The sequence below is a fragment of the Pinus tabuliformis genome, chromosome 7 (assembly GCF_031772625.1).
Source record: "Pinus tabuliformis cultivar Carrire ecotype Pingquan chromosome 7, CPIR1, whole genome shotgun sequence".
Lineage (NCBI taxonomy): Eukaryota > Viridiplantae > Streptophyta > Pinopsida > Pinales > Pinaceae > Pinus > Pinus tabuliformis.
Window position 1 is genome coordinate 1,552,214,793 of NC_142293.1, and position 72,089 is coordinate 1,552,286,881.

A 72,089-nucleotide genomic window follows, 5' to 3' on the forward strand; every position below is an offset into this window, starting at 1 on the left:
TCTTTCAATCTCCAAGGAGCATTAATTCATTGTCTGCCATAATTTTAAACATAATTTATCCTTTGCATAAGTCATAATCCTTCCCTACCATTTCTACCATAAGCAAACTTTGATACCATGATTAGATAAATCATTAACCAATAATTAATCTTTACTAGTGATGTTTGAAACATCTTTTCATGTGCGTGAATAAACTGCAACAAACTATTGGGACATGCCTTCCTCTTTTAAAAACACCACACATGTGCTAATTAAAGATACATAACTACTAAAACCTATTTATTTATTTTGACATATGTCTGGCTATGACACATGTCTATCAATCCATAACTCACATGTGTAAGGTAAACTACAGAACGATAATCAAGTCATGCCAACTTTTTCTTATTTCACGTGTATCAAAAGAAGGGAAATAGCTAAAATCTAATTCTACCGACAAAACACAATTACAGAACCTCCATGTTTATTATCCTCATTTCACATAAGAAGAGGGGAAATATTTCCAAGATAAATATCACACTAACTATTTTCCCCTCGCATAGGCACACATTCATTTCCCAAAGGAAAACCACTACATTTGTCCATATTCTTTTAAAGGAAACAAAAAAATTATTTAAGGTCTTCATGCATGGAATTACTTAAACTTTATCAAAAGAAACATGCTTATCAGTGATTACTTTGTATATGCAATTCTATATCCTTTTCCAAAAGAACTAATACACTATATATTATTTTTATGCATGTGAATGCATGTTCTTTTCCAAAAGAATACTAATCTAATAAATACTATTCTTGTGCATGCAATTGTATGTTATTTCAAACAACATTTTTTCCAAATGAAATCCATTCACAATAGCCATTGTACATGAACAATACATGCTCTATTCCAAAATAAAGCTAGCATAACAGTTATTTTTCTTGCATGCAACTACTTGTTCTTTCCAAACGAAAATAATGTGCTAACTATTCTTCTTGCATGAAAAACACATGTTTCTTTCTAAGAAATTAGAAAAATAACTATTATTTATGTGCATATAAGCACATATTCCTCTTTTCATCAAACTAGTAAAAATAACCATATATCGTTTTAAAGAAATCTAGCTCAATAGTTGTTGTTTCATTGCATGCGAAACTTATTTCATTTCAAGAAAAATTCACAATAAACTCTTATGTTTTTGCATTCAAAACATATTTCCTTCTCTGGAATTCTACCACTATTAGCTATTCCTTTATGCATATGTAAATATATATTGTTTCCAAGAATTAAAGCACAATAGTCATTCTTTTTGTGCATTTAAGTGCATATTCTTTTCAAAAGAGTCTATAACTATGAGCTACTCTTTGTGCATGCATACATGTATTCCTTTTGCAAAAAATATATCATTAATAATTATTTCCTTTCACCACAACTAAACACCACACAACGTGTTATTTTTCCAATAATACCACAAGAATTACCTATTCTTTTAACTAGCAAGACATAGCTACTTATCTCTTGGTGTAGTATGAAGTCTCTTTGCATGGCGTGGAGTATGTGGCTATCGTTAATATTTGGTTTTTATTTGACATTAGTTTCTTTATTTTCCTTCTCCCTCAACTCTCCTTCAGGGCATCTACACATTCCTTATTTTCCCTGCATGTGACGCACAATTTCGGTGGCTCACACATTTTACTATTGGATTAGGTATGAACTCCAAAAGAGAGCACTTTAGAGCTCCATTTTTTTATTTCTCAATCGGTTCCCATGAAGTTTGACTGTAGATATTGAGAGAGTTGAGCCTTCTTATGGAACATAGGAAGAAAGGGGAAAAAGAAGCTATGGCAACCTCAAAAAACAATGACAAACAAATTCATAATATTTTCATTCTTTCATATTCTACTCTAGAATCTTCGAAGATGTGTAAAGCATCTACTATGAATGTATTCTGATAGAGGGCTTCAAGTTTATAAAGACTACGAATTTATTGATCATTGTTTATACCATCAAGAATATGATGGTGATGTCTCACAAAAGAAATTCATATTACTTGATCATAAAAATAGCTTTAGCATCATTTGTACCCTACGAACTACGAATATCCACTCCGAAATAAACAATGAAAGGGTGGTTATGAAGAACCAAACCCTAACTTAATCTCAGATAACCACTTGAATAAAATTGTCATATTAATCAATTACGTGTCATTAAATCCATGATAGCTAATGTGTATTAAATTAATAATTTTTTACTCATGTAACTATTTGAGTTTTGTACAGAAGTTTTATGGGATTTACGATAGGGATCTTACATACTCCCCCCCTTATAGAGAACATTGTCCTCAGTGTTCATCTCCCACAAAAGCTTTAACTTTTACTCACGATATAACAATCTAAACAACCTAAAAGGGGATTCTTCTTCTTCTTCAAAATGAAGGATTTCATTTTCAAGAAATACCAATAAGAAAAATCAATTACGTTCTATCAATAATTATAAGAAAGAATATGCAATTTATTCTTTCAATCACTTATCTGTTATTCAATTTAATAGAAACAAAAATAAAATATATATATCAACTTATTGTTAGTTACCAATTAATCTTGGAAATGATGGTCACTTTATGAAAAAGATTAAATATAGGTGGTTTATTAGCTATGACGAGCACTTTAAGAGTGGTTTGACAACCCAACAACAATCACGCAGGATGGTTTCATAGCCCCCATGGCAAGCACCCTGTAATGTATGATAAAAAAATTCAATATAATCATCAAGTTCATAGTGTTTTAGTCCCTGATAAATACATTCATAAGATTGATAATATAATAAGGGAACTTACATTTCTAGTAATTCCTCTCTGAGCACTAGGCTCCTTTCCTATCAAGATGTATATAAAATTCTTATGCAATCATATATAAAATTTATTTTTTAACACAAAAAATAACTAATTAGGTAATTTGTTTTGATATGAGAACCATAGTGGCAAAAGAATGCTCCTCTCAACCAATGGGAATTGGTTTCCACAACTAGATTCATCCATTTTCACTTGTAGACAATTCTTTGATAGAGACCATACGAGGTCCACCTAGGGCTCTTTGACCTCACCAGGTCTAATCTACAATTTCATTGCCCACACATGGTTTAGTTTGGAATTCTACTAGCCAACCAACTTAAGAATTCTAATGTCCACACATGGTCTAATATAGGATTCCTCTTGGCAACATCTTTCCCGTTCCTCTAATAATGTCCTATCTGTAAGAAATTTTGGGCCTCCTCTAGCAAGCTCCAAAATCAATAGAGTTGCGTCAGTATTTCCTCCTCTCACCATCTTGGCCAACGCCTTTCCCTTACTAAGATCATTTATGTCTAGGGAGAGGAAACATGGGCACACAACCATCATCAGCCCAAGGTCTCCTTGGCCTTTCACAATTGTCCATAATTGTTTGACATGTGAAATTATCGTTAAGAATTTTTCCCACTATAAGTTAAATAACTAACCATATCCACATTATCATGAAAGCAAAAGGAACATTTAAGTACATGATGCTTTCATATTTGACTCTCAACATGGGTCCCATAATCTGTGAAAGTGAATTGATAGGAATTCATAACTAACATCTATGCATATCATACATATGGTATTCATTTCAAATTTTGACGTAATTACCAACATGAAATTTTAGAAAAAAAATACCAATATTGCATATCATAACATTGAACATTATACCTTCTCATTGGCAGTTGTTATTCACATTGCAGCGTTTTACCTTTCACAAGTTCTTATGTTGCCACTAAGATACCTCTACTTAATCATTTCACCAATATAGTCATAATTATTTTTCATAAAACCATAATATTACGTTCAAAATGTATTATCCCTCTTTTTTCAGAAGTTATAATAGTTAAGACATTTTAATTAGTAGCTGAAATAGTGGAAAAAGTGGCATGTTGGCCAAGTTTACCTTTGAAAAAGAAACTATGATGATGTAATTATTTGTGTTGAAATAATTAAATGTGATATTGGTAAGAATTAGCTGAAAATAACAAAATAATGAACAAGATCAATATGCTAATCCATAATCTTGGATGGGTAGGGTCAATTTAGGAAAATTATAAAAAGAAAATAATAATAAACTTTCCCAAAACAATCCAAAGAAAAATCCCTTGGAGTAAAACCATGTGATTTATTGGATGAGAAGAGAAAAATCTAGAAAATCACCAAGTGCAGGGGAAACGACACTAGAATGGGTGGAAAAGCACAATAGTATAAAAAGATGAACTTTAAGGGATGAAAAGAATCCTTTTCTAGAAAATCCTAGTTTATGGGGATTAACAGACCACAGAAAAATGGGACGTTATTATAGTAAGTGTTTTAGCGAAAGTGAGGCATAAAATGCCTTCACTAGTATAATAGAGGTTGTTGATTCTGGGAGAAAAAGTGATCTCAGCTCGGGGGGAACCATGAGTAATAGTTCAAGCTTGGGTGGAAAGTTGTTCTTTCCAAGCTAATTCGGTTGCTGGTTATTCGATTTGCTAGTAACAAAGTACCCATATATTTATAATTTTGTTGTTGTAATGGAAATGATTCGATTATGTTCTATAAAATTTTATGAATATGGATAATTATGTTGTTGTTCTTAGTGGAGATACTTATTTAGAGAAATGTAGATTTAGTTTACATGAAGGAACTACTAAGTGTTGGATGATTGTGGAAATTGCATGTAGGGAAACCATTTATTAATCTTGAGCTGGAAATGCATTATAGGTAGGGAAACCATTTATTAATCTTGAGCCTAAGAGAAATCCTATAAGACAAAAGCATTGTACATGAAAGACCTAGCCAATATAAGCTACACAAAGGACTTAGATTTATACTATTTCTTAGTATTTGAATCAATTCTTACATTAGAGATAAGAGATATAACAACAACTAAACATTAAAGAAAAATTGACTGTATGATAGATTTATAAGAAAAACTATTCAAATGTATAAATTATTCAGAGATGTTCTGATGTTGTATAAGAAATAGAAAAGACATACAAATACACAATAAGTTTCAGATGATGAACATCTCCATTAGCACAACCATTTCAGGTGCTCAATTATAGGTATAAACACAAACATAACTTCCAAGAAATCGGAATACAACGATACCGTTGATGATAATTGTAGCTAACCTTAAATGGAGTGGCCATACATTCATAAGATTCAATAATACCCATAGAGATCCAATATAACAACGTCACACAACATAATTAAAGTCTATACATTAAACATTGATGAAGAAAAAAAGTATGACTGCGCATTTTATGCATAAACAACATTGACTTAACATATTGATACGCTGGTCATAAAGGGTAACTCTCGTAATGGAAGTAATCTTTCCAATTTAATAGAGATGCAAGGAAGGAGAATCACAAACAAGTTTATTTGGTCAAATTTATTCATAAACCATATCATGAAGTAAACATTAGGAAGAAAATGTACACATAGGCAAACCATAGGAAAAGAGTGAAAATCGTTTGACAGAGACTGTCAAAGAAATATCAGTTACAGTATGCTGTATAATATCTAAATTAACAAAAGGAATCCTTCTCAATCATCATTCATAACCAAACAATTCAGCCCTCAATACAACAAGGAACTAACATTAAAATAATATTTAAATCGATAGTCATGCATAGAGGAAAAACCTTGCTTAAATTATAAAGGAATTCATAAGTCAAAGGAACCTGAACTGAGTAGTTCATCCAAAGTGTTAGGTTTATTCATAATGAATTTGAATTAAAATGTGGTGGGGATAAGGCGAGGGTTAGTTTAGAATTTCAGAAGGAATGCTGTATGGAAATAGGCTATCAAATTGAGGAAAAAATCAATTCAAAAGGCGGAAAAGTAAATTCTGGTATATTTAGAAGTATTGATAACATTTTCGAGTTGGCATTTAGAATTGGAGAGATATGAGAATTGATTAATGAGATTTTTAACATGTGGAAGAACATTAGCATTAAAAATCAGAAGGTCAAAAAGGCTAAACCATTGATATGTTTGCGTGGGTGTCCCTATCTATATATTTTACGAGTATATATCAGGACATAAATGGGTGGGGTTAGTATCCTGAAATGAAGCAACTCCCAGAAGATATGACTATCACACCTTGGAGAGAATTGCAAAGGAGTTAAGGATGAAAACCTTGTCAAAAAATATTATCTCATTTGAAGTCAGCGAAATTATTATTGGACGAAATGTGTGAGGAATTTCATAAGTAGGTTTGTTGAATTATTTTTACTTATTTCTAGATTATAATTTTCTTTTAAATATAAAATATTGTTCTTGGTAATATTTGTTATACATATCATTATATTAATTTCTTTTACTTTATCTATTTAGACACAATATTTACATGAAAATAAAAGAACAAATGTTTAAATTTTTGAATGAAGATAGTTGGGATGATGTTGTACGCAACTACCCAGATTCAAGTTCTACATCAACACTAAAAGATTTTTATCTCGGATTTAAAAAGGTGTGTTGATTTATACATTCATTTTTATTCATCTGTATACTATTTTTATTTCATAACTTATACATATATTTTATTTTATTTTATTAAAGATGAAGAATGATGCAAATGGACCACCAAATATTTTCTAAAGCTTTATTGAAAAAATTAAGATCGAAAGACTAAGAAAGCAACGTCTTAGTAATGTTGAACTTGATCCAGCTCTTACTCATTTCATTTGAAATGGTGTTGACACTATTCAATATCAAGTAATACAAGGTGCCCGTGAAGACATTGCTAAAATCATACCTAAAAGGGATTATTCCCTAGTTATTATAGATATTCCCCATGGTTTTAATATCCCAAACATTGACTATGATAGTGACCCTTATACTTATCAAGCACTTAGTAAAGTAGTTGTGGGATTTGTAGAAGTCATGTCGTCACCATTATGAAGAGTTGTGACATTTCATTTAGACACACAATTGGCAATGTTATTGACAAGCTTTAAAGGGAAAACAAACTCAAGGATGCAACTTACATGGTAAGATGTTGAAACTGTATGTTTGATTAATGTTAAATAATTCATTTATGTACATGTTAATTGAACTTTTATTATTTTATGTTACAAGAAAAAGTAAAATCTTATTAACCGTGAAGATCAACCAATTATAAATGATTGTGAGTTCATCCATATTGAAAGTTGGACAAAAGATGATAGCTATAAGTCTATGCTTCTTAATCGAGTAGACAGAAAGAGTCATAACCAAGTACTGTTTTATGATGTTGTTATAAAAAAACTAACATATGAAGATAAAGAAACGAAAGGAGAGATACTTAACAATTATCAAAAACTACAGTCATTGATTAACTATCTTATAGACTTATGTTCAAATGAAGAAGATTGGGTTATGGATTTATTCTCAGGCTCAGGTAAGTTTTATTACATAGAATTGAATTTCAATATCTTCTTTCTTCTTTTATATGTCATTATGCTAATTTACTTAATTATTGTTGAATTGAGGCTTCTGTGATCCATATCAAGTTTAAGAGAATTCTTAGGCGTAAATCACAAGATAAACCATTTGTCGACGCGTTTCGAACCAACAAGTGTGGTTCATCGTCAGGACAAGTTGAAGAAACAGATCCAGCTTAGCATGTTAAATAGTGTGAGGAGAGACTCCAAAGGCTATCCTGACTAACGGCTAATTTTGACTTTAGGACTAGAGTCAAGATTTAATGGAAATCAGTTAAAATATGTGAATATATAACAATATAAAATAATTTAAAAAATGTTAAAGGTTAGTTAGAAAGTTATTAAAAATTATAATTTGTTATTTAAATGGGACTTAAAGTATAAATTATACGTGTGTATATATATATATATATATATATATATATATATATATATATATATATATATTTATATATATATATATATATATATATATATATATATAAAGAAATATATACAAAGGTTAGTTAGAAAATTATTGGAATAATAAAATTGAAATATACATAAAAATTATAATATATAAAGTTTAATTAAGAAAGTTATAAAAGGTAAAAAGATTTTATTTCATTTTAATAAATAAATTCAATATATATATATATATATATATATATATATATATATATATATATATATATATATAATAATAATAATAATAATAATAATAATAATAATAAAATAAATATAATTAATTAATTAATTAAAATAAATAAAACAAGCGAGCGAAATATATAATAATAATAATAATAATAATAATAATAATTAAAAAATAAAATAAAATAAAAAATAAAACATATATATATATATATACAAAGACAAAATGAGAGACCCTAGGAGGAAGGAGAAGACAAGGTGCCAAGGAAAAACAACGACAAAGGGGAACCAATGAAACCAACAAAGGGTAAGACTAGGAAGAAAGCGCCGGGATCCAGCAGTACTGATCTTCCGGCCGTCATCTCTATTGAGATTGCTCGGCCTTCTTTCAATTTGAATAGCTTCCCTAAATTTACGGCGATGGAACTGAGAAACCTTGGCAATAACCTTGGCCTCAATACACACATGATGCCCGTAAATTCAGGGAAGCTATTGAAATTGAAAGAAGGCTTAGCAATCTCAATAGAGATGACGGCTGGAAGATCAGTAGTTGTTGGATCCTGACCCTTTCTTCCTAGTCTTACCCTTTCTTGCTTTTGTTGGTTCCCCTTTATGTCGCTGTTTTTCCTTGGCACCTTGTCTTCTCCTTCCTCCTAGGGTTTGTCATTTTGTCTCTCTCTCTCTATATATATATATATATATCTGTGTGTGTGTGTGTGTGTGTGTTTATTTATTTATTATTATTATTATTATTATTATTTATAAGTAGAACTTCGACGTAAATCACATAAAGGGAGACATTTGTCGATGCGTTTCGAACCAACCAGTGTGGCTCATCGTCAGGACAAGTTGAAGAAACAGATCCAGCTATGCATGCTAAATAGTCTGAGCAGAGCTTCCAACGGCTATCTTGATCAACGGCTAATTTTGACTCAAGGCCTAAAAAGTCAAAATGATCAATTAATGGGAGTTAATTAAATTATAAAAGAAATAATTATATATGTTGATTCTGTTAATAGTTTAATAAGAATTGGTTAGATTAAGGACCTGATATATATATATATATATATATATATATATATATATATATATATATATATATATATATATATATATACACATTATATGTGAGGCAATTCTAGTTAGTTATAGTAACTAAATTTTATTAGAAAAAATATTTATATAAATAAAAATAATAAAAGATAGTTGAAAGGTATAATATAAAGGGTATGAATAAAATATAAAGGGGGCTAGTTAGTTATAATAATAATAATAATTATTTTTTTATTTTATTATTATTATATTATTATTATTATTTATTTATTTATATATATATTTGAATTTATTTATTAAAATGAAATAAAATCTTTTTACCTTTTATAAATTTCGTAATTAAACTTTATATATTATTATTTTTATGTATATTTCAATTTTATTATTCCAATAATTTTCTAACTAACCTTTGTATATATTTCTTTATATATATATATATATATATATATACACGTATAATTATACTTTAAGTCCCATTTAAATAACAAATTATAATTTTTAATAACTTTCTAACTAACCTTTAACATTTTTTAAATTATTTTATATTGTTATATATTCACATAATTTAACTGATTTCCATTAAATCTTGACTGTAGTCCTAAAGTCAAAATTAGCCGTTAGTCAGGATAGCCTTTGGAGTCTCTACTCACACTATTTAATGTGCTAAGCTGGATCTGTTTCTTCAACTTGTCCTGACGATGAACCACACTTGTTGGTTCGAAACGCGTCGACAAATGGTTTATCTTGTGATTTACGCCAAAGAATTTATCTTATACTTAATTATTACTTTTGTGCTTGATAATTAGGTACAACACTAGCATGTTGCCTACAAAAGGAAGAAATTTCATTGCCATTGAAAAAGCCCTAGTACAGTGAAAATTTATTTAGCAAATAATTAATGCTTTTCATTTTTTTCTAACTGTAATGCAAGAAATTGGGTTGAGTAAAGGGGATTTTAATGAATCATGTGTGGAAAAAAAGGAAAAGGAACCTCAAAAACCATTAGATTGAATGATTGGAAAAGCATCCATTAGGAGATTCACAAACATCAAAGATCCATCATAAGAGGAAAATGAGCAAACTGAAGTAGAAAATATTGTGGAAGAAGACAATAATGAAACTCTAGAGGATGAAGAGTTTAGATTACTTGATATTATTGATTAAATTTAAGTTATGCTTGGAAATCAAGCTCATTTTTTGTAACTATTAATTAGTTATACTTGTAATGTTTTGACTTTGACATTTTATGAAAAGAATAAGTATTCAGTTAATGTTGTTATATGTTCAATATTTGTATTACGTGATTTTCGTTTTAATTTTTATGTGAACCATTATTTTCTGAAAAAAAACTGTGATTATTATTATTTTTTGACATGAAATTCATAAAAAAAACTATTATTTAACCATTTTTTGTTAATTTTTTCCTATAAAAATTGTGATTTTGACATGTCATTTCTAGCAAAAAATGATCAAAATGTGCAATTTTTTGTTATACTTATGTTCAAAATGTTTATTTTTATGTCAATTGTTAAAAAATATTGTTTTTTAGAGACAATTATTTTGTGCATTGAAAAATTAATTAATGATATATAAATATGTAAAATATCGAAACTTTAAAATATCGACCTTCTTCTTTAACTATGCAAAAAAAAAGGCCTCACTACAAAAGAAAATTAAAAGAAAAAACAAAAAATATGAAGAAGAACACTACTTAAAAAATTGTTAGATTTAGAAAATAATTATTCACATTTAATACATTAGAAAATTTAAATTCAAAAAATAAGCCTTTTAAAAAAAGGGCCTCATGCAGAATCACACTTTTTAAAATCAACATGCAAATCAATAACATTCTAAAAACTAATGTACATAAAAAAAATTTAAGTGTCAAAAATATGTATTCTCCATCACCACTTTTCAAAATCGGTTGATTTTTCTGCTACCTCAAAAAAATGGTAATCGTATTAGTTCCTGTTTCAAAGTTTAAGTTGTTTGTGCCAAACGAGATTGGTAATACACCATTTCCTTTATCTAACTATATATATCCACTCTTCCCACAAGAAGACATCCATAACATAAACAAATGGCAAACCATGTCATCAAAATGTGTTTAGAGTCCACTATTCTAAATACATTCATCATATCGATAGCATGCTACATCCATCTATACAAATATGGGGGGCACCCATGCCCCTACATATCCTCGTCATTTTGTGAATGATCTCATTCCTATCAGAACAGATGCTTGAATCCCTTATTCAAGAACTTAGAACACAATGGTGTTCCACATACTCATCTAGCTAGGGGTCATCATTCCAACCTAATCAATCCCCTCCATCATCATATGCTAAGGGGAAATATCAGATGCTTGGGGGCATGATGGAACCCCTGATCACCTCTTTCAACATAAGTCCGAGCATAGACTCCAACGATCTAGGTATGGTTGATTATCCGTTCATTCCTTGGATAGTTTGTCCTACAGCCTCTTCAATGAGCCATATACACATCACATATGATAGATGCTTGATACCATATCTTCTAATATTTTATTCTATGTAATGTCACATTTACCATCTAGTCCCCATGTTTGAATTAGCGGGTGGGGATGCCCCCAAACCTTTTATAGTAGTTCATCCCTACATCCCTTTCTTCCCTTGATTCTTCATGAGGAACCACTCTTCCAAGAAGCATTAAGGCCATCTTTAGACAAGTAAGGCCACCTACCTGAAAGTCGCATATCTAGATTCCGATGGTTGGTTTGTCTGCTATGATATCCATAAGATTTAGGGCCTTTTCTTCCTCTCCAAATTCTCAAACATCTCACTATGAAAATGAATTGGATTTGGGGGTCAAATGCCCTTTTATAGGAAAAACCCTAGTTTTATCTCTCGCCCATTGCAACCAAAATGTAGCTCCGTTTGACAAACCATCAACATTGCTGGAAATATCTCACTGAGTTCTATAATGGGTCTCCCTTTGTTTTTGGTAATGTGACACTTCATCACGAAGCCATTTTTTCCAGGTCTCACTTTGCCGCCTATTAAAATCAAATTTCTTCATTTGAGCAATATATACACTCGTACCACTATACCCACACATTAATTGACTTATGTGTCAATTTTCATCATGAGTAACCATAATTTACTCATGTTTTTATGGTCCCCTTCTGGCCTCCCCCATGTGGCAGCATCATCGAGTCACCCTTATATCTATGGAGCCTGTTTCAATTCCCCTGAGTCAAGTTACAATTTTACATAAATATTTGTGTCATATCCATCCCATTGTGTTCATATTTGGCCTCCAGCTATGTTGCTCTGCCTTTGAAAGGCCCCTGCCTGAGTAATTTAACACCCCCTTTGGAATCAAGTCAATCGCTGCAAGGTCAACCATACATATCATGCTCTGAAATGGGAAGTCATTAGTGTTCCACTCATTTTGTTTCCTTCCATCATCATCCCTACTGTCATTCCACTAGTCACTCTACTATGATACTTCGTGCCTTTGTTAAGGATTCCTCATTGGCTTAACTTTGGCAGGCCTTTTTCTATCGACTTCAACACATTTATTCTAGAAGTATGGTCTAGAGGGCAGTGTAGCTTGGTTCTAGCCTTCATCTTTGTTTAGTTCCTTGGATAAAGCAAAGGGAATCATCATTACCCTTTGACTTGGTTTTCTGACGTGCTTGATGCTAACTCATTATTGCACAATTGAGAATAATATACTTTATGGTTCTGTGATCTAGACGATTGTCAAAATGATTCTCGAGTGTGTGTGATATGTTCCAGACCTCATGAAGGGGTGGCCTTCCAGGTATCCCCACACATGTCCTAATGTCCGTAGATGTTGATCCAACCTCAGATGCAATTTCGTAGATGTGATGGGTTCAGTTTCAGCCACTTACAACGCCCATAACATGCATGTCTCCTTTAGATGATCCATTCATATCTTCAGAGCCCTTTCCTATGAAACAAGCTTCTTTGGTTGTGACCCCCCCTCACCATGTCAGCTTGAGGGGCATTATGTCTCATGTACTAAGAGGTTATTATATTCAGTCCTGATCTATGTATTTCCAGGCACGTTATGTATATGGGATTCCTTGTATTATTTTCTGGCCCATTGATGCCAACATATCATGTATCATGTATTTTGTAGAGCTCAGTCCCACATTGCTAGGCTCACCATTATTCTTTATACTCGGTTATCTCGGCGGGTATGGGTATCCCTCTCTCACCTCATTTGAAATGATGGACCAAAAATTGTTATTAGAGTCATGTGTCACAAGTGACTTAAGTGAGATGTTTTTGGTACACCTTCCAAGAAATTCCATACTAACACTCTTACCAAAAGATCTAACCCAATAACTATACATAATATTCTCCCAAAATAAAACTAATACCATAGTTAATCCCTTTAGGTGTGCAAATGCATATTATTTTCCCCAAAAGAAGAATAACATAATCAATATTATGTGATTGCACCTTCATTTTCGCTAGAAATACACTACTGAAACTTTACCATTCCATGCATGCAAGTGTATATGCTTCTCTAAAGGGTCTTCTAAATGAACCTTAACACAATAAAGCATATGATGATCAATTTTCCCCTCTAATAATCTAATTCAATAGTATATACAAGGACATGTTTTTCTCTTCTCTTCTTTTTGAAGAGTTCCAACAAAACAAATACTTCCTTGCATACAAATATATATATATATATATATATATATATATATATATATATATATATATATATATATATATATATATATATATATATATATATATATATATATATAGATATATATATATTGTCCAAGGAATTTAACACACTAATTATTCTTTTTTTAAAAGTTGGCTAACTCACTAGCTATTAGGCATGCAATATAAAATATTTTCCTATCATTTCACACATCAGACAAATTTGTCATATTTCCTCAAGAAATAGCATGAATAACAAATTCTTCTCAAATAACACAATCGATCGTCTATTATGCAAAGGTTTTGTGTGAACTCTTTCTCAAAATGGTTGCTCACATATTCATTTTCAGTAGATCAAATGTACTAGTTATTATTCCTATCCACATAAGCAGATATTCTCTTTAAGATTCCAATGTTTCTCTTTAAAAATTTAATGCATATGCATCATGAGAACATCATTGATAATATTTTAAATGAAATAATTTAATTCATTTTCAAGAATTATCAACATAATTGTTCTATTTTTGTACATACTAATAACTTATCTCTTTTCAATAAATATCAAACTTAATACTTATTTGTTTGTGAATGCAATTAATTTATTTCTTTTCAAGAACATTAACACAATGTTTATGGCTATAGGCACATAATAACTATTCTTATTGCACCGACAAATCAAATGGCATCACTTTATTTTACTCTATTTTTCTTGTTTTATTCATAAACTTTGGTCACAGTTTCAAAACATCTGGAAATGAATTTAAAAAAAAAAAAAAGGTTTTTCTCGGAACGGGTTAATTGAAAAAGACTTCTCTCAGGATGTATAAAGGTGTCATGTTTTGGAAGATTTGAAAGAATCTTTGCAGCCCATGTTTCTAGATTTAAATATTAAATAATTCCTATTTTTGTCATCAATTTTGGACACATTTTTCAAGACGCTTGAAACAATTTTTTCAAATTGGAAAGAGGCTTTTGGCAAGAACGAGCTAATTTACAAAAAATTCTTTCGAATTTTACAAATATATCACAGTTTGGGAGATGCAAAGACATATTTGGACCCGATTTTCCAATAACTCATGCAATTCAGACAATTATTTAGCCACGAAAATATTTTAAGAATTCAACGCACATAAATCTTTTAAGAGTTCAACGAACAAAACATTTATTCCTCTATGCATGAAATTACATGGAGGTTTTCTGAAGAAAATAATGTGGACTCTATCATATGAAAAATTTCAAACAAATAAATTTGATTCTTATTTCTTCATGCAACATATACAAACATAATAATTTTCAAAGAGCATATTTAGTTATCTTTTAATGCGTGCTTGGAATCCCTCCTTCCTCTCTCTTGGCTGCATTCTACATGTATTTTATCATTAGTTCTCATATTTTCTCATAGGTTTACAATAAGTAGAATTAAGAAAATGCAATAGATTTTCTAAATCCTAAGAGCATTTGAGAAAGGAGATTTGTACTAAACTCTAAAATCACTCCATAAATCATCTATAAATCATTCCATAAATCATATTTTTCTAAATTCTAAAATCACTCAATAAATCATCCATAAATTTCTCAAGTACTGAATTTGCTTTTGACTTATAAACAAAATATCACTTATCCATAGGTTTTCTAAAACTATGGCTCATTACTAAAAAATATACCAATTTGGAAATACAATTTATTTAGATAGAAGAATATAAATTATTCTCAATATAAGAATTAACAATATTTAATTATTCAACAACACTCATTTTATGAGAGTTTTAGTAGAGAGATATTACAATGATGTTGTTGTGAATCTACACTACTTATATTTAATATTTATTTATTTAATTAAAAAATTAATATATATATATATATATATATATATATATATATATATATATATATATATATATATATATATATATATATACTTTAACTAATTATTTATAATTATAGATATTAATATAGATTTTATTTAATTTTATGTTGATTAAGTATTTAGAGGTTATAATTTTACGGGTTAGCTCAATTGATCAAGTTACTATTGTTCAAAGCACGTCATTATTAAAAGGTTACTAGGTCAATTCTCGTGAATGGTCTTGGGGTTAAGCTTTGTTAATGATACAAACATATTTTTGAGTGTAAAAATTTGAGAGAAATAACAACCATTATACCCAACCACCAGAGATAACTCCAATTATTATCATAACATAAATTATATTTATATATAAAAGGATTATATTTATTAATTAATTTAAATAAAAGTGTGAAATAAATTATCATTATTTTAATTTGTATAATAAAACAATTTTATTTATATTTTAGTAAGATAAACCTAACAAGGTGATGAAAAGGAATTCCAAGAACCCTTGTTCACGCTAGCCACGCGAATGCTGCTAGAACATCAAACATTGTATAGTGCTCCTTCATCTCCTCCAAGATGGGTCGTTTTATCCTTTCCAAAGCATCCAAGTTGAGATAAAATGAGGCGAAGACCAGGTCCTCAGATTTCACAGTGGACATCGGAGTGTTATGGTTAACGAAATATCCACTTTCAAAGAGCTCGTGATGCTGAAAATGGACCACATAGGGCTGTTGCGGTTTGAAATCTTCTCGCTGCCACACTGCTTCGATTGAAAGCTTCGTCTCTCCTCTAGCAATCTCTGCAAGTCCCATGAGAAACTGGAATGCCCCTCGCCTGTCACACAGACTATGCATGATACTCACACCCACCACAAAGCCCCCGCAATTGAAGCACGTGACCTATTTTTTCAAGATAAAAGCACCTGTTGTGATCAGTCATTTCATTAAGAGTTTTCCAGTAATTGCAAAGGGAAATCCAACAGTATATGAAAATCAATTTACCTACAAAATGAGAGGGGGAACTTCCTGGACTTCTGCGGTGAGCGGAAACTGAAAGAGCAGTTGCTCGAATGATGATTTCAGCTCCTCGAATTCTCCAGGAATTGGAAGTTTGCTCTCCATGGCCGCTTCAACAAAGAGAGTACCCTCTCCCATGCAGTCTACCTGAAGTTTACAACCGTCTTGTGTTCTCCTTACCCGCCCTGCGTGTGGGTAATAGTAAGACAAAAGTTGTGACAGGGCATCCTGAATAACCCTAGCTAGATTTGTGGCGGCGTAAATATTCTGGAACCATTACTGTATACAAGAAATACATCAAATCTCATCCTTACAAGGAAATAGTCGTCTAGATTGGAAAGGTAGAGGACGGTATTGGGAGAATGTCGGGAAGGTTGTACCAGAACAGACTCTATTACCTTTACAGGCAGGTGAACTTGCGAACAATAAATATCACAATTCTCCATTGATATATGGAGCTGCCACTTCAGCTTGACCTACTTCCCTTCTCAAAAGGCCCCCATCCAGTTAAATAGATGGAGATGACAAGTTTGTCATTGGTAGCAGACAAGTCGTGTTGGGCGGGAAGATTCGGTAGTAGGGTGCATGATGATGCTCTCAAACAAAAGTCCAAAATGTTGGAATCTTTGAATTGCGTATCACATGCCTGAAAATACATTAAAGTGCATCGTCGATTATGCCTAAAATATACATTCGAATTGTGTATCACATGCCCGACAATACATTAAATTGGATTGTTGATTATAACTAAAATATATCTTCAAATTGCGTGTCACATGCTTGAAAAGACATTCAAGTGCATCATTGATTATGCCTAAAATATATCTTGTTAGGTAAGATTTGAGTTCCCATTTGTCTAATGATGTACATTCTTTGACAATATCGTCAGATATGAGTTCTGATTTTTCTAACGCTATACACATTTATTTCTTAAAAAAGGGAGGTAAGACATGTATGTTAACTTGTCTATATTGAAAGTTAGTTTTTTTTGTGTATTTCTTTATTTATTAATGCGTTGGGTATTCTTATATAATTTTCGTGAAACTGCATTTTTATTTCTTAAATAAAGGTAGGTTAGACATGTCTGTTAACTTGTCTATATTGAAAGTTAGTTTTTCATGTATTTCTTAATTTATTAATGTGTTGGATATTTGTAGATAATTTTTATGAAATTGTTTTTAACCAATTGTTTAGATTTATTTTTATTTCATTTTTTAATCCAGGGTTATCTTTATCAAGGTGAGTATAATTAAAGTATTTTATATTAATATTTTTAATTTTTTTAATGAATCTTATTTAAGATTTAGTAAGAAATTGTTGAAAATATAAGTTCCAGTAATACATACAATTTCAATATTTTATGGGTTTTTCATGGTGTTAATTTTATTTAGGCTTTAAAGAATGCAACTTAAATAGTTAAAAATTTACTTTAAATAATAAAAAAATTACTTAATAATTTCTGAAAGAAAACCAAAGATATAGAACAACTAAACTATATAAAAGTTAAATTTTCTCTTAAAATTCAATTTAATTTTTAAGAATTGTTTTTAAAAAGCATATATAGGAACTAGTATTAATTTGCATCTACATAATTTTGATTATTGTCTCTCTAAGGTTTGGCCTAAACATGAATTTATACTATTTTTCATTTTTCATTTATATATTTATTTCTTCTCCTTTAGGGTGTTGTTGATAATGTAAATTTGATTAGGTAGTGGTATGGTACATTGGGGGTTGGGGCCTAGTAAATTAGGGAGAGGTTGATTTGTTTTGATTGTCGGGTGGTGGTGTATTAGTTAGAGGAACACAAATCATTACTACATGTAGGGTGAATTTAATTAAGAGTGTTATTGTTCACCACCTTTGTCATTTCATTTTCCATTTTTGTTTGCATAGATAGCAATTTATCTATCTAGTTCATGATATTTTTTTACCATCTTTGTAGTAGTTATTTGAGGGTGGTGGTGCAACTATTAATGCATGTGAATTTTTTTGCTACATTGATTTGTTGTTTGGAATTCCTCTTACACATGGATTCTTTGGAGTAATGGTGTGAGTGGGGTTTCACAAACTCTGTTGTTATTTGCATGCATGATGGTTTCTTTTTGCTCAATGTCTTTAACAATTGACTCTTCTCATTGGTCTACTCCATAGTTTGGTTTTCTTGTTTTTATATTTTTCCTCCCATTCCTTATTTGAAGTGGTAGTTTGAGGGAAATGGTGTGGTTACTTCTAATGGATTTATTCGTATACACGTTCATGTTAGAAAATCCTATGACTCTTGGTTTCTTCAAAATAGTTATTTGAGCATGTTTTTTGCTTGCACAAAGTTTTTAGTGTATAACGTATGAAGAGGTGTCTCTATAGGTTTGTGATTCCTATGCCTGGTATTTTTTGCATTATGGATCATCCCTTAAAAACATGGTTTCACCATACAGAACATAATCTAAATTAGAAAAATTGATGCATGGAGATTTGAACATGGGGTTGTTGGAACTTCACAAAATTCTATCATTCTCTTAGTCACTCTATCGAGGTCTCTACAAAAATTTTGATGAAAAATATTTCTACAATGAAACATAAGCGTAAATATACACTCCTTGAAGTGTTTATCTATTGCAAATGGTGATTATTTAGCTTCTTAATTTGATTTTCATAAGGATTGCAATTTGCTACTAACTATTTTGGAAGATTTTCTTATAGCTTTTCTTTCATTTGACAACAATTTTTCGATAACTTGGGTTTCATAGTTGATTTTTTTAAATTTTGTTAATAAATTCCTTGAATTAATAGTTAAGTCAATTTTATACATGTTAAATTAAAGTTTTATTTTTATTTAAAAATGTGAATTTATCTTTTCATTATTTGGTAGATGTAACATCTCTTGGTAAACCTCCCATGAAAAGACATAATATTATAATTTTTTTTGCAGAATTTACCAGCATGTAACTTTCCAAATTACTTATTCCATATTCCTTCACTACCCATTAAGTGAAACCCTCATTGTTACATAAAGTAAACTTTAGGAATCGAATAGAAAGTCACATAACATAACAACCATGTTGCAGTGTAATACCGTAAGCTTCCTAATGTAACCCTATATCTTTTCATGGTTAGTTAATCACATACTTGATAATGTAAATGCCGTGTCATGCAAGGAATAAACATCATTATAATGGCACATTAGGCAAACACATCATTGAACACCGATATACCATATAAACCCGGTAGGGTGAATAACAACAAATGATTTATTTATATTAAACACTTGTGAGGGTGTTCACCCGTCACTTGATGGTTGTAATGGAGTTCATCCCTTGATCGTTTTCATAAAATATTACAAAGAAATATCATTTAAATACACCATAACTGGCTAGAAGCTATTACATTAATCATGATATAATTTACACACAAATCCTAAAAAACTATGTATATGTGGCTTGGTTATTCCTTGTAGTTGACATTGTTTTAATACCCAAGGAGCATTAATTCACTGTCTGCCATAATTTTAAACATAATTTAACCTTTGCATAAGTCATAGTCCTTCCCTACCATTACTACTATTAGCAAACTTTGATATCATGATTAGATAAATCATTAACCAATAAGTAATATTTACTAGTTATGTTTGAAACATATTTTCATGTGCGTGAATAAACTGCAACAAAGTATTGGGACATGCCTTCCTCTTTTAAAAACACCACACATGTGTTAATTAAAGATACATAACTACTAAAACCTGTTTATTTATTTCGACATATGTCTGGCTATGACACATGTCTATCAATCCATAACTCACATGTGTAAGGTAAACTACACAATGATAATGAAGGCATGCTCAATTTTTCTTATTTCACGTGTATCAAAAGAAGGGAAATAGCTAAAATCTAATTCTACCCACAAAACACAATTACAAAACCTCCATGTTTATTACCCTCATTTTGCATAAGAAGAGGGGAAATATTTCCAAGATAAATATCACATTAACTATTTTCCCCTCACATATGCACACATTCTTTTTCCAAAGGAAAACCACTACAACTGTCCATATTATTTTAAAGGAAACTAACAAATTAGTTAAGGTATTCGTGCATGGAATTACTTAAACTTTATCAAAAGAAACATGCTCATCAGCTATTACTTTGTATATGCAATTCTGTATTTTTTTCCAAAAGAACTAATACACTAAATATTATTTTTATGCATGTGAATGCATGTCCCTTTCCAAACAAAGACTAATATAATAAATACTATTCTTGTGCATGCAATTGCATGTTATTTCCAACAACATTTTTTCCAAGTGAAATCCATTCTCAATAGCCATTGTACATGAACAATACATGCTCTATTCCAAAATAAAGCTAGCATAATAGTTATTTTTCTTGCATGCAACTACCTGTTCTTTCCAAAAGAAATTAATGTGCTAACTATTCTTATTGCATGAAAAACACATATTTCTTTCCAAGGACTTAGAAAAATAACCGTTACTTATGTGCATATAAGAACATGTTCTTCTTTTCATGAAACTAGTAAAAATAATCATATATTGTTTTAAAGAAATCTAGCTCAATAATTGTTGTTCCATTGCATGAAAAAATAATTTTATTTCAAGAGAAAATCACAATCAAATCTTATGTTTTTGCATTTTAAACATATTTCTTTCTCTGGAATTCTACCACAATTAGCTATTCATTTATGCATATGTAAATATATATTGTTTCCAAGAATTCAAACATAGTAGTCATTCTTTCTGTGCATTTAAATGCGTATTCTTTTCAAGAGAGTCTATAACTATTAGCTACTCTTTGTGCATGCATACATGTATTCCTTTTGCAAGAAATCTATCATTAATAATTATTTCCTTTCACCATAACTAAACACCACAAGAATTACCTATTCTTTTAACCAACAAGACATAGTTACTTATCTCTTGGTGTAGTATGACCTCTCTTTGCATGGCGTGGAGTATGTGGCTATCGTCAATCTTTGGTTTTTATTTGACATTAGTTTCTTTCTTTTCCTTCTCCCTCAACTCTCCTTAAGGGCATCTACACATTCCTTATTTTCCCTGCATGTGAGGCACCATTTCGGTGGCTCACACATTTTAATATTGGAGGAGGTATGAGCTCCAAAAGAGAGCACTTGAGAGATCCATTTGTTATTTCTCAACCGATACCCATGAAGTTTGACTGTAGATACTCAGAGAGTTGAGTCTTCTTATGGAACATAGGAAGAAAGGGGAAAAAGAAGCTATGGCAACCTCCAAACACAATGACAAACAAATTCATAATATTTTCATTCTTTACTCTTCTACTCTAGAATCTTCGAACATGTGTAAATCATCTACTACGAATGTATATTCGAGAGGAGGCTTCAAGTTTATAAAGACTACGAATTTACTCATAATTGTTTTTACCATCAAGAAGATGATGGTGATGTCTTGCAAAAGAAATTCATATTATTTGATCATAAAAGGAGATTTAACATCATTTGTACCCTACGAACTATGAATATCCACTCCGAAATAAACAACGAAAGGGTGGTTATCAAGAACCGAACCCTAACTTAATCTTAGCCAAATAACTTGAATAAAATTGTCATATTAATCAATTACACGTCATTAAATCCATGATAGCTAATGTATATTAAATTAATAATTTTTTACTCATGTAACTATTTGAGTTTCGTATGGGAGTTTTATGGGATTTATGATAGGGATCTTACATAGTCCCCCCCTTATAGAGAACATTGTCCTCAATGTTCATCCCCAACAAAAACTTTAACTTTTACTCATGATATAACAATCTAAACAACCTAAAAGGGGATCCTTATTCTTCAAAATGAAGGATCTCATTTTCAAGAAATACCAATAAGCAAAAACAATTACGTTCTATCAATAATTATAAGAAAGAATATGCAATTTATTCTTTCAATCACTTATCTATTATTCAATTTAATAGAAACAAAAATAAAATCTCTATATTGACTTATTGTTACTTACCAATTAATCTTGGAAATGATGGTCACTTTATGAAAAAAATTAAATATAGGTGGTTTATTAGCTATGACGAGCACTTTAAGAGTGGTTTGACAACCCAACAACAAGCACACATGATGGTTTCATAGCCCCCATGGTAAGAACCCTGTAATGTATGATAAAAAAATTCAATGTAATCATAATATTCACAACATTTTCAACCATTAATTATCTATGTGATGTCAAATCATATTTTAATCACAATACTTCCTCAACTACTTAGAGAGAATTAACCCTCTAATAATTAAAATGATAAATCACTACACCAAGTGCACAATATCTTAGTGCCCATTAAATACATTCACACAGTACTTCTAAAAGTACTCAGAGAGCATATAGCTCTCTAATAATTGAAATAGAATCAGGTGCACAATGCTTTAGTCCCTGATAAATACATTCATAAGATTGATAATATAATAAGGGAACTTACATTTCTAGTAATTCCTTTCCGAGCACTATTCTTCTTTCCTATCAAGATGTATATAAAATTCTTACACAATCATATAGAAAATTTACTTTTTAACACAACAAATAAGTAATTCGGTAATTTTTTTTTTTAATATATGAGAACCATAGTGGCAAAAGAATGCCCCTCCCAACCAATGGGAATTGGTTTCCACAACTAGATTCATCCATTTTCACTTGCAGATAATTATTTGATAGAGACCATACCTGGTCCACCTAGGGCTCTTTGACCTCGCGAGGACCAGCCTACAATTTCAGTGACCACATATGGTTTAGTTTGCAATTCTACTAGCCAACCAACTTAAGAATTCTAATGTCCACACATGGTATAATATAGGATTCCTCTTGGAAATGTCTTTCCTGTTCCTCTAACAACATCCAATCCATAAGAAATTTTGGGCCTCCTCCAGCAAGCTCCAAAATCAACAGAGTTGCATCAGGATTTCCTCCTCTCACCATCTTGGCCAACTCCTTTCCCTTATTGAGATCATTTTTGTCTAGGGAGAGGAAATATGGGCACACAACCATCATCAGCCCAAGGCCTCCTTGGCCTTTCACAATTGTCCATAATTGTTTGACATGTGAAAATCTCTTTAGGACTTTTTCCCACTATAATTTACATAACTAACCATATCCACATTATCATGAAAGAAAAAGGAACATTTAAGTACATCATACTTTCATATTTGACTCTCAACATGGGTCCCATAATCTATGAAAGCAAATTTGATAGGAATTCATAACTAACATCTCATATCATACAGGTGGTATTCATTTCAAATTTTTACATAATTACCAACATGCAATTTTAGAAAAACAATACCAATATTGTATATCGTAACATTTAACATTATACCTTCTCATTTGTAGTTGTGATTCACATTGCAACGTTTTACCTTTCACAGGTTCTTATGTTGCCACTAAGCTACCTCTGCTTAATCATTTCACTAGTATTAGTCACAATTATTTTAATAAAACCATAATGTTACATTCAAAATGTAATATCCCTCTTTGTTAGAAGTTATAAGAGTTAAGACATTTTAATTAGTAGCTGAAATAGTGGAAAAAATGGCATGTTGGCCAAGTTTACTTTTGAAAAAGAAACTATGATGATGTAATTATTTGTGTTGAAGTAATTAAATGTGATATTGATAAGAATTAGCTAGAAAGAACAAAAGAACAAACGAGATCAATATCCTAATCCATAATCTTGGATGGATAGGATTGATTTAGGAAAATTATAAAAAGAAAATAATAATAAACTTTCCCAAAACAATCCAAAGAAAAATCCCTTGGAGTAAAACCATGTGATTTTAGGATGAGTAGAGAAAAATATAGAAAATCACCAAGTGTAGGGGAAACAACACTAGAATGGGCGGAAAAGCGCCATAGTATAAAAAGGACTTTAAAGGATGAAAAATAATCGTTTTGAAGAAAATCCTAGGTTATGGGGATTAACAAACCACAGAAAAATGAGATATTGTTATAGAAAGTGTTCTAGCAAAAGTGAGCTATAAAATGCCTTCACCAAGATAATAGAGGTTATTGATTCTAGGAGAAAAAGTGATCTCAGCTCGGGGGGAACCAGAAGTAACGACTCAAGCTTGGGTGGAGAGTTGTTCTTTCCAAGCTAATTCAGTTGTTGGTTATTCGATTTGCTAGTAACAAAGTACCCATATATTTATATTTTTGTTGTTGTAATGGAAATGATTCGATTATGTTCTATAAAATTTTATGACTATGGATAATTATGTTGTTATTCTTAGTGGAGATACTTATTTAGAGAAATGTAGATTTAGTTTACTTGAAGGAAATACTAAGTGTTGGATGGTTGTGGAAATTGTATGTTTTATGTAGGTGATATAATTACTTAGACCCTAGAGGTTTTTTTATAAATATAAATATATGCATTTTAAAAGTGTGGGTTGTATTAATGATGTACTTTTGAATTTAGTTTCTTAGTGGTATGTAATCCTCCCAGCTGAAAACTTTTAGTTCTAATGTGTGTACTAATTTAGAGTTAAACTCAGAAAGCAAGATGTAGGATTCCATATAACTACACGAGAATGCATGTGTTATAATATATAAATTAAGGCTGAGGGATATAGAAATGTATACTCACATGCTCGTATTGATTAATGGTTATATATAAGAATAGTATCTCAATCAACAGGCCGAGACTCATGAAGTTTTGCAGACTTTCAACCCAGAAATTAGGAGCTGGTAATTCATAACCAACATAGAGGAAAAAGAGAATTAATACCATGGTGTAAATAGGTTTCGTAATAATTCTTAAAACAAAAGCATGTAAATAGAAATATGCAAAAGCTGGAAATGCATTATAGGTAGGAAAACCATTTATTAATCTTGAGCATAAGGGAACTCCCCTAAAACAAAAACATTGTACATGGAAGACCTAGTCCAATATAAGCTACACAAAGGACTTAGAGTTATACTATTTCTTAGCATTCGAATCAATTCTTACATTAGAGATAAGAGATATAACAACAACTAAGCATTAAAGAAAAACTAACTGTATGAAAGATTTATAAGAAAAACTATTCAAAAGTATAAATTATTCAGAGATGTTCTGATGTTGTATAAGAACTAGAAAAGACATACAAATACTCAATAAGTTTTAGATCATGAACATCTCCATTAGCACAACCATTTTGGGTGCTCAGTTATAGGTATAAACACAAACATAACCTCCTGGAAATCAGAATACAGTGATACCGTTGAGGATAACTGTAGCTGGCCTGAAATGGAGCAGCCATACATTCATAAGACTCAACAATACCCATAGAGATCCAATATAACAAGGTCACACAACATAATTAAAGTTTGTACATTAAACATTGATGAAGAAAAAAAGTATGACTGTGCATTTTATGCATAAACAACGTTGACTCAACATATTGGCATGCTGGTCATAAAGGGTAACTCTCATAATGGAAGTAATATTTCCAATTTAATGGAGTTGCAAGCAAGGAGAATCACAAACAAGTTTATCTGGTCAAATTTATTCATAAATAATATCACGAAGTAAACGTTAGGAAGAAAATGAACACAGAGGTAAACCATAGGAAAATAATGAAAATTGTTTGATAGAGATTGTCAAAGAACTATCAGTTACAATATGATGTATAATATCGAAATTAAAAAAAGGCATCCTTCTTAATCATCATTCATCACCAAACAATTCAACCCTCAATACAACAAGGAATTAACATTAAAATAATATTGAAAGTGATAGTCATGCATAGAGGAAAAACCTTTCTGAAATTGTAAAGGGATTAACAAGTCAAAGGAACCTGAACTGAGTAGTTCATCCAAAGGGTTAGATTTATTCATAATGAATTTGAAGAAAAATGTGGTGGGGATAAGGCGAGGGTTAGTCTAGAATTTTGGAAGGAATGTTGTACAGAAATATGCTATCAAATTGAGGAAAAAGTAAATTCAAAAGGCGGAAAAGTACATTCTCATATATTCAGAAGTATTGATAACATTTTCCAGTTGGCATTTAGAATTGGAGAGATATGGGAATTGATTAATGAGATTTTTAACATGTGGGAGAGCATTGGCATTAAAAATCAGAAGGTCAAAAAGTATAAATCATTGATATGTAGCAATAGTAAATCAGATCCTAAAATGAAGCAACTTCCAGAAGATATGACTATCACACCTTGGAGAGAATTGCAAAGGAGTTAAGGATAAAAAACTTGTCAAAAAAATATTATCTCGTGTGAATTCAGGGGAATTATCATTGGATGAAATGCGTGAGGAATTTCAAAAGTAAGTTTGTTGAATTATTTTTACTTATTTCTAGATTATAATTTTCTTTTAAATATAAAATATTGTTCTTGGTAGTATTTGTTATACATATCATTATATTAATTTTTTTTACTTTATCTATTCAGACACAATGTTTACATGAAAATACAAGAACAAATGTTTAAATTGTTGAATGAAGATAGTTGGGATGATGTTGTACGCAACTACCGAGATTCAAGTTCTACATCAATACTAAAAGATTTTTATCTTGGATTTAAAAAGGTGTGTTGATTTATACATTCATTTTTATTCATCTGTATACTATTTTTATTTCATAACTTATACATATATTTGTTTATTTTATTAAAGATGAAGAATGATGCAAATGGACCACCAGATATTTTCTAAAGCTTTATTGAAAAAATTAAGATCGAAAGACTAAGAAAGCAACGTCTTAGTAATGTTGAACTTGATCCAACTCTTACTCATTTCATTTGAAATGTTCTTGACACTATTCAATATCAAGTAATACAAGGTGCTTGTGAAGACATTGCTAAATCATACCTAAAAGGGATTATTCCCTAGTCATTGTAGATATTCCCCATGGTATCAATATCCCAAACATTGACTATGATAGTGACCCTTATACTTATCAAGCACTTAGTAAAGCGGTTGTGGAATTTGTAGAAGTCATGTCGTCACCATTATGGAGAGTTGTGACATTTCATTCAGACACACAATTGGCAATGTTATTGACAAGCTTTAAGGGGAAAACAAACTCAAGGATGCAACTTACATGGTAAGATGTTGAGATTGTATGTTTGATTAATGTTAAATAATTAATTTATGTACAGGTTAATTAAACTTTTACTATTTTATATTATAGGAAAAAGTAAAATCTTATTAACCGTGAAGATCAACTAATTATAATTGATTGTGAGTTCATCCATATTGAAAGTTGGACAGAAGATGATAGCTATAAGTCTATGCTTCTTAATCGGGTAGATGGAAAGAGTCATAACCAAGTATTGTTTTATGATGTTGTTGTAAAAAAACTAACATACGAAGATAAATAAGAAAAAGGGGAGATATTTAACATTTATCAAAAACCATAGTCATTGATTAACTATCTTATAGACTTATGTTTAAATGAAGGAGGTTGGGTTCTGGATTTATTCTCAGGCTCAGGGAAGTTTTATGATATAGAATTGAAGTTCAATATCTTCTTTCTTAATTTATATGTCATTATATTAATTTACTTAATTATTTCTTTTGTGATTGATAATTGGGAACAACACTAGCATGTTGCCTACAAAAACGAAGAATTTGCATTGCCATTAAAAAAGACCTAGTACAGTGCAAATTTATTTAGCAAAGAATTAATGCTTTTCAATTTTTTTCCAAATGTAATGCAAGAAATTGGGTTGAGGAAAGGGGATTTTAATGAATCACGTGTGGAAAAGAAGGAAAGGGAACCTCAACAACCATTAGGTTGAATGATTGGAAAAACATACATTGGGAGATTCGCAAACAGCAAAGATCCATAATAAGAGGAAAATGAACAAACTGAAGCAGAAAATATTGTGGAAGAAGATAATGATGAAAATCTAGAGTATCAGGAGTTTGGATTACGTGATATTATTGATTAAATTTAAGTTATGCCTGGAAATCAAACTCATTTTTTGTAACTATTAATTAGTTATACTTGTAATGTTTTGACTTTGACATTTTATGAGAAGAATAAGTATTCAGTTAATGTTGTTATATGTTCAATATTTGTATTATGTGATTTTCGCTTTAACTTTTATGCGACTCATTATTTTTTGAAAAAATCTATGATTATTATTATTTTTTGACATGAAATTCATAAAAAAAACTATTATTTAACCATTTTTTGTTAATTTTTTCCTATAAAAATTGTGATTTTGACATGTCATTTCTAGCAAAAATTTATTAAAATGTGTAATTTTTTGTTATACTTATGTTCAAAATGTTTATTTTTATGTTAATTGTTAAAAATTATTGTTTTTTTAGAGACAATTATTTGATGCACATTGAAAATTAATTAATGATATATAAATATGTAAAATATCGAAACTTTAAAATATTGGCCTTCTTCTTTAACTATGTAGAAAAAGCAAGACCTCACTACAAAAAAAAAAATATAAAGAAGAAGGCTACAAAAATTGTTAAATTTAGAAAATAATTATTCACATTTAATACATTAGAAAATTTAAATTCAAAAAATAAGCCTTTTAAAAAAAGGGCTTGATGCGAAATCAACACTTTTTAAAATCAACATGCAAATCACTAACATTCTAAAAACTAATGTACATAAAAAAAATTAAAGTGTCAAAAATCGTGCAAAAAAATATATATATATGTGTATTCTGCATCACCACTTTCCAAAATCGATTGATTTTTCTGCTACCTCAAAAAAACGGGTAATCGTATTAGTTCCTGTTTCAAAGTTTAAGTTGTTTGTGCCAAACGAAATTGGTAATCCACCATTTCCTTTCTCTAACTGTATATATCCACTCTTCCCACAGGAAGACATCCATAACATAAACAAATGGCAAACCACGTCATCAAAATGTGTTTAGAGTCCTATATTCTAAATACATTTGTCATATCGATAACATGCTACATCCATCCATACAAAAATGGGGGGCACCCATGACCCTGCATATCCTCATCATTTTGTTAAGGATCTCCTTCCTCTCAGAACAAATGCTTGAATCCCTTATTCAAGCATTTGGAACACAATGGTGCTCCACATACTCATCTAGCTAGGGGCCATCATTCTGACCTAATAAATCCCCTCCATCATCATATGTTGAGGGGAAATATTAGATGCTTGGGGGCATGATGGAGCCCTTGATCACCTTTTTCAACATAAGTCTTAGCATAGACTCCAACGATCTAGGTATGGTTGATTATCCATTCATTCCTTGGATAGTTTGTCCTACCGACCTCTTTAGTGAGCCATATACACATCACATATGATATATGCTTGATACCATATCTTCAAATATTTTACTCTCTGTAATGTCACATTTACCATCTAGTCCCCATGTTTGAATTAGCGGGTGGGGATGCCCCCAAACCTTTTATAGTAGCTCATTCCTGCATCCCTTTCTTCCCTTGATTCTTCATGAGGAACCACTCTTCCAAGAAGCATTAAGGCTATCTTTAGACAAGTAAGGCCACTTACCTGAAAGTCGCATATCCAGATTTTGATGGTTGGTTTGTCTGCTATGATATCCATAATATTTACAACCTTTTCTTCCTCTCCAAATTCTCAAACATCTCACTATGAAAATGAATTGGATTTGGGGTTAAAAGGCCCTTTTATAGGAAAAACCCTAGTTTTATCTGTCGCCCATTGCAACCAAAATGTAGCTCTGTTTGACAAACCATCAGCATCGTTGGAAATATCTCACTGAGTTCTATAATGGGTCTCCCTTTGCTTTTGGTAATGTGACAGTTCATCACGAAGCCATTTTTTCCACGTTTCACTTTACCGCTTATTAAAATCAAATTTCTTCATTTGAGCAATATATACCCTGGTACCACTATACCCGCTCATTAATTGACTTATGTGTCGATTTTCGTCATGAGTAACCATAATTTAATCATGTTTTTATGGTCCCCTCTGGGCATCCCCCATGTGGCAACATCATCGAGTCATCCTTGTTCATAACATCTGAGATGAGTCACCCTTACATCTATGGAGTCTATTTCAAGTCCCCTTGTGTCAAGTTACAATTTTACGTATATATTTGTGGCACATCCATCCCATTGTGTTCATATTTGGCCTCCAGCTATATTGCTCTGCCTTTGAAAAGCCCCCATCTGTGTAATTTAACACCCCCTTTGGAATCGAGTCAATCACTGCAAGGTTAACCATACATATCATGCTCTAAAAAGGGAAGTCATCAGTCTACCACTCATCTTGTCTCCTTCCATCATCATCCCTGGTGTCATTCCACTAGTCACTCTACTATGATACCTTGGGCTTTTCTTAAGGATTCCTCATTGGCTTAACTCTGGCAGGCCCTCTTATGTTGACTTCAGCACATTTATTCTAGAAGTATGGTCTAGAGGGTGGTGTAGCTTGGATCCAGCCTTCATCTTTGTTTGGTTCCTTTGATAAAGCAAATGGAATCATCATTGCCCTTTGACTTGATTGTTTTTGATGTGCTTGACGTCAACTCATTATTGCACGATTGAGAATCATATACTTTATGGTTCTGTGATCTAGACGATTGTCCCAATGATTCTTGAGTGTGTGTAAGATGTTCCAGACCTCATGAGGGGGTGGCCCTTCAGGTATCCCCAAGCATGCCCTGATGTCCGCAGATGTTGATCCAACCTTAGATGCAATTTCATAGATGTGATGGGTTGAGTTTCAACCACTTACAACGCCCATAGCATGCATGTCTCCTTCAAATGATCCATTCATATCTTCAAATCCTTTTCCTATGTAGAAAAGCTTCTTTAGTTGTGATCCCCCCTCACCATGTCAACTTGAGGGGCATTATGTCTCATGTACTGAGAGGTTATTATATTCAGTCCTGACCTATGTATTTCCAGGCGTGTTATGTATATGGGATTCGTTGTATTATTTTGTGGCCCATTTATGCCAACATATCATGTTTCATGTATTTTGTAGCTCAGTCCCACATTGCTAGGCTCACCATTATTCTTTATACTTGGTTATCTTGGTCGGTATGGGTATGCCTCCCTCGCCTCATTTGAGATGATGTACTCCAACATAAAAGGATACTTCTATAAGTTTAGTAGGTCTCACCCCCTCCATTTTTGTCCTTCCTTCATTGCACTCTCTCTCTCTCCTTTGGTATCTCATGGAAGAGTAACCTACAACGTATTTCGGTCATACAATTTTCTCCTAACACTCATACATTGGGGGAAATACATTATCACCAAAAAATGACCACCTAACCATGTCTAAATAGGCGGATCAAAATACACCATGTAGGATTAATTTTACCATAGTAAAATCACTTTGACCATGAGAAATAATCTAGTAAACTATTTTTATTAAATTATTTTTTGATTAAAATTAAAAAAACCGCATGGGAATAATTTAATAAATCATTATTTATTTAATTTTCTCTAGGAATAATTATTAAATCATTGTTTCTTCATTATTCCTTATCACATTTGACTAAATCCCCTAGGAATAATTAAATAAATGTCTATTTATTTATTATTCCTTAATCTATTATTGGAATAATTGTTAAATTACTATTTAAAAATTATTTCAATTTCACACCATTCTTAATCCTCGTGAAATAATTAATAAATTATTTTATTTGTTAATTATTTCTAAATAAATATATCTGACCATTTTGAATATCTTTTCCCTCTCTGAAAAATATAATCAAGTATTCCTAATGGTTAGATTTTGATTTGGCCAATATTATTTTAATATTCTCCATTTTCATGATTAAATCAATACTTTGTTGTAAATAGGAGAGTTTTCCATTCATTCTCCACCATGATTATTATGATCATCACCATTGTCATCTTTGAGCTCCCTCTTGAGTTCTACATATTGTTTTGGTTTTTTCACACATTGAGAGAGAGAACTGATTACTGAAGCATCAATGACATCAAAGGACAGATCCCACAGAAGGGGATTTGCAGACCATTTTTTAGATATCGTTCACTAGGTGTTATAAATAAAGATTTATTGTTTTAAATTCTTTCCTGTTGGGTTATTAGATTGGATATATCTATATATCTATATATCTATATATCTATATATATATATATATATATCTATATATATATATATATATATATATATATATATATATATATATATATATATATATAGATATATATATTTGTTTGTTGTTTTGGATCACATATGTTGTTTTGTTGCAGGTTATTCTAGCTTTGTTATTGCAGATCTAAAGCATAAGAAACCACAAATTGTTATTAGAGACATGTGTCACGAGTGACTTAAGTGAGATGTTTTTGGTACACCTTCCAAAATTTTTCTTACTAACACTCTTACCAAAAGATCTAGCTGAATAACTATACATAATATTCTCCCAAAATTAAACTAATACCATAGTTAATCCCTTTAGGTGTGCAAATGAATATTATTTTCCCCAAAAGAAGAATAACGTAATCAGTATTATGCGATTGCACCTTCCTTTTCACTAGAAATACAATATTGAAACTTTACCTTTCCATGCATGCAAGTGTATATGTTTCTCTAAAGGGTCTTCTATATGAACCTTAACACAATAAAGCATACAATTACCAATTTTCCTCTCCAATAATCTAATTCAATAGTATATACAAGGACATGTTTTTCTCTTCTCTTCTTTTTGAAGAGTTCTAACAAAACAAATACTTCCTTGCATACAAATATATATATTTATTTTCCAAGGAATTTAACACACTAATTATTCTTTTTTCAAAAGTTAGCTAACTCACTAGCTATTATGCATGCAATACAAAATATTTTCCTATCATTTCACACATTAGACAAATTTGTAATATTTCCTCAAGAAATAGCATGAATAACAAATTCTTCTCAAATAACACAACCAATCATCTTTTATGCAAAGGTTTTGTGTGAACTCTTTCTCAAAATGGTTGCTCACATATTCATTTTCAGTAGATCAAATGTACTAGATTCCTATGCACATAAGCACATATTCTCTTTAAGAGTCCAATGTTTCTCTTTAAAAATTTAATGCATATGCATCATGAGAACATCATTGGTAATATTTTAAATGAAATAATTTAATTCATTTTCAAGAATTATCAACATAATTGTTCTATTTTTGTATATGCTAAGAACTTATCTCTTTTCAATAAATATCAAACTTAATACTTATTTATTTGTGCATGGAATTAATTTATTTCTTTTCAAGAACATTAACACAATGTTTATGGCTATATGCGCATAACAACTATTGTTATTGCGCCGATAAATCAAATGTCATCACTTTATTTTACTCTATTTTTCCTCTTTTAGTCAATAACTTTGGTCGCAATTTCCACACATCTGGAAACAAATTTTTGAAAAATAAAAGAGGTTTTTCTGGGAATTGGTTAATTGAAAAAAACTTCTCTGAGGAAGTACAAAGGTGTCATGGTTTGGAAGATTCGAATGAATCTTTCAGCCCATGTTTCTAGATTTAAATATTAAATAATTCCTATTTTTGTCATCAATTTTGGACACATTTTTCAAGACGCTGAAAACTATTTTTTCAAATCGGAAAGAGGCTTTTGGCAAGAACGAGCTGATTTACAAAAAAGTATTTCAATTTTTACAAATATATCACAGTTTGGGAGATACAAAGACATATTTGGACCCTATTTTCCAATAACACAGGCAATTCACACAATTATTTAGCCAGGAAAATATTTTAAGAATTCAATGCACATAAAATATTTTAAGAATTCAATGAACAAAACATTTATTCCTCTATGCATGAAATTACAAGGAGATTTTCTCAAGAAAATAATGTGGACTCTATCATATGAAAAATTTCAAACAAATAAATTTGATTCTTATTTCTTCATGCAACATATGCAAACACAATAATTTTCAAAGAGCATATTTAGTTATCTTTTAATGCGTGCTTGGAATCCCTCCTTCCTCTCTCTTGGTTGCATTCTAAATGTATTCTATCATTAGTTCTCATAGGTTTACAATAAGTAGAATTAAGAAAATGCAATAGATTCTTGGAATCCCTCCTTCCTCTGTCTTGGCTGCATTCTACATGTATTCTATCATTAGTTCTCATAGGTTTACAATAAGAAGAATTAAGAAAATGCAATAGATTTTATAAATCTTAAAGGAATTCCATAAATCATATTTTTCCTAAATTCTAAAATCACTCCAGAAATCATATTTTTCTAAGTTCTACAATCACCCAATAAATCATCCATAAATCTTTCAATCTTTTTCAAGGTAGATTTGCTTTTGCCTTATGGACAAAATATCACTTATCCATAGGTTTTCTAAAACTATGACTTATTAGTTCTAGAACTCAAAAATATACCAACTTGGAAATACAATTTATTTAGATAGAAGAATATAAGTTATTCTCAATATAAGAATTAAGAATTAAGAATTAATAATATTTAATTCTTACGATACTTTTTATAGTAGTTTAGTCTAGTGATATTACAAAGATGCTGTTGTGAATCTACACTAATTATATTTAATATTTATCTATTTAATTTAAAAAAATCAAATTAGATATATATCTATATCTATATCTATATCTATATATATATATATATATATATATATATATATATATATATATATATATATATATATATATATATATATATATATATATATATCTACCTTTTTTTAATTTACATAAAATTTTAATTTATTAAAAAAAATAATTGAACTAATTATTTATAATTATAAATATTAATATAGATTTTATTTAATTTTAGATTTACTAGGTATTTAGAGTTTACAATTCTAAGGGTTAGCTCACTTGTTCAAAACACCTCACCTCACTATTAAGAGGTTTCCGAGTCAATTCTCCTCAATACTCTTGGAGTTAGACTTTGTTAATGATACAAACATATGTTTGAGTGAAACAATTATACTCAACCACAATTGATAACTCCAATTATTACCATAACATAAATTATATTTATATATAAAGAAATTATATTTATTAATTAATTTAAATAAAAAATAAAGAATAATTATCACTATTTTAATTTATATAATAAAATGACTTTATTTATATTTTAGTATTCTCATTTCAAAATTGATTAAAATCAACATTTTTATTGACATATATTATTATTATTATTTTAAAATTTTAATGTAATATAGATAACATAAATTATGTCCATAATAATATTAAATAAATTTTTTAATATAATATACATAATTTTTTAAAAAATAACTCATTTTTAATTTAATTAATAGCAATAAAATTATCATATAATAAATTGAATTCAATAAACAAAGATTTTTTATTTTTATTATTAATTTTTTGATTTAATACACTATTAAAATATATACCTTATTTGATAGAATAAGTATACTATTATAATATTTCTTGCCCCATAAATGGGCCAACAAAAAATATAAAATATCTGTAACATAACAAAGTGTATATATACATATATAACTTAATTTTATATCCAAAACTCCAATCCATTTTTTCCCTACTAAATTAAAATTTAAAACTCCTCGTAACACAATTATATTTGGTTTATGAGAATAGTCTTCAGCTAAAATCACATCATCACATCATGATGAACCACACTCGTGAGTTCGAAACGAATCGACAAATAAAATATGATGCGATTTTCGCTGAAGACTACTCTCATAAAAAGCCTCAATTCAAGAATTATATTTATTATTTTTTTAATATTAATATAAATAAAAAATATATTAACTAAGATAATATATAAAATGCACATTAAAAAATAAAAGCTCACTCTTTATTTATATCGATATCTAGATTCAAAAAATAATGTGAAAATCTCGAATGAAAATTTATAAAAACAAAATTAAATATAAACTATTTGTTTGTACCAAGTAATATCAAAATCCCAACTGTAGACTTAAAAAGAGGAGTTCCTTATTTGAGATCGCTTTACTTCTTAACAACAAACAACTGATAAGCCCTGCTTTCTATGATTGATTAATAATCAACCTATTCTGCATGATTGAAACAAAACGCTGGTGCAGTGATATCGTACCCATAGCACATGAACTGGTGCATTTACCACTAGAGATCTGTAACCACTGATTCACATTAGACCATGTAATTCCGATTCAAGGGTTTTCAATTCTGGGCGTGGCACACATAAGACCATCGTTACTCTGCTCTTGGTTTTCTTGGGAGGCAGAAATCAAATTGGGCAATACAAAATTTTGAGCCAATTACCCAGGCAAGCAATGAGGGGCTCACCCCATCCAATGTCCACTTGGTCAAATCCCAGCCACCTCCAGTTAGTGAGAAATGTATCGTCGACACACGACGAGACTAAAGTGATCTCTTCGAGTAATCTTTTCATTTCAAGGAACGCGATGCCTCATCTCACGTACTCCTCATTTACAGCTAACTTTGCCTTCTTTATCAACTTTACAGCATGGGAAAGGGATCCATTAACAACCTCTTCGGCTGTACTACTGCATGTACATGCCACGTACTGACCATTTCTGTAGTATCCCTCTCCAAGAGGGGGGTCAAATGATCTCCTCACGTCGACTAGGAAGATAAACCTAACAACGCGATGAAAAGGAATTCCCGGAGCCCTTGTTCTTACTAGCCACGCGAACGCTGCTAAAACATCAAACATTGTACTGTGCTCCTTCAGCTCCACCACGATGGGCCGTTTTATCCTTTCCAAAGCATCTGAGTTGAGATAAAATGGGGCGAAGACCAGGTCCTCAGATTTCACAGTGGACAGCGAAGTGTTAGGGCTAACAAAGTATCCACTTTCAAAGAGCTCGTGATGCTGAAAACGGACCACATAGGGCTACTGCGGTTTGAGATCTTCTCGCTGCCACACTGCTTCGATTGAAAGCTTCGTCTCTCCTCTAGCAATCTCTGCAAGTCCCATGAGAAACTGGCCTGCCCCTCGTCCATCACACATGTTGAAATGATAATTTCAACTGCAGCACTATTTCCTTTGCGATGCGATCTTATCACATATCGCAAATCACGTTCACGCCCTGTTACCCTCTGCTACGTCCTGTGATTTTTGCCGATTGCGATGTTGCGATGGGATCCGATCACAAATTGCAAATCGCATCCATATGTTAGTGATCCACCCTTTCTCTTATGCAGATTGCGATTCTGCGATGCGATCCAATCTCAAATTGCATATCTCACCCTTTTCTCAAACTGATCTCAGCCGTCCGATTGAAATCAAGGTGGTTGTACAGGCCTGTAGAAAATGAGACGTGAAGTAGAAGTCTCATTTACTGCCAGTTTTGTCAGTAAAACAGTAAATGTAATTTACTGTGGGTTGGTAAATGTTGGTAAGATTTTAATTTTATTGTTTTTTATTATTCACGGGAGTATGGTATAGAAAACATGTATTGTTATTTTTTTTTGGAGGTGTGAGTAAAAGAATGCAGCAGCACGTATGTGAAAAATACACAGCAGTGTAAATGTAATTTCCTCTCAGTAATGCACAGTAGTGCAGAGAAAGTTTTTTTTGTTATTGAAATGAAATATGCAGCAGCGTGAATGAAACGAGAAACTTTTTGGGCAGTAAATGTATTGAAAATTTTACGCACAACAGTGTAAAAAACTCGCAAGGAGATACAAAGTAATTTTTTTTTTGGAACTGAAGCGTTCCTGTTTGTAATCCCTCTGTGAGAGGAAGACCTGTTGTAACAACAGTTGTTTCTTGTTAATGAATACAAAGTTTTTTTTTTTTCTGTTCTTCAGAAAATGAATTTCCGCTTCCCTATGTTAAGATCCTGTGTTAAAACAGAGCATTGTTCTCTATTCTATTTATTCGGTTTTGTTTGAAATTATCAGAAATTCCCAACATGGTATGAAATCTTGTTCAGGCTCTTTTAAGGTGTCAAAGAAGCTGAAGGAAGGATTTCTTGTTGCAGCAGCTTCTCCAGCAAAGTGAAGACTCAGTCAAGAAAGATTCAAAGGTATTTCTCAAGATTTTTTTTTTGTTGAAGACAGTGTTTTAAATACACAGTCAAGTATTTTAAAGAGTGCAAGAATGGCTGGCTCCAGCACCAGCACTAGCATGGGTATCTTTAATACTCAGCTCCCACAATTTAATGGGAAAAACTATGACTACTAGGAAATAACTATGAGAGCCCTGTTTTCTTCTCAAGATTTATGGGAATTAGCTGAGGATTGTTTTGAAGAACCAGTTGATGAAAATGAGTTTAATAGGTTAACTCAGGCAGGAAAAGATCTATTGAAGAGCAATAAGAAGAAGGATTCCAAAGCCCTCGTATTTTTGTATCAAGTAGTGCATGAGAGTGTGTTTCCAAGGATAACAGTAGCCAAGACATCCAAAGAAGCATGTAAAACACTCAAGACAACCTACCAAGGCATGGAGAAAGTGAAGACAGCAAAACTACAGTTGCTGAGGAGAGATTTTGAGAACCTATGTATGAAGGAGTCATATAACATTGACTCATTCTTCACACATGTGATTGGTCTGGTCACATAGATAAGATCTCATGGAGAAATTCTTGAAGAAAGGAGGATTGTGGAGAAACTATTGAGAGTCCTACCGTCAAAGTTCGATGTGATTGTCACCACCATAGAAGAGACAAAGGATCTCACAAACTTCTCAGTTGATGAACTACATGCATCACTGATAACACATGAGCAAAGATTGAGTAGAAATGAAAACTCATCTCTAGAACATGCCTTCAAGACCCAGATGTCCTTTGGAAGAGGAAGAGGTCAAGGTAGAGGAAACAAAAGAGGAAGAGGCAGAAGCCAAAAAAGAGGTGGAAGAAACAGTCCAACAAATGCTCAAGGAAGAGGCAGCAATCCAAATCAGAACCAAGGCCAAGGCAGCAACCAACAAAGTGGACAACATCATGCTCAAGGACAAAGGTATGAAAAAACCAATGTCCAATGTTATTATTGTAAAAAATATGGGCATTATGCAAATGAATGTAGGAAGAAGCAACATGATATGAATAATAGATCTAGCGCAAATTTCACTAGAGAAATTATCAGCCAAGATAATTTGTTGTTAGCTTGTAATATGGCTGAAACAAAGAGTGATGATATATGGTTTCTAGACTCTGGTTGTAGTAACCATATGACAGGGAACATAGCCCTGTTTTCTAAGTTAGATCAGAGTGTGAAGTCAAAAGTCACACTTGGGACTGATAGTAAAGTTTCTGTTATGGGAAAAGGAGAAGTAAAAATATTTACAAAGAAAGGTGAAAAGAAAATCATAGCAGATGTCTATTATGTTCCTGGAATGAAGTGTAACCTCTTGAGTATTGGACAGCTTGTTCAAAAGGGTTACAATGTTTTTTTTGAGAATGATGTATGCACCATCATGGATAGAAAACCCAGCAAACGATGTATTGCTGAAGTGAAGATGACAAGGAATAGGATGTTCCCTCTTAGGATAAAAGCAGATTTAAACGATGGAGTAGAAATTCCAGCAGTTACACAAGAGGCTCCCCAAAATTGAACCAAAGGATGAAAATTGGTTGTGGCATTTGAGATTTGGACATCTCAACTTTGGAGGTCTTAACTTGTTGCATAGAAAAGGAATGGTAAGAGGATTACCATTGATAGAGAAACTGGACAACCTTTGTGAAGGTTGTATCTTGGGGAAACAACACAGAGAAAGTTTTCCATCAGGGAAAAGCATAAGGGCAAAAGCACCCTTAGAAATTGTTCACTCAGATTTATGTGGACCGATGCAAACTCCATCACTAGTAGGTAGCCACTACATACTAACATTCATTGATGATTTTACAAGAAAAACTTGGGTTTATTTCCTGAAGAACAAAAGTGAAGTGTTTGAAAGATTCTGCAATTTCAAGGCACTTGTAGAAAACCAAAGCTGGCTGCACATCAAAGTTCTAAGAACTAATAGAGGAGGTGAGTATATCTCCAAATAATTTCTACGTTTTTGTAGAGAAAATGGAATTCATAAGCAGTTTACCACTAGGTACATTCCGCAGAAAAATGGTGTTGCCGAAAGGAAGAATAGGACAATCATGGATATGGCGAGGAGTATGCTAAAGGTAAAGCATTTGCCGAATGATTATTGGGATGAAGCTGTACACTATGCAGTGTACATTTTGAGTAGATGCCCTACAAAAGTAGTCATGAACAGAGTGCCGGAAGAAGCATGGAGTGGGACAAGGCAAGGAGTCACCCACATGAAAGTTTTTGGATGTGTCGCCTATGCACACATTCCAGATCAGCTAAGGAAGAAGTTGGACAACAAAGGGGAGAAATGCATTTTCATTGTATACAGTGAAGAATCCAAAGCTTACAGGTTGTATAACCCATCCACTAAGAAGCTTATTGTGAGTAGAGATGTTCAGTTCATTGAGGAGGAAGCTTGGGATGGAAGCATAGAGAAGACAGTGAATGTTAAAAACTCTATGCTCATGATGAAGATGATGAGGAGATGGCTGAAATACATCCCCAAACAGTAGCACCAACACAAGGGCAGCAAGGGACACCCTTGAGGAGAAATGAAAGTGCTTCTCCAAGCACATCACAAGGAGGAAGTTCAAGTGCTTCTTCAAGCACTTGTACACCAAACAAAAGAGGTAAGAAATTCAGAAATTTAAATGACATTTATGAACAAGAGGCAGCAAATGAAGGTATGAATTCTTTGTTTCTTTATATTGTCATGTTGATGACCCTATTCATTTTGAATATGCAATTAAGGATAGGAAATGGATAGAAGCTATGGATGAGGAGATCAATGCCATAGAAAGAAACAAGACATGGGATTTAGTTGAATTACCAAAAGGAAAGGAAGTCATTGGAGTTAAATGGGTTTACAAGACCAAGAGTAATGCTGAAGGCAAAATAGAAAGACACAAGGCAAGACTTCTTGTCAAAGGATATAAGCAGCAGTATGGGAGAGATTATGAGGAAACTTTTGCACCGGTTGCTAGAATGGAAACCGTGAGAGCAGTGCTATCCATAGCAGCACAAAACAAGTGGAAAGTTTACCAAATGGACGTGAAGTTAGCATTCCTAAATGGAGTGTTAATGGAAGAGGTTTACATTGAGCAACCTCTAGGCTATGAAAAGAAAGGCCAAGAGCACAAAGTGTGCAGATTGAAGAAAGCTCTTTATGGGCTGAAGCAAGCACCAAGAGCGTGGTACAGTAGGATAGATTCCTATCTACTAGAAAATGGATTTGAAAAGTGTGAGGGAGAACCCACCCTCTACATCAAAGAAAAGGATGGTAAATTACTAATTGTTGTGTTATATGTTGATGATGTTATTTTCACAGGTAATGATGATTATCTTATTGAAAATTTCAAAACAGTCATGAAAGAAGAATTTGAAATGACTGACATGGGTTTGTTGAGATACTTCTTAGGAATATAAGTAGATCAAAATGAAAATGGGATTTTTATATCACAAGCAAAATATGTTAATGAAGTGTTCGAAAGATTTAATATGCACGAGAGAAAAGGAACAATCACTCCCACAATGATGGGATTAAAACTCAGCAAAGAGGACAACAGCAAGGATTTTGATCCTAGTTTGTACAAGAGCATAGTTGGCAGCCTCATGTATTTAACTGCAACTAGGCCAGATATAATGTATGTTGTTAGTTTAATTTCCAGATTCATGGAGAGGCCAAAAGAGGCACATTGGCAGGCAGCAAAAAGGATTCTAAGGTATGTTAAAGGTACTAAAAGGTTTGGAATTTTATATACTGCTTCAGAATGTTCAGATTTAATTGGATACATTGATAGTGTTTGGGCTGGAAGTGTAGATGATTGGAAAAGCACATCCGGTTATGTTTTTCACATGGGTTCAGGAGCCATTTCATGGGCTTCTAAAAAATAGCCTATTGTAGCATTGTCTACATCAGAGGCAGAATATGTGGCAGCTATAGTAGCAACATGTCAAGCAGTTTGGATGAGAAGGATGTTAAGGAGTTTATGCCAAGAGCAAGTAAAAGGAACTGTAATTTTTTGTGACAATAGATCAGCTATTGCATTATCCAAGAATTCAGTGTTTCATAAGAGAACGAAGCACATTGACACAAAGTTTCACTACATCAGGGAATTGGTGAACAATGGAGAAATTGTTTTAAAACATTGCAGAACTCAGGAGCAGGTTGCAGATATTCTGACTAAACCATTGGGGCAGAAAAGTTTTGAGTTTTTGAGAAAATGTCTGGGTATGGCTATAACCCAACAGTTGAAATTAAAGGGGAGTGTTGAAATGATAATTTCAACTGCAGCACTATTTCCTTTGCGATGCGATCTTATCGCATATCACAAATTATGTTCACACCCTGTTACCCTCCGCTATGTCCTGTGATTTTTTCCGATTGCGATGCGATCTAATCGCAAATCACAAATCGCATCCATATGTTAGTGCTCCACCCTTTCTCTTATGCAGATTACAATTCTGCGATGCGATCTGATCGCAAATCGCATATCTCACCCTTTTCTCAAACTGATCTCAGCCGTCCGATTGAAATCAAGGTTATTGTACAGGCCTGAAACAAATGAATTTGACATGAAGTAGAAGTTTCATTTACCACCAGTTTTCTCAGTAAAATAGTCAATGTAATTTACTGTGGGTTGGTAAACATTGGTACGATTTTAATTTTATTGTTTTTTATTATTCACAGGAGTATGGTATAGAAAACATGTATTGTTATGTTTTTTTTGGAGGTGTGAGTAAAAGAATGTAGCAGCGCGTATGTGAAAAATACGCAGCAGTGTAAATGTAATTTCCTCTTAGTAATGCACAACAGTGCAGAGAAAGTTTTTTTTGTTATTGAAATGAAATATGCAGCAGTGTGAATGAAACGAGAAATTTTTTTGGCAGTAAATGTATTGAAAATTTTACACATAGCAATGTAAAAAACTCGCAAGGAGAGACAGAGTAATTTTTTTTTTGGAACTGAAGCGTTCCTATTTGCAATCCCTCTGTGAGAGGAAGACCTGTTGTAACAACAATTGTTTCTTGTTAATGAATACAAAAGTTTTTTTTTGTCTGTTCTTCAGAAAACGAATTTCCGCTTCCCTGTGTTAAAACAGAGCATTGTTCTCTGTTTTGTTTATTCGGTTTTGTTTGGAATTACCAGAAATTCCCAACAACACAGACTATGGTTGAAACTCACACCCACAACAAAGCCCCCGCAATTGAATCGCGTGACCTATTTTTTCAAGAGAAAAGCACGTGTTGTGATCAGCCATTTCATTAAGATCTTTCCAGTAATTGAAAAAGGAAATCCAACAGTATATGAAAATCAATTTACCTGCAAAATGAGAGGGGGAACTTCCTGGACTTCTGCCGTGAGTGGAAACTGAAAGAGCAGTTGCTCGAATGACGATTTTAGCTCCTCGAATTCTCCAGGAATTGGAAGTTTGCTCTCCGTGGCCGCTTCAACGAAGAGAGCTACCTCTCTCGTGCAGTCTACCTGAAGTTTGCAACCATCTTGTGTTCTACTTACCTGCCCTGCGAGTAGGTAATAGTAAGACAAAAGTTGTGACAGTGCATCCTGAATAACCATAGCTAGATTTGTGGCAGCGTAAATATTCTGGGAACCATTACTGTATACAAGAAATACATCAAATCTCGTCCTTACAAGGAAATGGTCATCCAGATTGGAAAGGTAGAGGACAATATTGGGAGAATGTCGGGAAGGTTGTACCAGAACAGACTCTATTACCTTAACAGGCAGGTGAACTTGGGAGCAATAAATATCACTGTTCTCAAAAGGCCCTCATCCAATTAAATAGATGGAGATGACAAGTTTGTCATTGGTAACAGACAAGTCATGCTGGGGGGAAGATTCGATAGTAGGGTGCACGATGATGCTCTCAAACAAAAGTCCAAATTGTTGGAATCTTTGAATTGCGTATCACATGCCTGCCTGAAAATACATTAAATTGCATCGTTGATTATGCCTGAAATACATTAAATTGCTTCTTCAAATTGCGTGTCACATGCCTGAAAATACATTCAAGTGCATCGTCGATTATGCCTAAAATATATCTGGTTAGGTAAGATATGAGTTCCCATTTGTCTAACGATGTACATTCTTTGACAATATTGTCAGATATGAGTTCTCATTTTTCTAAAGCTATACACATTTATTTCTTAAATAAAGGTAGGTAAGACATGTATATATTGAAAGCTAGTTTTTCGTGTATTTCTTTATTTGTTAATGCATTGGGTATTCTTAGATAATTTTCATGAAAATGAATTTTTATTTCTTAAATAAAGGTAGGTTAGACATGTCTGTTAACTTGTCTATATTGAAAGTTAGTTTTCCATGTATTTTATAATTTATTAATGTGTTGGGTATTTTTAGATAATTTTTATGAAATTGTTTTTAATTAGATTTATTTTTAATTCATTTTTTATCGAGGGTTATTTTTATTAAGATGAACATAATTAACGTATTTTATATTAATATTTTTATTTATTTTTAATGAATTTTATTTAAAATTTAATAAGAAATTGTTGAAAATGTAAGTTCCAGCTATGTAATACATACCATTTCAATATTTTATGGGCTTTTCAGAGTGTTAATTTTATTTAGGCTTTAAAAATTGCAACTTAAATAGTTAAAAAATTACTTTAAATAATAAAAAAATTACTTAAAGAAAAGCAAATATATAGAGCAACTAAATTATATAAAAGTTAAATTTTCTCTTAAAATTTAATTTAATTTTTAAAAATATAGTATTTTTCAGTTTTCATTTATATATTTATTTCTTCTCCGTTTAATTGGAACCCTTAGGGTGTTGTTGATTATGTAAATTTGATAAGTTGGTGGTATGGTACATTGGGGGTTGGGGCCTAGTAAATTAGGGAGAGGTTGATTTGTTTTGATTGTTGGGTGGTGGTGTATTAGTTAGCAGAACACAAGTCATTACTACATGTAGGGTGAATTTAATTAAGAGTGTTATTGTTCATTGCCTTTGTCATTTCATTTTCCATTTTTGTTTGCATACATAGCAATTTATCTATTTATTTCATGATATTTTTTTCTTGTACCATCTTTGTAGTAGTGATTTGAGGATGGTGGTGTAATTATTAATGGAGGTGGCTTTACTGGTACATTGATTTGTTGTGGGGAACTCCTATTACACATGGCTTCTTTGGAGTAATGGTTTGAGTGAGGTTTCACAAACTCTGTTGTTGTTTGCATGCATGATGGTTTCTTTTTGCTCAATGTATTTAACACTTGACTCTTTTCATTGGTCTACTCCATAGTTTGGTTTTATTGTTTATATATTTTTCCTCCCATGAGTTATTTGAGGTGGTAGTTTGAGGGAAATGGTGTGGTTACTTCTAGACATGGCTTTATTTGTATACATGTTCATGTTAGAAAATCCTATGACTCTTGGTTTCTTCAGAATAGTTATTTGAGCATGTTTTTGCTTGCACAAAGTTTTTAGTGTATAACATATCAAGAGGTGCTCTCTTTAGGTTTGTGATTCCTATGCCTGGGATTTTTGCCATTATTGATCATCCCTTAAAAACATGGTTTCACTATACAAAACATAATTTCAATTAGAAAAATTGATGAATGGATATTTGAACATGGGGTTGTTGGAACTTCAAAAAATTATATCATCCTCTCAGTCGCTCTATTGAGGTCTCTACAAAACCTTTGATGATAAATATTTCTATAATGCAACATAAGTGTAAATATACACTCCTTGAAGTCTTTATCTATTGAAAATGGTGATTATTTAGCTTCTTAATTTGATTTTCATAAGGATTGTAGCTTACTACTAACTATTTTGGAAGATTTTCTTATAGCTCTTCTTTCATTTGACAACATTTTTTTTCCTTGATGAAGTTATGTGCCCCATAGTGTAGTGTCCTCGCACTCAATCATATATGTCTTTTTTTAATTCCCAAATATGATAACATTAATGTGAATATATTTGTGAATGTTGTCTGGATATTACTTGTGACGTTTCACTATTATATTTTTCGTTGATGAAGTTATGTGCCCCATAGTGTAGTGTCCTTGCACTCAATCATATATGTGTTTTTCTGAGTCCCAAATATGACAACACTAATGTGAACATATTTGTGAATGTTTCCTGGCTATTACTTGTGACGTTTCAGTATTATCTTATGCATGTGTGGCTTACCTTTTGTATTGAATCAAAGAGCTTCCAAGTTGTTCCATTTGGTGGTACTTCACCTCTATGTGTAGAAAAAAATGTAATCTATAAGCTCTATTAGATTTTACGTTACAAAGGTGTATGTAGTTTCATCATTATCTACTTAAAACTTACATGGACTTGTATTTTCCTTTTGCGGCTAGTATTCCTCAAAATATAGGTAGTCGTCATAATTTGTAGTGGTAGTTAGATCTTGGCTAGAATAACAACTTGTTCTAAGTCTCTTAGTTTCTCTATAGTTACTCTACAAAAATATCTATAAAAGCATTATAAACAAATATTGTAAATTCCAAGGTTTGAAAAATGCCTCAATCAAAACTAATATGTGAAAGTTATGCCCCCCATAAGTTTACCTACCTTATTGAACACCATGGTATGAGTGGCTGTCACATTATCCCACATTACTCACAAATGTGGGTTTAGCAACATGTGGAATTTCAAGAATATTCTAAAAGATCTAAAACATTTTCACAATTAAGGCTTGAAGAAGTTAAATTCATAACCCTAGATGACTATTGGGTTATGTTAAATACCAAGTTATTATGAGGAAAATAGGTTCCATTCTTTCTCATTATACCCATTTCATAGTTGAGAAAAGTATTTGAATGTGGTATTTTCAAAGCACAATAGAGAAGGAGTAGTATCTTGTAGTAGTCATTTATGCCATAATGTCAAAAGGTAATTAAATAAGAGTTCCCATTCCTCTGTATGTGCATTTTCATATTTGAAGCATACAAAGAAGAGGGTAGGCTTCCCCTTGTCGGTGGTTTTGTATGATGAATCTGGTGCTCAATTGTGTGGATGGTGTTTTCATGTCATATTCTTTCCATATCTTATTTCAATTATATTATAAATTTGAATAGAGTTAATAATTAATTAATCTTGAACCTAAGGAAAGTTGATCCAGATAATCTACGATTTTATAATATTACAATATCCATTGTGATGAACTATTCTAGTTGAATATCCATGATAGTTTAAAGGTTAGGATAAAAATATGGACTTTTTTTTTTTTTTTTATTGGCTAATATTCCTTTGAATGTAGGTAATATTTATAACTTATTGCAATAGTTATATGTTATAGTTATTTTGGGGATTAAGAGATAATAAAATAAAACATAATGATTACTAGCCTTTCATTCATTCATCTTTTTTTCTCTTTAGGTATTTCATATGGTGACATTGTTGTAAACATATCCATGGATATTGTCTAATGATTAATTTTAAGGTTTCACTCTTAATTTTCTACATGCATGATTGTTTTTTTTTGAGAACCAAAGAGCTACAAGTTTGTTTTTCTTAGTGGCATTTCACATTTGGTTTTGAAACATAAAGATGGCCTTAAAGATATATTAGAACTATAGTTACAAAAGTGTTTGTGGTTGCATCATTTCCTTGTTAAAATATAAAATTTTCCTTCATTTTTTGGGTGGATAGTTTTCATGTAGAAATAAATAGTCATGCTAACTTATAGTGGTATTTATACCTCCATAATAGTAATAGTTTTGTCGAAAATAACTAGGGTTTTGAAGAATCATGTTTTGAAGTAGTGTTCCTTTGATTCCTTGAAGAGTATAACATTCATCATAAAACTTGTGTTGGGAAACTTTACAAATGTGATAGTCAATGTTAAGGAATATTAGTACAATAGAGAGAAAAAATCTTAATTTCATGCCTCAATAGAATATAAATGTTCAAAAACTATGTTCGTATTTCGAAATTCTTTAAGACATACGATATTACCAAAAGGACAATAGTTTGTACTACAAATGTGAATAAGATTTTGATATGTTAACGTCTTAATCATTTTGTCGAGGCATATTCATTAGCTTAGTGATGCTATCACTATCTCTAGATCAATGTAGTAAGTTAAGATAAATGAATACCTTATGATAATCTTCCTTGGTCTCTTTTAGAAATGTTTATCAAAGTTATAGAAAAATTGAATATTTTTTGATAACTTGGCTTTCATAGTTGATTTTTTTTTATTATTTTGTTAATAAATTCCTTGAATTACCAGTTAAGTCAATTTTTATACATGTTAAATTAAAGTTTTATTTTTATTTAAAAGTGAGAATTTATCTTTTTATTATTTGGTAGAAGTAACATCTCCTGGTAAACCTCCCATGAGAACACATAATATTAGATTTTTTTGTAGAATTTACTAACATGTAACTTTCCAAATTACTTATTCCATATCACTTCACTATCCATTAGGTTAAACCCTCATCATTTCATAAAGTAAACTTTAGGAATCGAATAGAAAGTCAAATAACACAACAACCATGTTGCAATGTAATACTGTAAGCTTCCTAATCCAACCTTGCACCTTTTCATGGTTAGTTAATCACATACTTGATAATGTAAATGTCGTGTCATGCAAGGAATAAACATCATTATAATGGCACATTAGGCAAACACATCATTGAACATCGATATACCTTATAAACCCTGTAGGGTGAATAAAGACAAATGCTTTATTTATATTAAATACTTGTGAGGGTGTTCACCCGTCACTTGATGGTTGTAATGGAGTTCATCCCTTGATCGTTTTCATAAAATATTACAAAGACATATCATTTAAATACATCATAACTAGCTAGAAGCTATTACATTAATCCTGATATAATTTACACACAAATCCTAATAAGTTATGTATTTGTGGCTTGGTTCTTCCTTGTAGTTGACATTCTTTAAATCTCCATGGAGCATGAATTCATTTCCTGCCATAATTTTAAACATAATTTATCCTCTACATAAGTCATAATCCTTCCCTACCATTGCTACCACTAGCAAACTTTGATATCATGATTAGATAAATCATTAGCCAATAAGTAATCTTTACTAGTGATGTTTGAAACATATTTTCATGTGCGTGAATAAACTGCAATAAACTATTGGGACATGCCTTCCTCTTTTAAAAACACCACACATGTGTTAATTAAAGATACATAACTACTCAAAACCTGTTTATTTATTTCGACATATGTCTGCCTATGACACATGTCTATCAATCCATAACTCACACGTGTAAGGAAAACTACACAATGATAATGAAGACATGATTGCTTTTTCTTATTTCATGTGTATCAAAAGAAGGGAAATAGCTACAATCTAATTCTACCCACAAAACACAATTACAGAACCTCCATGTTTATTACCCTCATTTCGCATAAGAAGAGGGGAAATATTTCCAACATAAATATCACATTAACTATTTTCCCCTCGCACAGGCACACATTCTTTTTCCAAAGGAAAACTGCTAAAATTGTCCATATTATTTTAAAGAATACTAACAAATTAGTTAAGGTCTTTGTGCATGGAATTACTTAAAATTTATCAAAAGAAACATGCTCATCAGTTATTACTTTATATATGCAATTCTGTATTCTTTTCCAAAAGAAGTAATATACTATATATTATTTTTGTGCATGTGAATGCGTGTTCTTTTCCAAAAGAGGACTAATGTAATAAATACTATTCTTGTGCATGCAATTGTATGTTATTTCCAACAACATTTTTTCCAAATGAAATCCATTCACAATATCCACTGTACATGAACAATACATGCCCTATTCCGAAATAAAGCTAGCATAATAGTTATTTTTCTTGCATGCAACTACTTGTTCTTTCCAAAAGAAATTAATGTGCTAACTATTATTCTTGCATGAAAAACATATATTTCTTTCCAAGAACTTAGAAAAATAACTGTTATTTATGTCCATATAAGCACATGTTTTTCTTTTCATGAAACTAGTAAAAATAATCATATATTGTTTTAAAGAAATATAGCTCAATAGTTGTTGTTTCATTGCATGCAAAACTTATTTCATTTCAAGAAAATATCACAATCAACTCTTATGTTTTTGCATTCAAAACATATCTATTTCTCTGGAATTCTACCACAATTAGCTATTCCTTTATGTATATGTAAATATATATTGTTTCCAAGAATTCAAACACACTAGTCATTCTTTTTGTGCATTTAAATGCACACTCTTTTCAAGAGAGTCTATAACTATTAGCTACTATTTGTGCATGAATACATGTATTCCTTTTGCAAGAAATCTATCATTAATAATTATTTCCTTTCACCATAACTGAACACCACACAACGTGTTATTTTTCCAATAATACCACAAGAATTACCTATTCTTTTAACTAGTAAGACATAGTTACTTATCTCTTGGTGTAGTATGACCTCTCTTTGCATGGCGTGGAGTATGTGTCTATCGTTAATCTTTAGTTTTTATTTGACATTAGTTTCTTTCTTTCCCTTTTCCCTTAATTCTCCTTCAGGGCATCTACACATTCCTTATTTTCCTTGAATGCGAGGCACAATTTCGGTGGCTCACACATCTTAATATTGGAGGAGGTATGAGCTCCAAAAGAGAGCACTTGAGAGCTCCATTTTTTATTTCTCAACCGGTTCCCATGATGTTTGACTACAAATAATCAGAGAGTTGAGTCTTCTTATGGAACATAGGAAGAAAGGGGAAAAGAAGGTATGGAAACCTCCAAGCATAATGACAAACAAATTCATAATATTTTCATTCTTAACTCTTATACTCTAGAATATTCGAAGATGTTGAAAGCATCTACTATGAATTTATATCCAAGAGGAGGCTTCAAGTTTATAAAGCCTACGAATGTAGTGATCATTATTTTTATTATCACGAAGATGATGGTGATGTCTCACAAAATAAATTCATAGTATTTGATCATAAGAAGATATTTAACATCATTCTTGCCCTAGGAACTATGAATATCCACTACGAAATAAATAATGAAAGGGTGGTTATCAAGTACCGAATCCTAACTTAATCTTGGCCAAACCACTTGAATCAAATGTCATATTAATCAATTACATGTCATTAAATCCATGATAGCTAATGTGTATTAAATTAATAATGTTTTACTCATGTAACTATTTGATTTTCATATGGGAGTTTTATGGGATTTACAATAGGGATCTTACATACTCCCCGCCTTATAGAAAACATTGTCCTCAGTGTTCATCTCCCACAAAAACTTTAAATTTTACTCATGAAACAACCTAAAAGGGGATCCTTCTTCTTCAAAATGAAGGATTTCATTTTCAAGAAATACCAATTTAAGAAAAAATAATTATGTTCTATCAATAAATATAAGAAATAATAGGCAATTTATTCTTTCAATCGCTTATCTATTATTTAATTTAATAGAAACAAAATTAAATCTCTATATTGACTTATTGCTACTTACCAATTAATCTTGGAAATGATGGTCACTTTATGAAAAAAATAAAATAAAGGTGGTTTATCAGCTATGAAAATCACTTTAAGAGTGGTTTGACAACCCAACAACAAGCACGCATGATGGTTTCATAGTCCCCATGGCAAGCATCCTGTAATGTATGATAAAAAAGTTCAATATAATCATAATATTCACAACATTTTCTATCATTAATTATCTATGTGATGTCAAACCATATTTTAATCACAACAATTCCTCAAGTACTTAGACAACGTTAACCCTCTAATCATTATAATGATAAATCACTGCACCAAGCACACACTATCTTACTGCCCATTAAATACATTCACATAGTACTTCTAAAAGTACTTAGAGAGCATCTAGCTCTCTAATAATCGAAATGTCATCAAGTGCATAATGTTTTATTCCCTGACAAAGACATTCATAAGATTGATAATATAGTAAAGGAACTTACATTTCTAGTAATTCCTTTCCGAGCACTAGGATCCTTTCCTATCAAGATGTATATTAAATTCTTGCACAATCATATAGAAAATTTATTTTTAACACAACAAATAACTAATTAGGTAATTTGTTTTGATATGAGAACCATAGTGGCAAAATAATGCTCCTCCCAACCAATGGGATTTGGTTTCCACAACTAGATTCAACCATTTTCACTTTTAGATAGTTCTTTGATAGAGACCATACCAGGTCCACCTAGGGATCTTTGACCTCACCAGGTCCAACCTACAATTTCATTGACCACACATGGTTTAGTTTGGAGTTATACTAGCCAACCAACTTAAGAATTCTAATGTCCACACATGGTCTAATATAGGATTCCTCTTGGAAAAATCTTTTCTGTTCCTCTAAAACGTCCTATCCATAAGCAAGTTTGGGCCTCTCCAGAAGGCTTAAAAATCAATAGAGTTGCATCAGGATTTCCCCCTCTCGCAATCTTGGCCAAATCCTTTACCTTACTAAGATCATTTATGTCTAGGGTGAGGAAATCTGGGCACACAACCATCATTAGCCTAAGGCCTCATTGGCCTTTCACAATTGTCCATAACTGTCTGATATGTGAAGTTCTCTTTAAGACTTTTTCCCACTGTAATTTACATAACTAACCATATCCACATTATCATGAAAGCAAAATGAACATTTAAGTACATCATGATTTCATATTTGACTCTCAACATGGGTCCCATAATCTGTGAAATTGAATTTGATAGGAATTCAAAACTAACATCTATGCATATCATATAGATGGTATTCATTTCAAATTTTGACATAATTAACAACATGTAATTGAAAAAAAACAATACCAATCCTTCATATCATAACATTGAACATTATACCTTCTCATTTGCATTTGTGATTCACATTGCAACATTTTACCTTTCACAGGTTCTTATGTTGCCACTAAGCTACCTCTGCTTAATCATTTCACCAATATTAGTCACAATTATTTTTAATAAAACCAAATGTTACGTTAAAAATGTAATATCACTATTTTTCAGAAGTTATAATAGTTAAGACATTTTAATTAGTAGCTGAAATACTGGAAAAAATGGCATGTTGGCCAAGTTTACTTTTGAAAAAGAAACTATGATGATGTAATTATTTGTGTTGAAATAATTAAATGTGATATTGGTAAGAATTAGCCGGAAAGAGAAAAAGAAAGAATGAAATCAATCTACTAATCCATAATATTGGATGGATAGGATGGATTTAAGAAAATTATAAAAGGAAAATAATAATAAACTTTCCCAAAACACTCCAACGAAAAATCCCTCAGAGTAAAACCATGTGATTTACTAGATGAGTAGAGAAAAATCTAGAAAATCACCAAGTGCGGGGGAAACAACACTAGAATGGGCGGAAAAGCATTGTAGTATAAAAATACGGGCTTTAAAGGATAAAAAAGAATCCTTTTCAAAAAAATCCTAAGTTATGGGGATTAACAGACCACAAAAAAATGGGATGTCATTATCGAAAGTGTTCTAGTGAAAGTGAGGCATAAAATGCCTTCACTAGGATAACAAAGGTTGTTGATTCTGGGAGAAAAAGTGATCTCATCTCGGGGGGAACCATGAATAATGGTTCAATCTTGGTTGGAAAGTTGTTCTTTCCAAGCTAATTCGGTTGCTTGTTATTCGATTTGCTGGTAACAAAGTACCCATATGTTTATAATTTTGTTGTTGTAATTGAAATGATTCGATTATGTTCTATAAAATTTTATGACTATGGATAATTATGTTGTTGTTCTTAGTGGATATACTTATTTAAAGAAATGTAGATTTAATTGACATGAAGGAACTACTAAGTGTTGGATGGCTGTGGAAATTGTATGTTTTATGTAGGTGCTATAATTACTTAGACACTATCATCAACGAAGAATACTCTCCAGAAAACTCTGAATTGCAAGAAATCGGGCAAGAAAGAAACAACTCTCAAGACAAGCATGGGGAAAGCCCCACCCAACAGGAAAAAAGTGAACTCGACAACCCCTCAAGCATCAACAGTTATGAGGATTCGAATACCACACAAAATAAATCTTCATTTAACAACAAAGCAGATCTCCCAGACCAAACTTCTTCTTCGACTATCTTCAAAAGGATGAACACAACAGATCGCGAAGCTAAGACACCAATGTCCCAAGAACCAGAAGAGATGAAGGAGATGCAAGATAAAGGAAGTTGGAAGACTGTAGAGAAATAAAAAGAAAGCTATAGCACCAATCTCGCCAAGAATGACGAGAAGCCAAACAATTAAGAACTAAGAAAATTATAGGTCCGATAGACCAATTTGGTCTCAGTGGACATTAACCACCACCACCACCACCACCATCATCATCATCATCATTCATTTTAAGAGTGTGGGTTGTATTGATGGTGTAATTTTGTATTCAGTTGCTCGGTGGTATGTAATCCTCCCATCTAAAAACTTTTAGTTCTAATGTGTGTACTAATTTAGAGTTAAATTGGGAAAGCAAGTTGTAGAATTCCTCACAACTAGCTGAGCATGCACGTGTTATAATATATAAATTAAGGCTAAGGGATATAGAAATGTATACCCACATGCTCATATTGATCAATGGTTATATATAAGAATAGTATCTCAATCAATAGGTCAAGACTGGTAAAGTTTTGCAAACTTTCAACCTAGAAATTAGGAGCTGGTAGTTCATAACCAGCACAGAGGAAAAGGAGAATCAATACCATGGAGTAAATAGGTGTCGTAATAATGCTTAAAATGGAAGCATGTAAACAAAAACAAGTAAAAGTTGGAAATGCATTATAGGTAGGAAAACCATTTATTAATCTTGAGCCTAAGGGAGCTCCCATAAGACAAAAACGTTGTACATGAAATACCTAGCCAATATATGCTACATAGAGGACTTAGAGTTATACTATTGCTTCGTATTCGAATAAATTATTACACTAGAGATAAGAGATATAACAACAACTAAACATTAAAGAAAAACTGACTGTATGATAGATTTATATGCAAAATTATTCAAAAGTATAAATTATTCAGAGATGTTCTGATGTTGTATAAGAACTAGAAAAGACATACAAATACACAATAAGTTTCAGATCATGAACATCTCCATTAGAAAAAACATTTCGGGTGCTCAGTTATGGGTATAAACACAAACATAACCTCCAGGAAATAAGAATACAATGATACTGTGGAGGATAATTGTAGATGACCTAAAATAGAGCAGCCATACATTCATAAGACTCAACAATACCCATAGAGCTCCATTATAAAAACATCGCACACCATAATTAAAGTTTGTACATTAAACATTAATGAAGAAAATAAGTATGACACTGCATTCTCTATGGAATTGGGAATGGAATTCTGTGTCATGAATGTTTATGGGTCGTGCCAAGGGCAGGAGGCCTTCTACAGCCACCTCCTCAATCTCTCCCTGTCCACTACTGACAACTTCATCTTGGGAGGGGACCTCACTTTTTCTATTGGATACAGTGAGTCCTAGAGATCATCGGCTCAGATTGATCCACTCTTTGATACCCTAGAAAATATCCTTGAACATGCCCATCTTACAGATGTTACTATGAATAGGCCACTGCCTACATGGAGGAATAGAAGGGTTGGGGAGGCCGCCCTCGCCAGAAGACTGGATCGGTTTGTCATTAAGGATCAATTGATGTCGTATTTATCTCATTATAGGCAGTGGGTTGGGTCAGGAGGCATATCTGACCACTCACTTATCTACTTAGAAGTATCTAGTCTGCCAATCAAACCAAAGGCCCCATTCAAGTTCAACTCTGTCTGGCTTCAAGATCCCTCCTTCATCGAGCTGGTCACCAACCACTAGACACAAAACCCACCCTCACAGTATCATACATGGGCTGAAGGATTTTGTCAAAACCTTCTTCAGCTCAAGAAGCTCACTATCAAGTGGGCTAAGGAAAAACAACAGAAGGATATCCATATCCTCTCCTCTGTGGAATCAGCCTTGGCAGACCTTAATGATGACAACAACAGGGGTTTCATATGTGTTGAAGCCAAATCAAACCTGATTGAATTGGAAAATAAAAGAGAAAAAATCTTGAAGGAACGAGAGGAAACTTGGAGACTCAAGAGCCGTGCTATCTGGCTCAAAGCTGGGGATGAGAACACTAGGTACTTCCATAATTTTTCCAAGGGAAGGAAAGCCTCCAATACTATTTGGCAACTACCCATCCCTGATGGAGGTATAGCAAAAACCTTCCACCAGCTCTCACAGCTGGGCATATCACACTTCCAACAACTTTTTAAGGAACCTCCTGTCTCAAACCTTGCTGAGATCATCTAAGTAGCAGGGAATTTCCCCAGATTTGTTAATCAGGATACGACTGATGAGATCACTTCACCAATCACTAGAGATGAACTTGAAGGGACACTAAAATGGTTCCAGAAAGATAAAAGCCCTGGGCCGGATGGTTGGCCTATTGAATTTTACTTAGCATTTTTTGACCTCATCGGGAATGACCTTCTCAATGTTGTTGAAGAGTGCAGGACATCTGGAAGAATGTATGAGGCCATCAACACCACCTTCATTGCACTCATCCTGAAATCAGACTTCCCTGCATCCTTCAATGATTTCCGTCCCATCTCAATCTGCAATACCCTATACAAAATCATTGCTAAGATCATAGTAAACTGGCTTCATCCCATACTATCCCACCATATCTCCCCTGAGCAATTTGCTTTCCTACATAACAGGTAGATCCATGAAGCCATAGGCACAACCTAGGAAGCCATTCATTCTATAAAATCTAAGAATATGAAAAGCATAATTCTCAAGATTGATCTCGCCAAGGCCTTTGACCGGGTAAACTGGCTCTTCATCAAGATGATCCTGATCCACTTAGGATTCACTCTAGCATTCATAAACTGGATTATCTGCTACATAAACACAACCTCCTTCATCATTCTAATTAATGGCTTGGCATCCCAATTCTTTCATGCTGAATGAGGGCTGAGGCAGGGGTGTCCTTTGTCTCCTCTTCTGTTCCTTTTAGTGATGGAAGGTCTCAGTAGGCTCATCGCCTCTGCAAAAAGGGAGGGCAGACTCAAAGGCCTGAGAATGAATGAGCTCTGCCACCTCACACACCTTCTCTTTGTTGATGATGTCTTGATATTCCTGGATGGTAGCATCAGGGACTCGGCCTCCTTCCATGAGATTCTAACCCTCTTTGAAAAAGCTACAGGTATGGCTGCAAATCAGACAAAATCTACGATTACTCTGACCCATACTACCCCACAGGAGGTCAGAGCAGCCCAACTATACTTTCATTACCAACCACACAACCTCTCAGATGGTCTCAAATACTTGGGTTTCCGGATAAAACCCCACAACTATCAGATTACTGACTCGATCTGGTTAGCGATAAAACTTGAGAATAGGTTAAAAATTTGGAACCATAGATTACTTTCAAGAGCAGGGAGACTTGTCCTAATTAAATCTGTTCTGGAAGCCACCCTGGTATATTGGATGTCTCTTGCCTGGATCCCTCGGGGAATTCTCAGTTGTATACAACATATATGTTGTCGATATCTATGGAATGGCCATAAGGAAGATAAAACATTTGCTTGGGTAAGCTGGAAGTAGATTTCCCTGCCAAAGAAATGGGGAGGGTGGGGGTTAAAAGATCTGCCGTATTTTGCCCAAGCTCTTGTAGCCAAGATGAGCTGGTCTCTTCTCACTACAAAAAACCTCTGGATGACTGTGACATACCATAAATACATTTGGCCACAACAGACTCTGGACTGGGTCTGCTCATAAGACTCGCCTCGTGGGGGAATATCCATTGTATGGAAAGCAATATTACAAACAATGCCCTTCATTAGAGCTGGATTGGCATGGCGCATCAATAATGGTTCATCTATGCGCTTGGGTATCGATCCTTGGACAGGTGAGGGTAATAGATATCTCCTACCCCCGGATCTATTACAACATCTTAAACACATGAACATCATGATGATCGCTCAGATTTCCGATCATGAGCATAGCTCCATATTTAGTCAGCGTTGGTGATCAGCACAAGAGCTAAACATTCCTGTGCATTGGCAGCACACATGGGAATTATATCTTGGGGCTCTGTCCGAAGCACATATAACCCTCAATCAGGACCCTGATGTATTAGTATGGACACCAGCTGACCATGGGAAATACATCCCCAAACTAGGTTATAACCATCTTCTTCAGACCTGTAAGCCTGTGCATACTATTGAATGGTGGCAGCAGCTATGGAGATTGAAAGCTCCTCCACGGGCCCGTCTCTTTATGTGGAGTGTTTTAAGTAACAAAACTCCCACAGGAGAAGCTCTTATGCACAGATCCATATACGGGCCGAGCTGGTGTATTCTATGCAAATAATCAACTGAAACAAATGAGCACCTATTCTTGCTCTGTCCATCTGCCACTCAATTCTGGCATTCTGTTACACATCAACTCTCATTGAGGAATGCATGGAAGGGTACTTCAATTCTTCAAGCTTGGAACAAATGGATTATAGTTCACCAGAGACAAAAAGCACAATGTTTACCCCTAATTATATGCTGGACCTTATGGCTCGCTCAAAATTGCCTTATCTTTAAGAATGAGTCCGTCTGTTGGCCTCTGCTCATTGCCAAGGCAGTGGCAGTCTTCCATGATATCCCTAAAGAGGATCTGTCACACTCTTGCAAAATTTTGGGACCTGGTCACATTGAAAAATCTCGGCCATGGGCCTTCTTTGACGGGGCTGCACAACCCCATGGCAGCAGAGGGGGATTCTATTTATACCTCTCGGACCAACATTTCTACAAAGTTCAATTAGGACTTGGGGAAGGAAAAAATAACTATGTTGAACTTATCACTCAAAGACATTTGCTCCACTTTGCACTTGCACATAATTTCACTTCCATATAGATTTTTGGAGACAATCAAATCATCATCAATTGGTTCAATACAAAAAATCATTGTCATGCTATATCTCTTCAAAATATTTTGGATGAAGTATACAATCTCAAAACAGGTTTTAATATGGTCTCTTGTCAACATATATATAGGGAACACAATGAAGATGCTGACAAGCTTTCCAAGGAGGGCTCGCTACTTCCCCAAGGCTTATGGATAATCGTTGAACAGCAGGATTCATAGATCTATCAATATCATCATAGCCCATATATAGACATGGAATACTATAGGGTGGAAAGGCCCTAAGTTTTAGTTTATTTTCTGACAAATGCATAGCCTCAACCATATGTATATATTTATTATTTTGCTGTTATAGAGACAAAGTTCTACATGATGATACTGGAAATGGCAATGCCATATTTTTGTTACTGTTATTATTGTACAAAGGTCCATATGATCTTCAGATACTGCATATGCCAACGGGCATCTACTAGATGCAATTTTTCCTCATAATGAAAGATTATGATTTTTCCTTTGGAAAAAAAAAGTATGATTGTGCATTTTATGCATAAACAATGTTGACTCAACATATTGGCACGCTGGTCATAAAGGTTAACTCTGGTAATGGAATCAAGCTTTCCAATTTAATGGAGATGCAAGCAAGGAGAATCACAAACAAGCTTATCTCGTGAAATTTATTCATAAACCATATCACGAAGTAAACATTAGGAAGAAGATGTATATAGAGGCAAACCATAGGAAAATAATGAAAATCGTTTGAGAGAGACTGTGAAAGAGCTATCAGTTATAGTATGATGTATAATATCGAAATTACAAAAAGGCATCCTTAATCATCATTCATCACCAAAAAACTCATCCCTCGATACAGCAAGGAACTAACAGTAAAATAACATTGAAATCGATAGTCATGCATATAGGAAAAACCTTTCTTAGATTATAAAGGGATTCACAAGTCAAAGGAACCTAAACTAAGTAGTTCATATCTATACAATGAAACCAAAAATGTACAAGTAAATGGAGTAGTGCCATTTACCAGTTACAATAAAATATAATATGGAAGTGGCACCTTTGGATCCACCGATAAATTCAGGAGGGGAAGACCCTCTCCCAGGAATGAAAAAGAAAACAAAAATGAAACTAATTCAGGAAATGTCACTACTCCCTAACATTTTTTAGTATATACCCTGAGGGAAAATTAAAAATACCCTGATGGGTGGCAGTGAACTTGAAAAACCTAGAAAGTACCTCAAAGGCGAAGAGGTAGCAATGGTATGGGACTAATATGAGAAGATGACTCACGAATATGAGACCAACCTGGAAGTGGAACGATTGTTAGATGAGCCAGGTGTGGAACTGAAGCCTCATCATGCTCACAGGCATGTGAGTAGTGGGTTACCTGTGAGGGAATGAGAAATTAACCAAACAATAGTTAGCTACATCTAGAGGTAAATGAAAAGAGAAAACAATAACACACATCTTTCTTGAAACAAAACTATCCTAATTACACACAACCCATCTTGGTTTTCTTACCTGTTCTAGGGATAGACTCTCTGTATGCTTGTTTAGAATGGACCCAAGCCAGGAGGTGTCCACCAAGAAAATACAAGAGTTAGAATGGAACAATTAGTGAGGTACAACTGGAGGTTGAATATAATCATAAAACATGTGAGAAGAACCCACCAAGGTCTCTCAACAAAGGAGGGCATGTGTCCCTAGTTCATATCCAATAGAATCCTCCTTGCATCCTCAATGGAAACCTGCAAAAGCCAATGAATGCTTAGACACCATAAAGAGGGGTACCAGATAGAAAAACAAGAAGGAAATATGAAATACAACTTCCATACTGTTACTTGCTCCTATAAAGATACTCAAACCCTGGTGGAGAAACTCAATCGTTTCATCAAAAGAGCAAGGTAAAATCCTTCAAGAAACCAGGGGTTTCATTGCACGAGGGTGGCCAAAACATTGCTCGAGAACCAAAAACATATTTTTTGCTAGTTATACCAGGTGGGAAGAGTAAATAAATCATAGGCTAAGATCGAAATGCAGCTAATGGTCACCAAAGGGAGAGCTATCCATAGCATGAAAAATGTGATAGGGTTTGGCATAGGACAACCAATATCGTTGATGTAACCACAGTAAATCTAAACCCTTGAAGTCATGTCCTGTAATAAATCTTGAGGTAGCCACCAGTACCACTGATGAGAACAAGATCACATGGGCTAGATGACATGGCGACCTCTAAATGGAAGGAGGTGTGTTGGTACGTCGATGGTGTTAGCAGAGAACAGGGTGGAGCGCACAACGAAAAGGAGGTAGGGTGATGACAAAATTAATGTGCCCATTTTAGATCATATTCAAATGAGATAGGTAAATTAACATAGGGGAGGTGGAAAAGTGGCTAAATCCCTAAGGTCCATAGCAAACCAAACATCACCGTAATATAAATATAAAGCTAAATGTAAGTATGGATATAATTGATATTCATAACTTCCTATGACTCCTTGAAATTCAAATATAGGATGGAGGTCTAACACAAAAGTTGAGGTTGGGGAATATGGAAGCCCTTTTAAAGAAATAAGACCAAAGAGTAGATAAATTATCTAGGTTACAAGAAGATATGAATTAGTGTTATGCGATAGAGAAGTTAAGTCACTAAGTATGATAGCAATCACCCCATACAATTAATCCACCTCTAATTTGCACCCAGTTATCAGAAGTATGAACTGTAACATAGATTTTTATTTTTTTATTATTATGACTAGGTCCATTCTAAATTTTATCAGAGCCCAGTTTTCTACACTGGGCTTGCATAGAGGTTCCACTATCGGTTACTGTTGCGTAGGATTGTCATTAACATGAAGTTATTGATGTTGTTAAAAATGCGTTTCTTGACAGATGCCCTACTCTATTTCAGTGGCTCACACATTTTAGTATTGGATGAGGCATGATCTCCAAAAAATAGCACTTGAGAGCTCCATTTGTTATTTCTCAACTGGTTCCCATGAAGTTTAACTACAGATACTCACAGAGTTGAGTCTTCTTATGGAACATAGGACGAAAGGGGAAAAATAAGCTATGGCAACCTCCAAACACAATGACAAACAACTTCATAATATTTTCATTCTTTCATATTCTACTCTAGAATCTTTGAAGATGTGTAAAGCATCTACTACGAATTTACTGATCATTGTTTTTACCATAAAGAATATGATGGTGATGTCTCACAAAAGAAATTCATATTATTTGATCATAAAAAGATATTTAGCATCATTTGTACCCTAAGAACTACGAATATCCACTCCGAAATAAATAATGAAAGGGTGGTTATCAAGAACCGAGCCCTAACTTAATCTTAGCCAAACCACTTGAATAAATTATCATATTAATAAATTACATGTCATTAAATCCATGATAGCTAATGTGTATTAAATTAATAATTTTTTATTCATGTAATTATTTTAATTTCGTACAGAAGTTTTATGGGATTTACGATAGGGATCTTACATACTCCCCCCTATAGAGAACATTGTCCTCAGTGTTCATCTCCCACAAAAAATTTAACTTTTACTCATGATATAACAATCTAAACAGCCTAAAAGGGGATCCTTCTTCTTCAAAATGAAGGATTTCATTTTAAAGAAATACCAATAAGCAAAAGCAATTACGTTCTATCAATAATTATAAGAAAGAATATGCAATTTATTCTTTCATTCACTTATCTATTATTCAATTTAATAGAAACAAAAATAAAATATCTATACTGACTTATTGTTACTTACCAATTAATCTTGGAAATGATGGTCACTTTATGAAAATAAATGAATAGGTGGTTTATTAGCTATGAAGAGCACTTTAAGAGTGGTTTGACAACCCAACAACAACCATGCAGGATAGTTTCATAGCCCCCATGGCAAGAACCCTGTAATGTATGATAAAAAAATTCAATATAATCATAATATTCACAACATTTTCAACCATTAATTATCTATGTGATGTCAAATCATATTTTAATCATAATACTTCCTCAGGTACTTAGAGAGTGTTAACCCTCTAATAATTAAAATGATAAATCACTGCACTAAGTGCACACTATCTTAGTGCCCATTAAATACATTCATGCAGTACTTCTAAAAGTACTCAGAGAGCATCTAGCTCTCTATTAATTGAAATGGAATCAAGTGCATAATGTTTTAGTCCCCGATAAATACATTCATAAGATTGATAATATAATAAGGGAACTTACATTTCTAGTAATTCCTTTCCGAGCACTATTCTTCTTTCCTATCAAGATGTATATAAAATTCTTATGCAATCATATAGAAAATTTACTTTTTAACACAACAAATAACTAATTAGATAATCTCTTTTTATATGAGAACCATAGTGGCAAAATAATTCTCCTCCCAACCAACGGGAATTGGTTTCCACAACTAGATTCATTCATTTTCACTTGCAGACAATTCTTTGATAGAGACCATACCAGGTCCACCTAGGGCTCTTTGACCTCACGAGGTCCAACCTACAATTTCATTGACCACACATGGTTTAGTTTGGAATTCTACTTGCCAACCAACTTAATAATTCTAATGTCCACACACGGTCTAATATAGGATTCCTCTTGTCAACATCTTGCCCGTTCCTCTAACAACGTCATATCCATAAGAAATTTTGGGCCTCCTCCAGCAAGCTCCAAAATCAACAGATTTGCATCAGGATTTCCTCCTCTAACTATCTTGTCCAACTCCTTTCCCTTACCGAGATCATTTATGTATAGGGAAAGAAAATCTAGGCACGCAACCATCATGAGCCCAAGGCCTCCTTGGCCTTTCACAATTGTCCATAATTGTTTGACATGTGAAATTCTCTTTAATACTTTTTCCTACTATAATTTACATAACTAACCATATCCACATTATCATGAAAGCAAAAGAAACATTTAAGTACATCATGCTTTCATATTTGACTCTCAACATGGGTCCCATAATCTGTGAAAGTGAATTTGGTAGGAATTCATAACTAACATCTATGCATATCATACAAATGGTATTCATTTAAAATTTTGACATAATTACCAACATGCAATTTTAGAAAAACAATACCAATCTTGCATATCATAACATTGAACATTATACCCTTTCATTTGCAGTTGTGATTCACATTGCAACATTTTACCTTTCACAGGTTCTTATGTTTCCACTAAGATACCTTTGCTTAAGCATTTCACCAATATTAGTCACAATTAGTTTTAATAAAACCATAATGTTAAATTCAAAATGTAATATCCCTCTTTTTCAAAAGTTATAATAGTTAATACATTTTAATTAGTAGCTGAAATAGCGGAAAAAATGGCATGTTGGCCAAGTTTACTTTTGAAAAATAAACTATGATGATGTAATTATTTGTGTTGAAATATTTATATGTGATATTGATAAGAATTAGCTGAAAAGAACAAAAAAAATGAACGAGATCAATATCCTAATCCATAATCTTGGATGGATAGGATCGATTTAGGAAAAATATTAAAAGAAAATAATAATAAACTTTCCCAAAACAATCCAAAGAAAAATCCTTTAGAGTAAAACCATTTGATTTATTGGATAAGTGGAGAAAAATCTAGAAAATCACCAAGTGCGGGGGAAACAACACTATAATGGGCAGAAAAGTGCCATAGTATAAAAATACAGACTTTAAAGGATGAAAAAGAATCCTTTTCAAGAAAATCCTAGGTTACGGGGATTAACAGACCACAGAAAAATGGGATGTCATTATAGAAAGTGTTTTAGCAAAAGTGAGGCATAAAATGCCTTCACCGAGATAACATAGGTTGTTGATTCTGGGAGAAAAAGTGATCTCAGCTCGGGGGGAACCAAGAGTAACGGTTCAAGATTGGGTGGAAAGTTGTTTTTCCAAGCTAATTCGGTTGTTGGTTATTTGATTTGCTAGTAACAAAGTACCCATATATTTATAATTTTGTTGTTGTAATGGAAATGATTCGATGATGTTCTATAAAATTTTATGACTATGGATAATTATGTTGTTGTTCTTAGTGGAGATACTTATTTAGATAAATGTAGATTTAGTTGACATGAAGGAACTACTAAGTATTGGATGGTTGTGGAAATTGTATGTTTTATGTAGGTGATATAATTACTTAGATCCTAGAGTCTTTGGTATAAATATAGATATATGCATTTTAAAAGTACGGGTTGTATTAATGATGTACTTTTGTATGCAGTAATCTTCCCAGCTGAAAATGTTTAGTTCTAATGTGTGGACTAATTTAGAGTTAAACTAGGAAAACAAGTTGCAGGATTCCTTATAACTAGATGAGAATGCATGTGTTATAATATATAAAAATGTATAGCCACACTAAAAGAAAAGAAGTCATTGGTGAGGGTCATGCCTGTGACGGACCTTTAAGGTCTGTCACCAATTTTTCATATGGTGATGGTCTTTAAAAAAGCGTTTTTGTAAGTGTATATAGTGATGGTCCTTTAAGGTTTGTCACCAAAGCCATTTTCAATCACACTTTTGGTGAGGGTCGTTAAAGGCCCATCACTAATTCTCTCTTTGGTGACACTTCTAGTGAGGATCTTTTATTGACCATAACCAATGATCTTTTTGGTTATTTTTGGTGACGGTCAATAAATGTTTGTCATCATTGATCATTCCAATGAGTTTTTGATGACGCTTCATGCATGTGACGGACCTTTAAGGTCCATCACCAATGTCGCATATGGTGACGGTTTTTAAAAAATCGTTGTTGTAAGTGTATATAGTGATGGTTCTTTAAGGTTTGTCACCAAAGCTATTTTCAATGACACTATTGGTGAGGGTCATTAATGGTCTGTCACTAATTCTCTCTTTGGTGACACTTTTGCTGAGGGTCGTTAAAGGCCCATCACTAATTCTCTCTTTGGTGACGCTTCTAGTGACGATCTCTTATTAACCCTCACTAATGATCTTTTTGGTTACTTTTGGTGACAGTAAAAAAATGTTCATCATCATTGATCATTCCAATGAGTTTTTGATGATGCTATGTACCTATTACTATATTTTTTTGTCAAAATATAATGATTTAAGACCATTATTGTGGAGTATTTTTCATTATGTGTCCAAGGTCACAGTGTTTATAATAGTCAGTCAATTTGTTAGGAAGTAATTAGTGTGTATCATTTCCCTCAAGTCATAAGAATATAGTCTTCCTATGAGTCAACACATGATTCATCTCTATTAGGTTTATTATCTAGCAAATTTTCTTTAAATAAAGTTCCACTAGTGTGTGTAGGAACTATATTATTTAATACATGATCAAGCTCTATAATGGGAGAGACCTAGCACTCCTCAACACTCATGGAACACCTTAAAATGCTTTGGAATAGTACACTAACATTCCTTGGCACCTCAAACGTCTTGGAACATCTTTGTACCTAGAACATTTTTCCATGAGTAGGACGCCCAAGCGCATGTTGGCATCCCATAGCATAGAATAGCACAGCACTCCCCTATCATGTGCTAGCATTCGTTGTAGTCCCTAGCATGCCCTGGAACTCCTTGGCATAATATTGCATTGACAAACATTAGCACTTGGCACACATTGGCACTTGGCATGTATTGGAACATATTATTAGTGTGCCTAGCATGCCCCTTTTGAAAAAGATAAAGTCCCAATTTATTAACCCTCTTATGTGTTCATTTCCTTGCATTTTAGCTTGGTTATTCCTTTTGTTGCCTTGAAATTCTTTGACGCATATTGGCATACTCTGGCAACCTACACATCCTATCATGTCTTAGCACCTGGCATGCCTTGGCACTATTTAACACATGTTAGCACACCCCGGAACTACCTAGCCCACTCTAGCACTTCTTGACATTCCCTGATATTCCCTGGAATACCTTACCTGTGCTTAGAATACCTTATCACTCCCTCCTTGGCATGACAGCTAGCATTGATTGACACTCCCTGACACACCCTCATATTCATTCACTTCCATGCATTTTGACGTAGTGATCTCGTGTGTTGTCCTAGTACTCCCTAACACTCCTCAGCGTGCATTGGCAATCTCTAGCACACCTTAGCACTCATAAGTGAAGAATGAAACATGTAACCAATGTTACCAGAGTTGGAATAAATAATAAATTGATGAGGCAAAAGAGCTAAGATTTTTAATCAGATGGGGGAAAAATCGGGAGAAAATAAGGAAAAAATCAATGAATTCAATAAATAAAAGTATACACATATATTGAATTAAAAAAAACATTTTGCATTGATATTCAGTAAAGCCATGTGCAAGCAATTAATAATATCAATATATGTCCAAAATATCATGAACGAATAAGCATCTCATATATTTTATGAGTCCAAACATGATCCAAAGTACTGAGTCATGACTCCTAACTAGTGACTACATAGAACTAGAAGTAACTTCTTCTAGAATTTTACAAACAACTGCATACTAATTAGAAAAAAATCATTAACTAAGAGTCTAAGACTCTTAAGAGTGAGAACTAGAAGTGATTCCTCCCACTCCTTTGCTTTCTTGACTCTCAAAGTTCTTCAAGTCATGTAGGCTTAAAAGAGGAGCCTCCTCTAATTGGACCCGATTTGCTGCATTTGTAGTTTGCAAATATATCTCTTAAAGGTCTATTGGTGAATGATCCAAACCTATCATTATCATGAGACATTGAAATGTGAATTTAAGTTTGACTTTGAACATTAAAGTTTAAACTTTAAATTGCAAATTAGATTATGAAACCTTCAAATTCAAGCTCTCACCTAATATTTTCTTGTTGCGAAGTCGTATATTGTAATGGAAAAATACAAGGTCATTTAAGTGCTTATGTCAATCGGTTGCACTTCTTAGAATGTATTCTCTCAAACATGCTCCAGTTTCACTCACAACTTGAAGCACTGCATGCTTGGTTTAAGATTCGAATAGTGAATCTCTTCAAATCTGGTGTATCACTACAAAAGTTTTGCCACCAAAGACCTAGAAAGTGGCAAGGGTTCATGAGTAGACATACTAAATACTAAATAGTAAAAGCTTAAAAATACAACAAAATTTAATAAAACATTTAACATACAAAATAAAATTTAAACAAATTTAATGAATTGACGAAGCCTTCAAGCCTCAAAGGGTAACTGGAAACATCTTAGATCTTTCTCGTATAACATTGGTATAGGAAAATAATTTAGTTGGTGCTCTATAATCCTATAGTTGGGAAAAGACACAACTTTGAAATTGTGGATCAGGGAAGCACCTTTTCATGCATGTCATAAGTCCTTTGCGAACCTCCCCATCCTCATTAAATTTTCTCTTATCATAAAAATATTGTGGGTTTAAGAAGTACCTAGAAACATGTAAGGGGGAATGCAATTTCCTATCCCAATGTGCATCAATAATGTCCCAAAGAGGCATATACTTTGCCTCCTCATCCCCATATCTCCTTTTTATGGCCTCCTTTACGAGATCCATCACCTCATAAATGTAACCCATAGCGGGTTTGTCACCATAACCATCCTGAAAGTTCAAGTTTTCAAATTTAAATAAATATGAAACATTGAAATTAAAAAGAAACTTGAAATGAAATTTAGAACATGAAAAAGTTAAAATACTTGAAGTACCTGAGAACTCTAACAAGGGACTCCATCACAACAATAATTTCTTCGGCATCTTTCCAGAAACCGTCACTAAACACAAGTGCAACAAGTTCAATTCCTTAAAGGGTCTTGGAATGTTTAGATGCCATCCACTTAGGTCCCAAGAACATCCTCTTCATATTTATCTTTTGCTCAGCCACAAATTACAAAGATATGAAATTTGTTGCAAATCTAGTGACTGCAGGTCAAACAATTTCTTTACCTTCAGTGTATTTTATCACGGTGTTTAGGAAAATAGTGTGGTTGTATAGGTATTTGGCTATGGATTTTTCGTTCTCCACAACCTCATGTATCCTATGAAGCTTACCAATGTCCTAAAGCATTAAATCTATGCAATGGGAAACACAATAGGTCCAAAAAATAGTTTGGTGTCTAATCTCAAAAAGTCTACCAACAACCATATAATTAGCTGCGTTGTCGGTGAAAACTTCTACAACATGTTCTTATCCCACTTCTTGAACGACTTCCTCCATCATTTCACAAATAAGTTGTGTAGTTTTAACCTTTTCTGAGGCATCCACTGCTTTGAGAAACATTGTACCTACTGGACAAGATACAAGGAGATTTATTAAAGTTCTATTCTTCTGATCTGTCCATCCATCACTCATGTTGGTGCACCCTATTTCTACCCATGATGAATGAAACTTAGATAGCACAAGCATGACATCTTCAACACTTTCTAATATAAAATTTGTCCTAATGCTCTCTGATGAAGGGGCTTTGAACCCTGGACCTGCAACAACAACTGCATCAATCATAGCTTGCCAATAAGGACTTATGGCACAGTGGAAAGGTATGTCAGAATAGTACCAAAAGTTAGCAATGGCCTTCCTTTCATGACTATGGATATTGTTTTCTAACCACTGGTATCCAAGGTAGGTTGGGAACTGGGTTTTGCTAGGGAGAAAAAAAAGGTGTTTATGTTTCCACCTCTAATGTTGAATGCAGGAGGATTCATTTGGCCTTGAGTTTGACTTGGACTTGGAGGGATGTGTCGGAAATTTGGGAAATGCATTGAAGATTCAACAGAGGGAGATGACAATGGGGTGGTGGAAGAAAAATTGTGAACTCCAGGAGTTCCTATTTATTTTTTTTGCTTTTATTTCTTTGCATTATTCTGATTCAACATATCAATGGCCAAGGTTTCTTGGTGTTTGACATTGTCGTCAACGTTTTTACAGAGACCTATATCATGGCTGGGTATTTGTGCAAGGTGGTACTTGAATCTATAAATGCCTCCACTACATTTTGCTTCGAAAAATTTACAAAGGAGCTTGGGGTCTCCAAGAATCTTGTCACAATAAGCCCAAGAAAAGTCCTTCTCCCTCGACATTGTTGTTGTTTTGGCCTTGTGTTTAAATTGCGGCTTCTATTTAGGTTTGGAGTTGTGCCTTCTATTTAATTTGGCTCCTGTAAAAGACAATAGGAAATTAAAATTAAACCTTCCATATATAACTTCACAAAAAAGAGGGTTGGTTATAAATGATAGGAGATTTTGTTAAGGATCAAAGAGGATTATGTCCAGCAACACAAGCACATTTCGACCTAATATATCATTATGACCTTAAAACAAAATTAGGTATATATGAGGAAATGATACCTAAAGGAAATATTATCAACATATATTGCATTGTAATCTTGAATTTGAAAGTTTGTTTCACATAAGACAACTGAACCAATACATTAATAACAGATTATGGAAGAACAAAAATACTCAAAGTTGTGAATGCATGGTTAAAGCCTTTGGAGTTGAAAAGACATCGACCAAGGAAGGAATGATTGATTACTTGGCTAGTGGTTGGTATGAAACCATTTCTTAGTGGATTTTTAAAATCTATTCAAGCCCCATTTATAGGGTTGAAAAGTCATAACCAAAGGAATACGTTGAACATTAGATTGCTGAACATTGAAACTTGAAACTTGCCATTGAGAATGACATTGAAACTTCAATATAGTAATATACCTATTATTTAACCCAAGTGCTAGCGTACCTCGATTGTTGAATAGTGAAGCAACTAATCCTGAAGGTAACACATGCTAAATGTGATGCACGACTGCTCGAGGGTTGATATGGAGTATGGATAGAGCACACGATAGCGACTACTTGATATGGAGTGTGGACTTAGGCTCATGCTGGCGGTTCCCCAATATGGAGTGTGGACTGTGTAATAGTGAGTAGTGATTGATTACTGAAGGTCTCAATGTATGAGTTGCTGGCCTGAGAAATGAGAAATAAACTTTGGAATGACCGACGTTTAGTCTTTTGCAATGTAGCATACCTAAACTTGAAAAACATGTGCTCCTTGAGTGAAGGCCAAAAACGAATAAATCGGAATCAATCGTAAGAATCTGCTTTAATCGGTAAGTCGCAAGTGAAACTTGAGTTGACCACGAGTTAAACTTGGTCAACATGAGTTTGACTCGCAAAGATTTGGATCAGATCGTTTGGAGAGTGAGCAGATTCTGACTTGTGATTAATCGCGATTGATCGGTGAGTCCTGTTTCACTGCTTGTAACTGAAATCTGAACTGAAAATAGGAGATATTACAATTGAACCTAATTGATAATTTTCTAAACTGAAATTGGCCCATCGACATCGTTTCTATTTACGGCTGGGTGCATCAACGAACAGATTCATTTTAAATCAGGTTCATGGAGAAAATATTTTATGGAAGATGTTTGTTTTATGTCGAGGAAGACATAGTAATATTTTTTATTAAATTTGAATAACAATAGTATATACTCTGTATCTCCCGTATCTCATTATTTTTATCTCCTATAACTCATACAGAAAGTGGGTTAATAGTGGACATGTAGCATCAAGCTCCGCTCCTTTTAATACAAAGTTCTACATGCAAAACTTTGTGTCACTTGCGTCGCAAAGCCTTTGCTGTAGAGTGTG

At 32.8% G+C, this 72,089-nt stretch overlaps 1 protein-coding gene and 1 pseudogene across 1 annotated transcript; both read right to left on the bottom strand.

Moving 5' to 3' along the window:
• Positions 1-16,188: 16,188 nt before the first annotated feature.
• LOC149253847 (taxadien-5-alpha-ol O-acetyltransferase-like) lies at positions 16,189-17,141 on the bottom strand. The gene is made up of 3 exons (XM_089454604.1): positions 17,076-17,141; positions 16,685-16,962; positions 16,189-16,513 (listed from the first exon to the last, which is right to left on the bottom strand). Exons 1-3 carry the CDS (start codon positions 17,139-17,141, stop codon positions 16,189-16,191), a joined length of 669 nt encoding a protein of 222 aa, XP_089310730.1.
• Positions 17,142-37,048: 19,907 nt separating this feature from the next.
• On the bottom strand, positions 37,049-44,206 carry LOC149253848 (taxadien-5-alpha-ol O-acetyltransferase pseudogene; annotated as a pseudogene).
• Between the last annotated feature and the right edge of the window lie 27,883 nt (positions 44,207-72,089).

Coding starts and splice junctions, on each gene's coding strand:
- LOC149253847 (XM_089454604.1), bottom strand. CDS start 17,141: ATGGAGAATTGTGATATTTATTGTTCGCAAGTTCACCTGCCTGTAAAG. Junction 16,963..17,075: donor AGGTAATAGAGTCTGTTCTG/GTACAACCTTCC, acceptor TAATGGTTCCAG/AATATTTACGCCGCCACAAA. Junction 16,514..16,684: donor GAAGTTCCCCCTCTCATTTT/GTAGGTAAATTG, acceptor TCTGTGTGACAG/GCGAGGGGCATTCCAGTTTC.